The following is a 72089-nucleotide window of genomic DNA, read 5'->3' on the forward strand; positions in this document are numbered from 1 at the left end:
ATATCTGTCAAAGCGACAGGACTCTGGCACTGTGAGCTTCCTCCAGCAATCCCTGTCAGAAAGCAACAGGACTCTGGCACTGTGAGCTTCCTCCAGCAATCCCTGTCAATGCACCAGGACCCTGGCACTGTCAGATTCCTCCAGCAATCCCTGTCAAAGCAACAGGACTCTGGCACTGTGAGCTTCCCCCTGCAGTGCCAGTCAATGCCAAAGGACTCTGGTACTGTGAGCTTCGTCCAACAATCCCTGTCAAAGCAACAGGACTCTGGCACTGTGAGCTTCCTCCAGTAATCCCTGTCAAAGCAACAGGACTCTGGCACTGTGAGCTTCCCCCTGCAGTGCCAGTCAATGCCAAAGGATTCTGGCACTGTGAGCTTCGTCCAACAATCCCTGTCAATGCAACAGGATCCTGGCACTGTCAGCTTCCTCCAGCAATCCCTGTCAAAGCAACAGGACTCTGGCACTGTGTGCTTCCTCCAGCAATCTCTGTCAAAGCGACAGGACTCTGGCACTGTGAGCTTCCCCCTGCAGTGCCAGTCAATGCCAAAGGATTCTGGCACTGTGAGCTTCGTCCAACAATCCCTGTCAAAGCATCCGGACTCTGGCACTTTGAGCTTCCTCCAGCAATCTCTGTCAAAGCGACAGGACTCTGGCACTGTGAGCTTCCTCCAGCAATCCCTGTCAATGCACCAGGACCCTGGCACTGTCAGCTTCCTCCAGCAATCCCTGTCAAAGCAACAGGACTCTGGCACTGTGTGCTTCCTCCAGCAATCTCTGTCAAAGGGACAGGACTCTGGCACTGTGAGCTTCCCCTGCAGTGCCAGTCAATGCCAGAGGACTCTGGCACTGTGAGCTTCGTCCAACAATCCCTGTCAATGCAAGAGGATCCTGGCACTGTCAGCTTCCTCCAGCAATCCCTGTCAAAGCAACAGGACTCTGGCCCTGTGTGCTTCCTCCAGCAATCTCTGTCAAAGCGACAGGACTCTGGCACTGTGAGCTTCCCCCTGCAGTGCCAGTCAATGCCAAAGGATTCTGGCACTGTGAGCTTCGTCCAACAATCCCTGTCAAAGCATCCAGACTCTGGCACTGTGAGCTTCCTCCAGCAATCCCTGTCAAAGCAACAGGACTCTGGCACTGTGAGCTTCCTCCAGCAATCCCTGTCAAAACAACAGGACTCTGGCACTGTGAGCTTCCCCCTGCAGTGCCAGTCAATGCCAAAGGACTCTGGTACTGTGAGCTTCGTCCAACAATCCCTGTCAAAGCAACTGGACTCTGGCACTGTGAGCTTCCTCCAGCAATCCCTTTCAAAGCAACAGGACTCTGGCCCTGTGTGCTTCCTCCAGCAATCTCTGTCAAAGCGACAGGACTCTGGCACTGTGAGCTTCCTCCAGCAATCCCTGTCAAAGCAACAGGACTCTCCACTGTGAGCTTCCTCCAGCAATCCCTGTCACAGCAACAGGACTCTGGCACTGTGATCTTCCTCCAGCAATCCCTGTCAATGCATCAGGACTCTGACACTGTGAGCTTCGTCCAACAATCCCTGTCAATGCAACAGGACCCTGGCACTGTCAGCTTCCTCCAGCAATCCCTGTCAAAGCAACAGGACTCTGGCACTGTGTGCTTCCTCCAGCAATCTCTGTCAAAGCGACAGGACTCTGGCACTGTGAGCTTCCTCCAGCAATCATCTTTCAAAGCGACAGGACTCTGGCACTGTGAGCTTCCTCCAGCAATCCCTGTCAAAGCAACAGGACCCTGGAACTGTCAGCTTCCTCCACCAATCCCTGTCAAAGCAACAGGACTCTGGCACTGTGTGCTTCCTCCAGCAATCTCTGTCAAAGGGACAGGACTCTGGCACTGTGAGCTTCCCCCTGCAGTGCCAGTCAATGCCAAAGGATTCTGGCACTGTGAGCTTCCTCCAGCAATCCCTGTCAAAGCAACAGGACTCTGGTACTGTGAGCTTCCTCCAGCAATCCCTGTCAAAGCAACAGGACTCTGGCACTGTGAGCTTCCACCAGCAATCCCTGTCAATGCATCAGTACTCTGGCCCTGTGTGCTTCCTCCAGCAATCTCTGTCAAAGCGACAGGACTCTGGCACTGTGAGCTTCCTCCAGCATTCCCTGTCAAAGCAACAGGACTCTGGCACTGTGAGCTTCCTCCAGCAATCCCTGTCAATGCACCAGGACCCTTGCACTGTCAGCTTCCTCCAGCAATCCCTGTCAAAGCAACAGGACTCTGGCCCTGTGTGCTTCCTCCAGCAATCTCTGTCAAAGCGACAGGACTCTGGCACTGTGAGCTTCCCCCTGCAGTGCCAGTCAATGCCAAATGATTCTGGCACTGTGAGCTTCGTCCAACAATCCCTGTCAAAGCATCTGGACTCTGGCACTGTGAGCTTCCTCCAGCAATCCCTGTCAAAGCAACAGGACTCTGGCACTGTGAGCTTCCTCCAGCAATCCCTGTCAAAGCAACAGGACTCTGGCACTGTGAGCTTCCTCCAGCAATTCCGGTCAATGCATCAGGACTCTGACACTGTGAGCTTCGTCCAACAATCCCTGTCAATGCAACAGGACCCTGGCACTGTCAGCTTCCTCCAGCAATCCCTGTCAAAGCAACAGGGCTCTGGCACTGTGTGCTTCCTCCAGCAATCTCTGTCAAAGCGACAGGACTCTGGCACTGTGAGCTTCCTCCAGCAATCCCTGTCAAAGCAACAGGACTCTGGCACTGTGAGCTTCCTCCAGCAATCCCTGTCAATGCACCAGGACCCTGGCACTGTCAGCTTCCTCCAGCAATCCCTGTCAAAGCAACAGGACTCTGGCACTGTGTTCTTCCTCCAGCAATCTCTGTCAAAGGGACAGGACTCTTGCACTGTGAGCTTCCCCTAAAGTGCCAGTCAATGCCAGAGGACTCTGGCACTGTGAGCTTCGTCCAACAATCCCTGTCAATGCAACAGGATCCTGGCACTGTCAGCTTCCTCCAGCAATCCCTGTCAAAGCAACAGGACTCTGGCCGTGTGTGCTTCCTCCAGCAATCTCTGTCAAAGCGGCAGGACTCTGGCACTGTGAGCTTCCCCCTGCAGTGCCAGTCAATGCCAAAGGATTCTGGCACTGTGAGCTTTGTCCAACAATCCCTGTCAAAGAATCCGGACTCTGGCACTGTGAGCTTCCTCCAGCAATCCCTGTCAAAGCAACAGGACTCTGGCACTGTGAGCTTCCTCCAGCAATCCCTGTCAATGCATCAGGACTCTGACACTGTGAGCTTCGTCCAACATTCCCTGTCAATGCAACAGGATCCTGGCACTGTGAGCTTCCTCCAGCAATGCCTGTCAAAGCAACAGGACTCTGGCACTGTGAGGTTCCTCCAGCAATCCCTGTCAATGCACCAGGACCCTGGCACTGTCAGCTTCCTCAGTAGGGCCTATCAGTGCAATAGAAACCCGTAAGTGTGAGCTTCCTCTAGTAGCTGCCATCAACGCAACATGACTCCTGGCATTGCCAGCTTCCCTCAGCAATCCCTGTCAATGCATCAGGACTCTGACACTGTGAGCTTCGTCCAACAATCCCTGTCAAAGCAACAGGACTCTGGCACTGTGTGCTTCCTCCAGCAATATCTGTCAAAGCGACAGGACTCTGGCACTGTGAGCTTCCTCCAGCAATCCCTGTCAGAAAGCAACAGGACTCTGGCACTGTGAGCTTCCTCCAGCAATCCCTGTCAATGCACCAGGACCCTGGCACTGTCAGATTCCTCCAGCAATCCCTGTCAAAGCAACAGGACTCTGGCACTGTGAGCTTCCCCCTGCAGTGCCAGTCAATGCCAAAGGACTCTGGTACTGTGAGCTTCGTCCAACAATCCCTGTCAAACAACAGGACTCTGGCACTGTGAGCTTCCTCCAGCAATCCCTGTCAAAGCAACAGGACTCTGGCACTGTGAGCTTCCTCCAGCAATCCCTGTCAATGCACCAGGACCCTGGCACTGTCAGCTTCCTCAGTAGGGCCTATCAATGCAATAGAAACCCGTAAGTGTGAGCTTCCTCTAGTAGCTGCCATCAACGCAACATGACCCCTGGCATTGCCAGCTTCCCTCAGCAATCCCTGTCAATGCATCAGGACTCTGACACTGTGAGCTTCGTCCAACAATCCCTGTCAATGCAACAGGACCCTGGCACTGTCAGCTTCCTCCAGCAATCCCTGTCAAAGCAACAGGACTCTGGCACTGTGTGCTTCCTCCAGCAATCTCTGTCAAAGCGACAGGACTCTGGCACTGTGAGCTTCCTCCAGCAATCCCTGTCAAAGCAACAGGACTCTGGCACTGTGAGCTTCCTCCAACAATCCCTGTCAATGCACCAGGACCCTGGCACTGTCAGCTTCCTCCAGCAATCCCTGTCAAAGCAACAGGACTCTGGCACTGTGTGCTTCCTCCAGCAATCTCTGTCAAAGGGACAGGACTCTGGCACTGTGAGCTTCCCCTGCAGTGCCAGTCAATGCCAGAGGACTCTGGCACTGTGAGCTTCGTCCAACAATCCCTGTCAATGCAACAGGATCCTGGCACTGTCAGCTTCCTCCAGCAATCCCTGTCAAAGCAACAGGACTCTGGCCCTGTGTGCTTCCTCCAGCAATCTCTGTCAAAGCGACAGGACTCTGGCACTGTGAGCTTCCCCCTGCAGTGCCAGTCAATGCCAAAGGATTCTGGCACTGTGAGCTTTGTCCAACAATCCCTGTCAAAGCATCCAGACTCTGGCACTGTGAGCTTCCTCCAGCAATCCCTGTCAAAGCAACAGGACTCTGGCACTGTGAGCTTCCTCCAGCAATCCCTGTCAAAGCAACAGGACTCTGGCACTGTGAGCTTCCCCCTGCAGTGCCAGTCAATGCCAAAGGACTCTGGCACTGTGAGCTTCCTCCAGCAATCCCTGTCAAAGCAACAGGACTCTGGCACTGTTAGCTTTCTCCAGCAATCCCTGTCAAAGCAACAGGACTCTGGCACTGTGAGCTTCCTCCAGCAATCCCTGTCAAAGCAACAGGACTCTGGCACTGTGAGCTTCCTCCAGCAATCCCTGTCAATGCATCAGGACTCTGGCACTGTGAGCTTCCTCCAGCAATCCCTGTCAATGCAACAGGACTCTGGCACTGTGAGCTTCCTCCAGCAATCCCTGTCAATGCACCAGGACCCTGGCACTGTCAGCTTCCTCCAGCAATCCCTGTCAAAGCAACAGGACTCTGGCACTGTGTGCTTCCTCCAGCAATCTCTGTCAAAGGGACAGGACTCTGGCACTGTGAGCTTCCCCTGCAGTGCCAGTCAATGCCAGAGGACTCTGGCACTGTGACCTTCGTCCAACAATCCCTGTCAATGCAACAGAATCCTGGCACTGTCAGCTTCCTCCAGCAATCCCTGTCAAAGCAACAGGACTCTAGCCGTGTGTGCTTCCTCCAGCAATCTCTGTCAAAGCGACAGGACTCTGGCACTCTGAGCTTCCCCCTGCAGTGCCAGTCAATGCCAAAGGATTCTGGCACTGTGAGCTTCGTCCAACAATCCCTGTCAAAGCAGCCGGACTCTGGCACTGTGAGCTTCCTCCAGCAATCCCTGTCAAAGCAACAGGACTCTGGCACTGTGAGCTTCCTCCAGCAATCCCTGTCAAAGCAACAGGACTCTGGCACTGTTAGCTTCCTCCAGCAATCCCTGTCAATGCATCAGGACTCTGGCCCTGTGTGCTTCCTCCAGCAATCTCTGTCAAAGCGACAGGACTCTGGCACTGTGAGCTTCCTCCAGCATTCTCTGTCAAAGCAACAGGACTCTGGCACTGTTAGCTTCCTCCAGCAATCCCTGTCAATGCACCAGGACCCTTGCACTGTCAGCTTCCTCCAGCAATCCCTGCCAAAGCAACAGGACTCTGGCACTGTGTGCTTCCTCCAGCAATCTCTGTCAAAGGGACAGGACTCTGGCACTGTGAGCTTCCCCTGCAGTGCCAGTCAATGCCAGAGGACTCTGGCACTGTGAGCTTCGTCCAACAATCCCTGTCAATGCAACAGGATCCTGGCACTGTCAGCTTCCTCCAGCAATCCCTGTCAAAGCAACAGGACTCTGGCCCTGTGTGCTTCCTCCAGCAATCTCTGTCAAAGCGACAGGACTCTGGCACTGTGAGCTTCCCCCTGCAGTGCCAGTCAATGCCAAAGGATTCTGGCACTGTGAGCTTCGTCCAACAATCCCTTTCAAAGCATCCGGACTCTGGCACTGTGAGCTTCCTCCAGCAATCCCTGTCAAAGCAACAGTACTCTGGCACTGTGAGCTTCCTCCAGCAATCCCTGTCAAAGCAACAGGACTCTGGCACTGTGAGCTTCCTCCAGCAATCCCTGTCAATGCATCAGGACTCTGACACTGTGAGCTTCGTCCAACAATCCCTGTCAAAGCATCCGGACTCTGGCACTGTGTGCTTCCTCCAACAATACCTGTCAAAGCAACAGGACTCTGGCACTGTGAGCTTCCTCCAGCAATCCCTGTCAATGCACCAGGACCCTGGCACTGTCAGCTTCCTCCAGCAATCCCTGTCAAAGCAACAGGACTCTGGCACTGTGTGCTTCCTCCAGCAGTGCCAGTCAATGCCAAAGGATTCTGGCACTGTGAGCTTCGTCCAACAGTCCCTGTCATAGCATCCGGACTCTGGCACTGTGAGCTTCCTCCAGCAATCCCTTTCAAAGCAACAGGACTCTGGCACTGTGAGCTTCCTCCAACAATACCTGTCAAAGCAACAGGACTCTGGCACTGTGAGCTTCCTCCAGCAATCCCTGTCAAAGCAACAGGATTCTGGCACTGTCAGCTTCCTCCAGCAATCCCTGTCAAAGCAACAGGACTCTGGCACTGTGTGCTTCCTCCAGCAATCTCTGTCAAAGCGACAGGACTGTGGCACTGTGAGCTTCCCCCTGCAGTGCCAGTCAATGCCAAAGGACTCTGGTACTGTGAGCTTCATCCAACAATCCTTGTCAAAGCAACAGGACTCTGGCACTGTGAGCTTCCCCCTGCAGTGCCAGTCAATGCCAAAGGACTCTGGCACTGTGAGCTTCGTCCAACAATCCCTGTCAATGCAACAGCATCCTGGCACTGTCAGCTTCCTCCAGCAATCCCTGTCAAAGCAACAGGACTCTGGCACTGTGTGCTTCCTCCAGCAATCCCTGTCAAAGCAACAGGACTCTGGCACTGTGTGCTTCCTCCAGCAATCTCTGTCAAAGCGACAGGACTCTGGCACTGTGAGCTTCCCCCTGCAGTGCCAGTCAATGCCAAAGGACTCTGGCACTGTGAGCTTCGTCCAACAATCCCTGTCAAAGCATCCGGACTCTGGCACTGTGTGCTTCCTCCAACAATACCTGTCAAAGCAACAGGACTCTGGCACTGTGAGCTTCCTCCAGCAATCCCTGTCAATGCACCAGGACCCTGGCACTGTCAGCTTCCTCCAGCAATCCCTGTCAAAGCAACAGGACTCTGGCACTGTGTGCTTCCTCCAGCAATCTCTGTCAAAGGGACAGGACTCTGGCACTGTGAGCTTCCCCTGCAGTGCCAGTCAATGCCAGAGGACTCTGGCACTGTGAGCTTCGTCCAACAATCCCTGTCAATGCAACAGGATCCTGGCACTGTCAGCTTCCTCCAGCAATCCCTGTCAAAGCAACAGGACTCTGGCCCTGTGTGCTTCCTCCAGCAATCTCTGTCAAAGCGACAGGACTCTGGCACTGTGAGCTTCCCCCTGCAGTGCCAGTCAATGCCAAAGGATTCTGGCACTGTGAGCTTCGTCCAACAATCCCTGTCAAAGCATCCAGACTCTGGCACTGTGAGCTTCCTCCAGCAATCCCTGTCAAAGCAACAGGACTCTGGCACTGTGAGCTTCCTCCAGCAATCCCTGTCAAAACAACAGGACTCTGGCACTGTGAGCTTCCCCCTGCAGTGCCAGTCAATGCCAAAGGACTCTGGTACTGTGAGCTTCGTCCAACAATCCCTGTCAAAGCAACTGGACTCTGGCACTGTGAGCTTCCTCCAGCAATCCCTTTCAAAGCAACAGGACTCTGGCCCTGTGTGCTTCCTCCAGCAATCTCTGTCAAAGCGACAGGACTCTGGCACTGTGAGCTTCCTCCAGCAATCCCTGTCAAAGCAACAGGACTCTCCACTGTGAGCTTCCTCCAGCAATCCCTGTCACAGCAACAGGACTCTGGCACTGTGATCTTCCTCCAGCAATCCCTGTCAATGCATCAGGACTCTGACACTGTGAGCTTCGTCCAACAATCCCTGTCAATGCAACAGGACCCTGGCACTGTCAGCTTCCTCCAGCAATCCCTGTCAAAGCAACAGGACTCTGGCACTGTGTGCTTCCTCCAGCAATCTCTGTCAAAGCGACAGGACTCTGGCACTGTGAGCTTCCTCCAGCAATCATCTTTCAAAGCGACAGGACTCTGGCACTGTGAGCTTCCTCCAGCAATCCCTGTCAAAGCAACAGGACCCTGGCACTGTCAGCTTCCTCCACCAATCCCTGTCAAAGCAACAGGACTCTGGCACTGTGTGCTTCCTCCAGCAATCTCTGTCAAAGGGACAGGACTCTGGCACTGTGAGCTTCCCCTGCAGTGCCAGTCAATGCCAGAGGATTCTGGGACTGTGAGCTTCGTCCAACAATCCCTGTCAATGCAACAGAATCTTGGCACTGTCAGCTTCCTCCAGCAATCCCTGTCAAAGCAACAGGACTCTGGCCGTGTGTGCTTCCTCCAGCAATCTCTGTCAAAGCGACAGGACTCTGGCACTGTGAGCTTCCCCCTGCAGTGCCAGTCAATGCCAAAGGATTCTGGCACTGTGAGCTTCCTCCAGCAATCCCTGTCAAAGCAACAGGACTCTGGTACTGTGAGCTTCCTCCAGCAATCCCTGTCAAAGCAACAGGACTCTGGCACTGTGAGCTTCCACCAGCAATCCCTGTCAATGCATCAGTACTCTGGCCCTGTGTGCTTCCTCCAGCAATCTCTGTCAAAGTGACAGGACTCTGGCACTGTGAGCTTCCTCCAGCATTCCCTGTCAAAGCAACAGGACTCTGGCACTGTGAGCTTCCTCCAGCAATCCCTGTCAATGCACCAGGACCCTTGCACTGTCAGCTTCCTCCAGCAATCCCTGTCAAAGCAACAGGACTCTGGCCCTGTGTGCTTCCTCCAGCAATCTCTGTCAAAGCGACAGGACTCTGGCACTGTGAGCTTCCCCCTGCAGTGCCAGTCAATGCCAAAGGATTCTGGCACTGTGAGCTTCGTCCAACAATCCCTTTCAAAGCATCCGGACTCTGGCACTGTGAGCTTCCTCCAGCAATCCCTGTCAAAGCAACAGGACTCTGGCACTGTGAGCTTCCTCCAGCAATCCCTGTCAAAGCAACAGGACTCTGGCACTGTGAGCTTCCTCCAGCAATCCCTGTCAATGCATCAGGACTCTGACACTGTGAGCTTCGTCCAACAATCCCTGTCAATGCAACAGGACCCTGGCACTGTCAGCTTCCTCCAGCAATCCCTGTCAAAGCAACAGGACTCTGGCACTGTGTACTTCCTCCAGCAATCTCTGTCAAAGCGACAGGACTCTGGCACTGTGATCTTCCTCCAGCACTCCCTGTCAAAGCAACAGGTCTCTGGCACTGTGAGCTTCCTCCAGCAATCCCTGTCAATGCACCAGGACCCTGGCACTGTCAGCTTCCTCCAGCAATCCCTGTCAAAGCAACAGGACTCTGGCACTGTGTTCTTCCTCCAGCAATCTCTGTCAAAGGGACAGGACTCTGGCACTGTGAGCTTCCCCTAAAGTGCCAGTCAATGCCAGAGGACTCTGGCACTGTGAGCTTCGTCCAACAATCCCTGTCAATGCAACAGGATCCTGGCACTGTCAGCTTCCTCCAGCAATCCCTGTCAAAGTATCCAGACTCTGACACTGTGAGCTTCCTCCAGCAATCCCTGTCAAAGCAACAGGACTCTGGCACTGTGAGCTTCATCCAGCAATCCCTGTCAATGCACCAGGACTCTGACACTATGAGCTTCGTCCAACAATCCCTGTCAATGCAACAGGACCCTGGCACTGTGAGCTTCCTCCAGCAATCCCTGTCAAAGCAACAGGACTCTGGCACTGTGAGCTTCCTCCAGCAATCCCTGTCAATGCACCAGGACCCTGGCACTGTCAGCTTCCTCAGTAGGGCCTATCAGTGCAATAGAAACCCGTAAGTGTGAGCTTCCTCTAGTAGCTGCCATCAACGCAACATGACCCCTGGCATTGCCAGCTTCCCTCAGCAATCCCTGTCAATGCATCAGGACTCTGACATTGTGAGCTTCGTCCAACAATCCCTGTCAAAGCAACAGGACTCTGGCACTGTGTGCTTCCTCCAGCAATATCTGTCAAAGCGACAGGACTCTGGCACTGTGAGCTTCCTCCAGCAATCCCTGTCAGAAAGCAACAGGACTCTGGCACTGTGAGCTTCCTCCAGCAATCCCTGTCAATGCACCAGGACCCTGGCACTGTCAGATTCCTCCAGCAATCCCTGTCAAAGCAACAGGACTCTGGCACTGTGAGCTTCCCCCTGCAGTGCCAGTCAATGCCAAAGGACTCTGGTACTGTGAGCTTCGTCCAACAATCCCTGTCAAAGCAACAGGACTCTGGCACTGTGAGCTTCCTCCAGTAATCCCTGTCAAAGCAACAGGACTCTGGCACTGTGAGCTTCCCCCTGCAGTGCCAGTCAATGCCAAAGGACTCTGGTACTGTGAGCTTCGTCCAACAATCCCTGTCAAAGCAACAGGACTCTGGCACTGTGAGCTTCCTCCAGCAATCCCTGTCAATGCACCAGGACCCTGGCACTGTCAGCTTCCTCAGTAGGGCCTATTAATGCAATAGAAACCCGTAAGTGTGAGCTTCCTCTAGTAGCTGCCATCAACGCAACATGACCCCTGGCATTGCCAGCTTCCCTCAGCAATCCCTGTCAATGCATCAGGACTCTGACACTGTGAGCTTCGTCCAACAATCCCTGTCAATGCAACAGGACCCTGGCACTGTCAGCTTCCTCCAGCAATCCCTGTCAAAGCAACAGGACTCTGGCACTGTGTGCTTCCTCCAGCAATCTCTGTCAAAGCGACAGGACTCTGGCACTGTGAGCTTCCTCCAGCAATCCCTGTCAAAGCAACAGGACTCTGGCACTGTGAGCTTCCTCCAGCAATCCCTGTCAATGCACCAGGACCCTGGCACTGTCAGCTTCCTCCAGCAATCCCTGTTAAAGCAACAGGACTCTGGCACTGTGTGATTCCTCCAGCAATCTCTGTCAAAGGGACAGGACTCTGGCACTGTGAGCTTCTCCTGCAGTGCCAGTCAATGCCAAAGGACTCTGGCACTGTGAGCTTCGTCCAACAATCCCTGTCAATGCAACAGGATCCTGGCACTGTCAGCTTCCTCCAGCAATCCCTGTCAAAGCAACAGGACTCTGGCACTGTGTGCTTTCTCCAGCAATCTCTGTCAAAGCGACAGGACTCTGGCACTGTGAGCTTCCCCCTGCAGTGCCAGTCAATGCCAAAGGATTCTGGCACTGTGAGCTTCGTCCAACAGTCCCTGTCATAGCATCCGGACTCTGGCACTGTGAGCTTCCTCCAGCAATCCCTGTCAAAGCAACAGGACTCTGGCACTGTGAGCTTCCTCCAACAATACCTGTCAAAGCAACAGGACTCTGGCACTGTGAGCTTCCTCCAGCAATCCCTGTCAAAGCAACAGGATTCTGGCACTGTCAGCTTCCTCCAGCAATCCCTGTCAAAGCAACAGGACTCTGGCACTGTGTGCTTCCTCCAGCAATCTCTGTCAAAGCGACAGGACTGTGGCACTGTGAGCTTCCCCCTGCAGTGCCAGTCAATGCCAAAGGACTCTGGTACTGTGAGCTTCATCCAACAATCCTTGTCAAAGCAACAGGACTCTGGCACTGTGAGCTTCCCCCTGCAGTGCCAGTCAATGCCAAAGGACTCTGGCACTGTGAGCTTCGTCCAACAATCCCTGTCAATGCAACAGCATCCTGGCACTGTCAGCTTCCTCCAGCAATCCCTGTCAAAGCAACAGGACTCTGGCACTGTGTGCTTCCTCCAGCAATCCCTGTCAAAGCAACAGGACTCTGGCACTGTGTGCTTCCTCCAGCGATCTCTGTCAAAGCGACAGGACTCTGGCACTGTGAGCTTCCCCCTGCAGTGCCAGTCAATGCCAAAGGACTCTGGCACTGTGAGCTTCGTCCAACAATCCCTGTCAAAGCATCCGGACTCTGGCACTGTGTGCTTCCTCCAACAATACCTGTCAAAGCAACAGGACTCTGGCACTGTGAGCTTCCTCCAGCAATCCCTGTCAAAGCAACAGGACTCTGGCACTGTGAGCTTCCTCCAGCAATCCCTGTCAATGCACCAGGACCCTGGCACTGTCAGCTTCCTCAGTAGAGCGAATCAATGCCATAGAAACCCGCAAGTGTGAGCTTCCTCTAGTAGCTGCCATCAACGCAACATGACCCCTGGAATTGCCAGCTTCCCTCAGCAATCCCTGTCAATGCATCAGGACTCTGACACTGTGAGCTTCGTCCAACAATCCCTATCAATGCAACAGGACTCTGGCACTGTGAGCTTCCCCCTGCAGTGCCAGTCAATGCCAAAGGACTCTCGCACTGTGAGCTTCATCCAACAATCCCTGTCAAAGCATCCGGACTCTGGCACTGTGAGCTTCCTCCAACTATACCTGTCAAAGCAACAGGACTCTGGCACTGTCAGCTTCCTCAGTAGGGCCTATCAATGCAATAGAAACCCGTAAGTGTGAACTTCCTCTAGTAGCTGCCATCAACGCAACATTACCCCTGGCATTGCCAGCTTCCGTCAGCAATCCCTGTCAATGCATCAGGACTCTGGCACTGTGAGCTTCCTCCAGCAATCCCTGTCAATGCAACAGGACCCTGGCACTATCAGCTTCCTCCAGCAATCTCTGTCAAAGCGACAGGACTCTGGCATTGTGAGCTTCCCCCTGCAGTGCCAGTCAATGCCAAAGGACTCTGGCACTGTGAGCTTCATCCAACAATCCCTGTCAAAGCATCCGGACTCTGGCACTGTGAGCTTCCTCCAACAATCCCTGTCAATGAAACAGGACTCTGGTACTGTCTGCTTCCTCCAGCAATCCCTGTCAAAGCAACAGGACTCTGGCACTGTGACCTTCCTCAGTAAGGCTTATCAGTGCTATAGAAACCCGTAAGTGTGAGCTTCCTCTAGTAGCTGCCATCAACGCAACCGGGCCCTGGCACTGCGGCCTTCCCGCAGCAATCCCTGTCAAAGCATCAGGACTCTGGCACTGTGAGCTTCCCCCAGCATTGCCAGTAAATGCAACAGGACTCTGGCACTGTGAGCTTCCCCCAGCATTGCCAGTCAATGCAACAGGACTTTGGAACTGCGAGCTTCCCGCAGCAATCCCTGTCAAAGCATCAGGACTCTGGCACTGTGAGCTTCCTCAGTAGGGCCTACCAGTGCTATACTAACCCTTAAGTGTGAGCTTCCTCTAGTAGCTGCCATCAACGCAACATGACCCTTGCTCTGCGAGCTTCCCACAGGAATCCCTGTCAAAGTAACAGGACTCTGGCACTCAGGGTCGGACTGGCCATAGCGGGCACTGGGTGTTTCCCTGGTAGGCCGCTAGGGTGGGGCCGGTTTTGGGCCCCTGGGGGGCCGTTTTTGGTACCAGGGGTTGGCAATATCGCCCTCCTGTAACAAAATCGGCCAAAACCGGCCATCGCAAACTGCTCGGCTGCACTCCCCCCTCACCCCAGGGTGCCCGGCTGAGCAGTTTACCAGGGCCGGTTTCTTTTCCCAGTCTGGCCACGCTGGCACTGTGAGCTTACTCCAGCAATCCATGTCAAAGCAACAGGACTCTGGCAATGTGAGCTCCCTCCAACAATCCCTGTCAATGAAACAGGACTCTGGCACTGTGAGCTCCCTCCAACAATCCCTGTCAAAGCAACAGAACTCTGGCATTGTGAGCTTCCTCAGTAAGGCCTATCAGTGCTATAGAAACCCGTAAGTGTGAGCTTCCTCTAGTAGCTACCATCAACACAACAGGGCCCTGGCACTGCGAGCTTCCCCCAGCATTGCCAGTCAATGCCAAAGGACCCTGGCTCTGTGAGCCTCCTTCAACAATACCTGTCAAAGCATCAGGACTCTGGCACTGTGAGCTTCCTCCTGCTTTGTCAGTCAGTACAATAGGACTCTTGCTCTCACAGCTTTCTTCAGCAGCGCCTGTCAGGGCTATAGAACCCCATCAGAGTGAGCTTGCTCTGTAGCACCCATCAATGCAACAGGACTCTGGCACTGTGATCTTCCTCCAGGCAGTGTCTGTCAAAAGTACAGAAACCCACCAGTGTGAGCTCTCTGCAGCAGTGCTCCGTCAGTTCACTGGGATATCTGAGGTTTAAACCTCCTCCAGCAGTGACTGACTTTGCAGCACTATAAAATGCCTTCAGTGGTGCCCCTGAAATGCTGGAAGCTGCTTCCAGCAGTGTCCTGCCAGTACTAAAGGCTGCTGGCAGTGTGTACCTTCCTCTAGCAGTGCTGTAAGGCACCACCAGTCACCAATGTTGTTTCCACCAGCAGTGCCTACCTGGGATATAACACACCAACGGTGTGAGCGTCTTCCAGCAATCACCTCTAAGTACAACATATCAACAAAGTGTCCTGACAGTGCAAAGAGACACCCCCCCCAGTGTGCGCTTTTTCTTTCAGTGCTTTTTAGGCACTGCAGGACACCAGCAGAGCTACCAATGGTGCCATGTTAGTCATACACTCATATTTCTGTGAAAAATATTATTCATGTGTGGAATACCTTTTCTGAAGACCGCGTTCTCCTATTTGTTTTACTGCCGAAGCAAACCGCACTCTAGCCATTTTCACTCGTTTTTGGCCCCTACCTAGGATCTTCTCCTAAGGCGGCACCTATACACGTGCTTAACCGGATGCGATGCACCAATTTCAGATTTCTTTTCTCCCGGGGCAGTCTATTACCAAAGAACATTTTATTTTGAAGTCTTCTGCCACTTTAACGACCCTCGTTCCGCTCCTACTCATTCATCCCCCGCCTCCTGGCCGTACCGGCTCCTCCCGTGTTAAATTTCGTCAAAGGCCGCCATGTAAATCTGCCGGTTTCGCGCGCGCAGCAGCGCCTCGGCCTCCACGCGCTAAAGCGAAGCATATGGACAACATACGGTTCTTGTCATGTGCGTTGTCGAGTGGCACAGTCGTGACAGGAACATCATTCAGAGTTTTTGACAGTCTGATAACCGCCATATGCGCCTGCGGTTCTGACACCCGCTAATTACCGCTTTCGGGAGTGGACAGAGCGCAGATGAAGACGGCGATGGGGGCGAACGATAAAAGTAAACATACCCCCCCCCCCCCTCCCTGCGTGCCGAGGACTGATAAATGGAGTGGCCGTTTGTCATCTTTCAAACTGGCAGTCTCTGTCAGTCTTTATTGCTTTTTTATGATGATGGACGTCACGGGGTAATGTATAGGCAGTGTCATGTAGATCCGCTAAGACAGGTAGCGGCCATTTCCGTGACACCACAAGTCCCTCAATGAAAGCCTCCACGAGCCTTGCGCCGCTGCTAGATCTATGTCAATAAATAATAAATAAATAAATGCAGTACTATTAATGTGCCCGTATATGTATTAAGGCATTCAAATAAAATACACGAATCCAGCCTTGATGTACCATTTGTGTGCCACACACCATGATCTGCTCCACACAGTTTCAGCCTTCTTTTCCCCATTGAGGCGGCTCCTTTGTGGCCTGCTTTTTTATTGTTTTTTACATTCACATCTACAGCGCTTTACTGCCGTTTGTACGGTCTCAGAGCGCTTTCAAAAGCTAGGCGCCCATGTGGTTCAGGGGTACTCATTGGCCATGGTCTGTGGGCATTCTATTTGTTGTGTTTCGTATTTCTTTTAGAAGAGAATCGTATTTAAAAAAATAATTTCTCATTAATATGTATCTTGTTTTTTTGCACTCTGACTGACAGTGGGCAGGTGAAGCATGGAAAGTGTTGTTGCTGCTCTGGGCCTGCACAGTGATTTAGACAGGAGGGTGTAATTTTGCTTCAAGCCCTAAGAGTGCTATACAAAGCGTGGAGGTGTGAAGTAAATGGGAAGCAAAGCTTCAAAAGGGGGTGGGAGATTAGCCTGCACACCAATTTAACCATTTGGAGGAATTTCCTGAGTAATTTTACACCAATTACATCTTCTTGATGCTAATAATGGCAGCGAAGGTAGTGAAATGTAGCACATCTCAGCAGAGCTGTAAGAGGTTTATGGGGGAACTAGTTGCGCTTCGTATTTTATTTTGAAGAGCAAGGACGCTTCCTGGCATTACTGCTCTGCATTTCATGGTACAGTTGCTGCGCTTTAATAGCACATCACCACTAGTATACCTTCAGTAGGGCAATTTTGGTTAATCATAGCAGGAATATTGGGTTTAAGTGGGGCAGTTTCCGAACGTCTAAGCAGGACTGCTATGCTTTCAAAGGGGCATTACCAAGCTTCATGTCATGGCAGTGTCATGTGTAACAGGGATTTCAACTGTGCATGGTACATGCAAGACAGGTCGGATTGCTTGTAAACTTGGCCATATTTAATATTACAGACTGTGTATAGGCATAGGGACTAGAAAAGCAGACTGTTTGAATGGCAATGCAAACAATTGTGTGCTAAATAGCTATATATTCAGTTTAGAACATCAGTTTAGAAAGTCCATGTTTTTTTGACACTGTCAGACTAAGAAGACAGAGAAGGTAAAACTTTACACTTCTCTGGTTTCCGCTGCAAGGGAAGATGACGTTGCAGAAATCCGTCTTGCAAGGAAGAAGAAACAAGCATTGGCATAGCCAATAATTCTCGCTTTTGGGGCCTTATAAGTATTTAGATATGCAGCACAATATCCTTGGTGCAACAACATCAACCGTTGCATGGCTAAACGCTTATAAGGACCCAAAGGCGAGACGTATTGGCTATGCCAATGCTTGTTTTTCTGGCACACTCTACAGTACTCTGTTTAATTCTTCTTGCTGGCTTTTCTTTCATCCATCTTCACTACGTTTGCATTTTTTAATTGTTCCCCCGTTTTTATTTATGAATGTTGGCACAGGTTATTTTTAGGTCTCGACCTACAGACAGCTAATGTTGAAGACACCATTGTCTAACTTTATAAAAGGGTCATTCCCTTGCTCATAATAGGATGGGTTTCTTGTCTATCTCAGTTCTCTGATCCTTTACTGAGGCACAGCTTCTTTACCATAATTTTGATTGGCTAATTTGTATCCTTCTGCGCCTATTGTGAGGGAATGGCCATGGTAGCACACAGTTTTCTGCACTCTCTTCTTTTGACCCAGGTTTCTTTTTTCTTTTTGTGAGGGTCCAGAAGCTGCACACTGCTACTGGGCTTTTTAGCATTTGGTCCCGCCTCCTGCACTGTCAGCTCCCCTCCACCCCACTCCTCTATATATACTTCCCTCCTTACACCCCAACTTCAGCTTTTTAATTAAAATTATTATAAGAATTATAATTGTGAGGTTCCCTTCTTTCCTATTGCGTGTCATGCCACATATACTTAATTTCTAATAAATGTAAGGTTCCGACTTAGACGTCTGCCATCTTGGAACCATACATTAAAAATAAAGGTTAAAAATGGCCCCTGTGTACGCACTGGCACGATAATCATCTTCAAAGATTTTTCTTAAGGATAAAGTAGAATTAATCAAAGATGGTGGCCATGTATTCAAATAAAGCGATACCTAAGGGGATGATGGACGGAGCGTTTGAGTAAATCAAACACTCACCCAAAGTCAACTGATCTGGGTTTAATCCATCCTCATTCTTTAGCTCACTCCACTGCCCCAGTTCAGACATGGCCATATGCAAATCAGTCTGACCCTGTGCCTCATGGGAACAGTCCAGCCCGAACTGCCAAGCCATGTCTTCCCTGGATCTCTGTACTGGGGTAAATGTATGACATTGTTCTGCATTCTGTCCATCAATAGTTCTTTTTGCATTTGTCACCCCGAGTGGGACGGGTATGCTCAGACGTGAGTCCCGTGCTCTCCATGCCACTGGGATCAAGCTATCCTGGCTGAAGACGGGTGAGACCCCGAAACCGGTCCTAGGGTGCTTGTTTCCAGTCCATGGAGGACCTGGCTTGGCAGTTCGGGCTGGACTGTTCCCATTGGGCAGAGGTTCAATACTGATTTGCACATGGCTGAGTTTCAAACTGGAATGGAATGGTGAGCAAAAAAACAATGGATTTTGGCCCAGATCACTGTACTGGGGTGAATGTATGACATTGTTCTGCATTCTGTCCATCAATAGTTCTTTTTGCATGTATTCAAATAGACAGCTTCCATCTTTGAATAATTCATCTCTTTAAGAAAAATCATTACATGATAGTTGCTGTGCCTGTGTGCTCACACTCCGTGCCCATGTGACGAGGCTGGAAAAGCCAATGGGTATTCGTGGTGAGACATACTGGCTTGTTTGACTTACTTTCTACTTTGTTATGCACAGACAAGTTTTAATTAGATGCAGCGGCAATGTGACAGCAAAGCAGGCAATTTAAACAAGGTATCACCACTCGGACAGACACCAATCACTTTAACAACGGTGGGACTCCATCTGTAGTGGTAGCTCATCTGTACGCTAAACTATCCTATCCACTTGCAACATAGCATTGGCATTGGTTGGTCCAGCGTTCATCATCCTGTTTCAAACCGGCAAATGGTGTCATTAGGTCTCGTGAGCCAAAGGCTCGAAGAGACATTTTGTATGTGGGATTTTCAAAGTGCTACCCACAGTTTTTTGGCTGGCCTAAACCTTGAGTGCACGATCACATGCACGTGCACAGCTGCTCCCACTCCCCCCTCCCTTCTCTATAGCTTTCTTTCACTTTAGCCGCTTTGACCCTTGCATTCCCCCCTCCCTTCTCACCCAGCCCTTTGATGCTCTGCTCGATTACTTTCACTTTCCCAGATAAGAGCTATTGGCCGTCTCCCTTGAAGCGGCGCCATGGCCCCTCTCAGCTGCTCGACACCTCCGCCCAGGCTGCCTCGCCTCCGACTCCAAGACGAGCACAGCACCCGCTGCTTCCAGGAACTCATTCAACACCTCCGCGCACTTCTCGTTATCTCTAAGATTACATAATATATTTGAGTAATATTATACACCAGACTAACCTTCCCATGTGCATCGTAATAATACAAGACAGGTTTATGTACCTCACACTTCAGGCCCTATTGAGAAACCTGGTGAGGCCGTGCGATAAAAAGATTATGCCACGTTCTACTTGTGCTAAAAACAGCTTTAACCAAACATATATCTATTCACACGTCGGACACTGGTGTTTGTCACCCCACTTTGTGTGCTGCGGTTTGGTGGTTTTGTGATGTATGGCTTCACTGTAGCGTGAATAACCAGATTCTAACCCTGGGTATTCATTCACTGCTGTGACGCAGTCAAAGTAGAAAACCGGAGCTGTTTCCCCTGTCGCTATATCATCAAAGAATTCCGAGCAGCGCTGATGGGGCTCTCTCTCTCTGACAACCCGTCAGCACAGAGAGCACGGGTTCAGGTGGGGCGCGGGGAAGGCACAGAGGGTGACTGGCAAGGGGAGGAGACCAGGGTATTTTGTGTTTGGGACTCGAAGTCATTCCCCCCGTTATTCGCCGTTACACTTCTGTAACTGTATGTTGTGCATTCAACTCTAAAGGTTTCACCTACGGAAGAAAGTGCCGCTTACACTGTTGAAAGCGCCTGGAACCTCCACCCCCCCCACACACACACACATCTTATAGGAAGGAATGTGCTGCTATCCAACCTTTCACCTTCTTCTTGGAGATGTACGGGTTACCGGCCTCGTAAGAAACTGCCAGACAGAATGACTGGTTCAAGTACTGAAACAACACGCCCCAGACGTCACATAACATCGTGTTATCACATCGAACATCTAGTACAATGGGGGCTGGATCTAGCATCCACGTCTCTTTATTAAATTAGCTCAGATGGTGTAATTGCGAGACACCGTAAAAGAAATAGATTATGCAATTATATAAGAGTGTACCCGGTACCGTGTGTATCATCAACATCATCCCTCACGTGTCATGTGACCTGCTCTCCTCTTGCGCTTTTTAGGTCTCGTCCTTCGGTAGTATGTTTTGGCATGATGTAAAACGCGTTCTCATTCATACATTACAGCTCTTAATTATGTCATAAATACTTGCTTATTGCGTAATCGTATTTTGTAGCATTAACATAAGATGGAATACTTGATATTATTGTGCTATCCTTTTCCAGTCTACTTTTTATTCAAAACTTTAGCCGCTTTGACCCTTGCATTCCCCCCTCCCTTCTCACCCAGCCCTTTGATGCTCTGCTCGATTACTTTCACTTTCGCCGCTACAAACTTTTCAAGCCTTTTACCGCCGCCGGGCTTGTGCTTGTTTACCCAGTCAGAGACTTCCTTTTGTTAGTTTCAGTTTACAGTTAGCTCCTTTCCATCTCTTCTCTCCGCGCCTTCATCCTTCACTTTCTGTGCGCTGTCCTCCCCCTTACAGTCACTACCTCGCTGCTCCTTATTATTTATCTCTCCTTTCTCACTGCCTCTCCTAACTTTTCTTCCTCCTTCACTGTCTCGCTTTCTCTATCCTCTCTCCAACCCCTGTGCGGTCTCTTACTCTTGGGACCCCTGTTCAGCCTTCGGTAGATTCAGTGTGTGGTGTCCTGCCCCTGAGACCCCCCGTTCAGTCTCGGGTGGGTTCATTGTGCGCTCTTTTGCACCTGGGACCCCCATCGCCGGGTGCCCGGCCTCTTGTGAATGGGTAGCTATTAACACCACCACTTTGTGAGCGTAGGCAGAGGGTCTTACTCTACAAGCACACGTCACCAGGGTGCACTTAGACAACACATTGATGCACATTTACACCCTACTGTGCAAGGTGCATGCACTTTACAGGTGCTTCCGTAGAGGCTGTCACAATGGACTCATTTACATAATATGGAGCAAGATTCCCTTTTACACCCATGAAGACCAATGGAAGCAAAGTTGCATTTATTTTTTACTAATTTTAATAAAAACAGGTTATTTAGTTGTATTCATTTAGGCAGGCCCCGTGCTCCTAACTTTAAAGCTCCCTGATGACGTACTTACGGGTCAGGACTGGGAGCTTCACAGATCACGCGGGATGCTCCTAAGTGTCCCTCCTCCCCCTCTCCTCTCAGGCTGCTCGCGAGCTCGCCCCTTTGAGCGGATTATGAGCACGTTAAAGTGTGACAAGACCCCGGAGCTGTCCCCAGGTGGGCTGTTAGTCCCCACTGAAGATGCGAGCCTCCCCGCTTCTGCCACGCTGGTAATGCGTGCCCCAGCCGCGGGAAGAGATAAAAGCAGTTAAACTGAGAGCACAAAGTGCTTCGCGCTGCTCTTCTGAGCGCCTGGTTGGGCGCCGCAGCCCCGGCGCCTTTTAGCGCTTCAAAGCAGCAAGTCTGAGTCATTGGGAACTTAAGCTGCGTTTCAGCTGGGAGTCCAGAAGGCGGCCAGCTGAACCCAGATGTAAATAAATGCCATTGGCGAGGGGATGGCTGAGGAATCAGTCAGCCTGCAGCCCTCGAACCCATACATGTAAGAATCATTCTAAGGTGTATTGGGGTCACCAAGGTGCCGGGGTACATTTAAATCACAGCAGGAAGTCACTAGCAGTTCATCACAAGCCTTACAGTTTTTGGCTGCCCTAAGAGTACCGTGCTGTACTAAAAGTCTGCCTAATGAGTCACTGCAGGTTACCATGGCTTACGCACAAACTATAAACAGTTTTTGCACCGAAAGTTTTGGCAGGAAAACGTTTCTATCACAACTTTTTTTTGCTAGAATTGTTACCAGCGAGTAAAGTTTAACAAACGTTTCTAAGCTCTGCATTCGGTGCAAAATTACAGAACGTTTCAAACCTTTGCAAGTGAAAATCTACATTTTGCATATCCCTGGTGGTAACTTACAAAATAAACAGTTTTTTTTTTTAATGATCATAATTTTTATTTTCTTGGTTTTGCCGATGAGAAATGTTCATGAGATATTTTAAAACTAATGCTATTTTGTAATTAGCTCAGACATCGATCTTTTAGAAAGTAAGAATTAAAACATGAGGTTGTTAAACAGTTATTGAGGTCGAAAGTATCGACCTACAGTTTTATTGCATCCACTACATCGCCTACCACTATAACACCAATATATTTCCTATTCCTATTCCACATCTACTTATCGTGACAATATAGTGGAAGTAGATGTAGTAAATATGATATTACTGCCATGCAATATAATAAAAACAATATAGCTGGGGTATACTAAACATGGGAAAATAAATAATGCGAAATCAATTTTAGATGGCAGAAACTAAAATAGATATTGCAGGAAGGAACATCTCCGTGAAATTGAGCATTACAACGATTTCTTAATCGGAGTTCACCTGAGTGCAGTACAATGCTGTTAAATGAACCTCCCCGTAGGCTTCATCCTGTCACTCGCGCGCAGGTATGAAGCTGTGTGCAGGAAGCGCTTGGTTACTCTGGGATGGGATATGAAGGTGAGTGAGGAGGTCTTAGGGATGGAGGGCTAAGGGGCTGTATTGGAGATGCGTCTGTAGTAAACCACATACCACCTTTTTTGCTTCAAGCATTCATTCTACCTCTTCTGGCAATGGCATACATACAATGCAAGTAATACCACCTGGAATTATTAAGAACTAATAACATGCTTGAGAACAAGCATTTGCAATGCAATAGGTCTCGCATTAACGCGAGTTTGAGCTATTGACATTGCAAATAACAATGGCTTTTATTTTTGTTTTCTTTTTAAAAACATAAATAAAAGGCATTGTTATTTACAATGTCAATAGCTCAAACTCGCGTTAATGCGAGACCTATTGCATTGCAAATGCTTGTTTTTAGTGGCACAGAGGTCTCACTGAATCCAAGTAAAACCGATGCAGCGGCAAAGTGTTACTCCATTCTGCGCTTCACATACAATGAGGTACCAAACTACATAGATGGTAGGGATGACGCAGCCGTGGCGCCCTCGGTGCACCTTTTGGGATTCAGCGGCGGACTTAAAAATTATCTGCACCACAGCAAGTGCTGCAGGGGTGATGGATCATTGACTGACAGTTATCATTAGTGGCTGAGGGAGCCTGTCAGTACTGGTACTAGTCTGGAAGAACTGGAGATTGCTTAGTGATTTCTAGGTGACTGTCTGCCAAGCTGCTCACCTCCTTCTAGGAGAATCGGGAAGATCTCCTGGGTTATGCTGCTCTTAGGGGCATCTTGTGAACATTCACGTGCCATTACAACCCTTAAAAGAATATTTCCACAAAGGGCTTCATCTAACGAGACACATTATAGAGTGGAAGGAATTGTTACATAAAGGAACCATGTAGGATATGCTCTAAGTAGACGAACATGTGGCCCACACAGCGTGTATTGCTTGTGGTAGGGGCACTCCACTGTGAAGAGACCTAAAGGTTGTAAATATTCAACATGTTCAATTGCAAGTGGCATCATTCATGGGCCACGTGTAACAGCGCTCACAGACAAGGGAGTGTCAGTTGACGTCAAGTCCGCAGAAAAGTTAATACAAGTGAAACCAAAGCCACAGCCTCATCCCGGCACAAGAATCTATGCCCATGAAGCAGGCATTCCTGCCTCTTCGGAACACAGGTACCTCAGTGCAGTAACTATCAGTGGCACAGGCGCGGTTCTCTGCTACACCACAAATACATCACACACTATCTGTTCTACACAAAGTGCAAACCCGTCGGCGAAGACCTAAGAGAAAGGAAAAAAAAAGAAGAAAGGGAGCTTGGGGGGGTCTCCCCCCTCCCCCAAAAAAAGAAAAAAGCGGGGTAAAGTAAAAATCGAGGTAAAGGCAATGCGAAGAAAAAACATTCCGTTGTAAGCATGCGTGGTAAAGGCATGCGTTGCAACGCAATGCGTAGTAACGACATATATTCGTCTCTTACTCGCTCGCGCAAATAAAATATACTAATGCATTTTAATAGCATGCAGATTATTCAATTTTGGAATATGAAATTTTCAACCTGAAAATAACCACACGTTAACGTGCATACATGGAATGCATTAATGGAGAATAAGTTATGTTATAGACATGTGACAGGACACTGAGAAGCATACTAGATTTAATAGAATGATGTCGAAGGATGCCTTTGAGAGCTAGGGAACAGATATTGCTGAGATTGTTGGACTAACTTTGATGGGACCTAAGATTTAAAAAAAACATCTTGTTCTGTATAGCTGTGTGTGTGTAACAAGTAAAATGGACGTTTGATAATTTCGAGTAAATTACCGGTATTGCCCTATTCTATATACAATTTGCACCAACTGATAACCTATTATATTTAATATCAAAAAAGAAAATAACCACTCACAGGTTGTAAATATGTCAGTATGGTTTAAGTTTTACGACAGGAGATGCTACTTGGGTCAAATATTCTTCAGAAAAAGTACGCACATTCTGCTACATCACAAATCTAGCAGACGTGTACTTTTCTTTATCATGTGTAATCTAGTCTGTATTCTCTGCTGTAGTTAAAATGTCATTCGACTACACCCCAGGCGCACAACGCCCATAGGGCTGAAAGGGCTTCAGACAGGTTGAGTTGGACCAGCCGCACGGGAGGAGGCTGGGTCCTGAAGGGAGTGCGCATGCAAAACGCAGCAGCTGTGTTGGACAGGCCACATGAAGGGCTTGCTCCCTCCCCGCATGACAGGGCCCAAGCCCCGGCCCTCCAGGTGTTACCCACAAGAACAACCCGCACCCCGTCTCCCGACGGAACTCCTGCCCCCGGACATCCATGTATCATGGGGCCGAACCACTACCGGCTCCCCCGGCCGGACCAGCCGCCATCTTGGACACTGCACCACGAGGCCGCGTGGCCTCAGCCCGACCCTAACCCTGGGCCTGGCCAGGCCCCGACATCCCGGCACCACCATCCACCCAGGAGGTGAACGGACCACTTGGCAGGTCAATGGGAGAAAGAAGTGTCAATGGCTCTCCCCCGCCAGGTGCCGATCGCCCTCCAGCTCCCCCGGGCGCTGGCTCCACCCCCCTGCTGGGTGTCTGGACTCCCTCATCCCGGACCTTCCGACCTCCAAGTGCGAGGGTCCGGACATCAAAGGGCGCCAGACCTATAACTAGGGCAGCTCCAGAGCAGGGAGGCAGTTGTATCCTGGAGTCGAGAGACACCGAGAAGAACTCAGCCTTGACGGACTACCGGCGCTGCCGTAGCCCTGCCTTGTGAACTATCGTCCTGCCTGCTGGCGCTGCCGCGGCCTTCTGCATCCTCCATCCTCGTCAGGACCTGCTGGCGCTGCCGCGGACCGTTGTAACGACCACCTTCGTCGGGACCTGCTGGCGCTGCCGCGGACCGTGTAACGACCACCTTCATCAGGACCTGCTGGCGCTGCCGCGGACCGTGTAACGACCACCTTCATCGGGACCTGCTGGCGCTGCCGCGGACCGTGTAACGACCACCTTCACCGGGACCTGCTGGCGCTGCCGCGGCCCGTCCAAAGCTAGAACATCGAGCTCGAGGATTGTGAGCTATCCATCACACCATCTCAGCTACCAGATTGGTAACCAGACTGTCCCGCTACCCCCTTTCCCAAACCAAGAGACTGAAATCGAGGGGACCCCTGAGTCCAGACCTCCTTGTACCATTCCATCGTACCTTAAGAAATCGCTTATAAAGAACGTTAAATCCTACCCTTGTGTGGTGTATATCTGTGGGGGGGAAGTTACTCATCTGTACGATCGCTGGAGACGGCTCTCCCCGGAGACCTCTCCCCTTGTCCTCGGCCGACCCTCCCGGTCCGTCTAACATTGGTGGCCAGCGGCGCGATCCGAATCAACGCGTAATCGTACAGAGAGTAGCTCACCCCACGACAAAACCACAATGTCAACCAAAGAGAGCGGATCCACCGAGAAATTCCAGATGGATAAATTGGAAGAGTACAGCCATCGTGAATTGAAACAATTCTGCATGGAACTAGGCATTGCTACCACCGGCCTGAGTACCAAAGACGATTTTAAGCACGCCATTGAGTCGTGGGCAGAAACCGGGGTTGCCAGATCCCCAGACCGAAACGGTGCAGCATCAGAGAGGAACGCCACGGCTCCCGAGGAGCGAGGAACGGGCCTCTCGCAGGAAGAGATCCAAGAAAGAGAAAAAAACAGACTACATGAGTTAGAAATGGCGCGGCTCAAAATGGACGGTGAACTAAAATTAGCCGAGCAAAAACTGAACCTAGAACATCTGCGGCTCCGAGAAGAACGGGAAGAAAAACAGAGGCAGAGAGAGCTCGAAGAAAAAAGATTAGCATACGAACACGAGCGCAAACTGGCAGAAATAGAACTACGGAAGCAGAACAAAGAACCGGAGGTGCCCGAGCGACCGCGCACCCCGGGAGCGACAGACAAGAAAGTCCACATCCCCAAGGATGTCGTCCGAGAGTATGTCCGAGAGGACGACATACAACAGTGGTTCAAGGCCTACGAGATCGCCATGACCTCCCACCGGATCGATCGAAGTGACTGGGGAGCCGGCCTATGGGGGAGGTTCGTCAACGAAGGCCGCGATGCCCTGCTACAGCTCCCAGACCATCAGATGTCATCCTATGACCACATGAAGGCTGCCCTCCTCACCCGATATGGGCTCACACCCGAAATGTACCGCCAGAGGTTTCGGGACTGCACCCGGATCCCGGGTACAACTTGGGTGGAATATGTCAACTATTTCAGCCGAGCCTTCGAGGGTTGGATCAAGGGAAGCCACGTAACGACCTACGAGCAACTTTTTAATCTCATGGTGTGGGAGCACCTCTCTAACAACTGCTTCGTCGAGCTCAGACAGCACCTCCTCGACAGTAAATTGACTGACCCACGGCAACTCGCCGCCGAAGCTGACCGGTGGGAAAGCACCCGAGTGGGCCGGAGAGGGCCACACGAGCAGAACCGGAACAACCAAGGTCAGCACCGTTCCCGAGGAGGAGGCCAGGGGCGAGGGAGAGACACCGTCCCAGCCGCTCCCGCTGCCAGCACCCCGCCCCCGGCCAGCCGGGGGAACCCCCCGATGCGCCCGGGGTTCCGGGCCAACGTCACGTGTCACCGATGCCAGCGAGTCGGCCACTACGCCAATGACCCGAACTGTCCACAGACCCAAACTCCAAAACCCCGCCAGGTAGCTGCCGCCGCCCTGGGGGGAGAACAAATCTCCGAAGAACAAGAAGAATACGAGCAGGCACAACAAGAGTGGGAACCGGCCGCCATGGTTCTAGCGTGCCTAGGGGGAAAAGACATGGTCCCGCGGGCCCCCCTACCCGCCAACACCAGAAAATATAGCCAGTGGGTGAACATTAATGGGCGCCGGGCCGAAGCCCTACGTGACACAGGGGCCAGTGTGACGGCCGTCCGCTGTCACCTGGTAAAGCCAGAGCAGATCCTGCCGAACATTCTCTGCCCCGTCCGCTCAGCCGACAATTCGGAGAGTCTATGTCGGATGGCCTGCGTCGCCTTCGAATGGGGAGGGGTCTCCGGCATGTTGAAGGTGACGGTCCGGGATGATGCCCCCGTGGACTGTCTCCTGGGGAATGATCTTGAGAGTTCCCCGTGGGCCGCCGTCGAAAGAAGAGAGCACCTGGGGATGCTGGGCCTGCCGGACTGGGCGTGCGTAACCACCCGGTCCATGGCCGCCCGTGCCATCCCCCGACCAGAAGAACCAGAATGGCCTGCACCTCCTCCCCCGATCGCTCCAGTAGAGGACACCGACTATACCGACCCCCCAGAGCAAACCCCCGAAGGGAAATGTAGTAACCACAAAGGCAGTGGTTAGTAGTTTAAATCCTTTATTATCTTAAGATAAAAAGTATACATCCAAAAAGTAACCTCCAGCTTCTTCAACTGGCAACATCCACAGAGTCTTACAGTGATGTCATAGAATGACATCACCGAGTTCTACAACATTGAATAGAATCTCCACACATCTCCCTCCTTACAAAGAGTTTACAATAAAATAATCCAAGGACAGCAACTATACAGGTTAACATTCATAGTGATAACAAAATAATCACAAAAGATACAAAAATATAATCATTCAAAAGAATTTGGAACATCAATCTTGCACAAGTTTCCCATGCTCCATATTTTTCCATCAGCAAGAGTTACCACATAATTCATCACCTTTACCACTTTTTGAGGTTTGGAAAACTTACTCTCTCCTTTTTTAACCAAACCCATTCTTTTAGTGATTACCCAGTCACCCACTGCAATTTTTATATCCTTCACTCCCTTTCTCTTATTGTAATCATCTTTATTTCTTTCTTGAGACTCTCTAACTCTTTCTGCAATTCTTTCTCGATCTACCCACACCTGATCTTTCTTTTGTAACCATACAGGGGACTCTTTCGTTGCTGGTTCTCTCCCTTTTAAAGCCACAAAAGGGGATACACCTGTGACTGAGTGTGGAGTTACTCTATGTGCCCACACCATTTTATTTAACTCTTCTCTCCATCTCAATCCATTACTTAATGACAATTGAATATTGTCCATTATGATACGATTCACTCTCTCAACCAATCCGTTGGCTTGAGGCCTGAATACCGCCACCCTTTCATGCCTAATACCAAGATTAGAAAGAAACCTTGCCATCATCGTGGAAACAAGTTGCACTCCATTATCCGTAACTAAGCATTTAGGTATTCCCTCTTCCAAAAATGCATTCTTCAAAAAATCAATAACAACCTCAGATGTGATGTGCTCAACAGGCTTTATCATAAACCACTTGCTATGGTAATCAACTAGAACTATTAAAAATCTACTTCTCACACCTAGCCTGTTAATAGGACCCAAAAAATCCATTGCCACTTTCTCCCACGGCCTATTAGGAATTTCAAGAGATCCTAGAGGAGGTTGACGAATTACTCTGCTTTTATCGCTATTACAGCATGGCTGACATTCCTTTACAATTGCTTCCACTTCTCTGTCCATTTCAGGCCACCAAAAGCTCTGCCTTAACCTTCTCTTACACATACTTCTGCCTAAGTGTCCTTCGTGTACCAATTTAACTAACTTTCCTCTCAACATCTTAGGAGGAACCACTCGGTTGCATCTCAACACTCTGTCCTTTTGAATGCTTAACTGCTCCTTCACTTTTAAGTACTTTTTTAACTCTTCATCCAGATTAGCTTCACTATTCCAACCATCACGTATAACGTTTTTAAGCATCAAGTATTCCCCATCCTTATCTAAGGCTTCATTCCATTCTTCCTGTTTCAAAGCCAAAGTCAAATCATTAACGTCGTACATAGATTCTACTTCAGATACCCAGAAAGAATCTTCCTCCTGTCCCTCAACTGGCATACGCGACAAACAATCGGCAATAATATTTTTCTTACCTCTTACAAACTCAATCGAAAAATTGTAATCCAAAATTGATAAAAGCCAACGGGATATCCTTGGAGTCACACCACCTTCAAGCCCTTTTCCACCTTTAAAAATGTGTACCAATGGTTTGTGGTCCGTTTTAAGAACAAATGGCAAACCCCACAAATAAAATTTAAAATGGTTTATCCCCCAACAACAACCCAATGCTTCCTTCTCAATGGCAGAGTAAGATTTCTCTGCCCCCTGCAAACGTCTAGATGCAAACCCAATCACACTCTCACCCTCCATCGATTTTTGAGTTAATACAGCACCAAATCCTATATTGCTTGCATCAGTCGTCAAAATTGTTTTCTTAGACACATCAAAATGGGCTAAAGTAGGGGCGCTAACCAATGACGATTTAATCTTTTGGAATGCCGTTTCACATGAAACATCCCACTCAAACAATACTCCTTTTTTTAACAACATTCTCATAGGTTCGACAATCTCTGAGAACCCAGATATAAATTTTGAGCAATACTCAGCTAACCCAAGGAATGATTTCAATAAATCCTTATCGGTAGGTTGTGGAGCATCTACAATTGCCTTTATTATGCTTTTCTTAGGTTTAATTCCCTCAGCAGATATCTCAGGCCCCAAATAGTCCACTTTTTCTTTTCTTATCTGACATTTTTCTTTCTTGATGGTCAACCCATGACTAGCAATTTTTTTTACAACATCATTTAACAATTCATCATGGTCCTTAAAAGATCTCCCTACAACCATGATGTCATCCTGAAAGCACAAGACACCATCCATCCCCTTGAAGATATCTTGCATGATTCTTTGGAACACCGCAGAGGCTGAGGCTAAACCGAAAGGCATGCGTCGATATCGGTAAGCCCCCAGTGGTGTAACAAAAGAGGTTAAAGCTCGTGACTCAGGATGGAGATTTATCTGGTGGTAGGCAGCTGACATGTCTAAGACACTAAATACCTTTCCACCACCCATAACACTTAACATCTCCGTTATATTTGGCAATGGTTGTCGATCCACCCATATATTTTGATTTAAGTCTCTCAAATCAATACACAGACGAATTTTATTCCCATCCTTCGGTGCAACAACAATCGGAGAAAGCCACTCCGATGACTCAATAGGTTCAATAATTTTACATTCCAAGAGTTTGTCGAGTTCTTTTTGTAAGGGTTCCCTCATTAGTAAAGGTATGGACCTAACTTTATGCACCACAGGGCGAGCATTCTTCTTTAAAATAATCCGGTGACTAAAATTTTTGAGCATGCCCAATTCATCAGTAAAGACCTGTGGAAACGACAACATAAATTTCCTTCCCCAATCAGAATTATCATCTGCAGCAGGCAAACTACATTCATGAGCAGGTTCTACTATCATGACTGGTTCCTTGGCATTCGGATCAAGTATTATGTTCAGATCTTTCTGATGTCGCCATCCTAAAAGATTTGATCCCTCTTCAGTTATATATATTCTACCATGAACGCTATTACCTTTGAAAAAGATATTCATCCACAACATCCCTATGATGTTTATTCTCTTACCACCATATCCCACAGCACTTATATCTGAGTTTTGTAATTCAGCCAAACTTTTCTTCAAATCATTTAGATAAACTTCTCTTGAAATTAATGTAAACAAACTACCAGAGTCTGCTAATACTTTGACTTCCGTTTTTTCTAAGATAATGCCACAGTGAGGTTTCTCTAATTTGTCAGTACTTTCCATTTTTATGTTATTACAAGTAACTACACTAATAATTTCCTTACATTCGGATACATCACATTCATCAATGGAAAGCATTAATTCCTCTCTCACTTCCCCCAAATTTTCCACAATTTTTACACTGGAAGTCTGGCCTCTCGTTCTACACATTTTAGCCAGATGACCTTTTCTTCCACACGACCTACATGTTACGGTTCTAGCACCACATGCTAGACTAGTCGCAATGTGCCCAGGACACCCACACCTGAAACATATAATTCTTTTTCTAACAGTTCCGCTGAATGTATTAGAGGTATTAGGTACATTAGTAACTATTTCATTTTTAAAGTTAGATGAATGTGAAGCTTCTGGCTTAGTCGCTTTTTTCAGACCTACTTTTTCCACATCAAGATTAACTACTTCCTTTTCCGAAGATTTTATACTCAATTTCCCAATGTCAATCTCTTTCATCCACACGTCAGTGTGTTCTAAGCTTCTAGCAATCTGCACTGCTTCATCCAAGGTAGGATCTAGAGACAGAAGCCTTTCTTTTATTTTCCTATTGTTGGTACATCTCACTATCTGGTCACGAATTAAAGATTCTGTCAACATTTGAAATTCACATGTTACAGCTAGTCCGCGTAACGACGCCACATAAGTCATTATATCCTCATCATGTGCTTGTACGCGACAAAAAAATTTATGTCTCTCAAAGACTACACTAAGTTTTGGGGTAAAATGTTTCTCCAGCATCTGTATTGACTTCTCATAAACATTTACAGGTTGACCATTACCTGTACCTAAAGAAATTTCAGGAAGATCATCATATATTCTTCTTCCCTCTGTCCCTAAATGATGTAGAAGAATAGCTTGTCTTCTTAATGGTCCATATTTATCACCACCAATGGCTAAAATATATGTATAAAAAATATTTTTCCATCGTTTACATGGAATTGTCGGTTCACCAGGTATGGGTAAAAACGAAGGTGGAGCAGACATACCTTGATCAGACATTCCTGCAATTCAAAATACAAACAACAAGCTAACAAAACTAATTAAAAAAATAAACTATAAAAATAGACTAAAATAATTATCTAAAATAACAATCTAAAATAATTATATTCCCACATAGAAGTTGTAGATATAAGTCTTTCATTCCTTTCTACAACTCAATGAATCTTTGAGTGAGTCCTTTTTCTCTTTCACCTATTACAGGAAGCCACATTAAGTAACATGAATTATTTTTCAGAGCTTCCCAAATGAATAATTCCGGTAAGAATTTGATTAAATGTGTTGAATAGTTTATTGAAGAATCGGTTGTTGTGGAGATCAGCAGTATTCACTTCAAAAGTCCTTTGGCAATGTTTAATTTCTAGCGCGATGTTTTCTCACACACGGCTTCATTTGGTACTTATTTCCCATTGAATTGCTTTTAAACTTGGCTCCGCTTGTTAAGTGCCAATTATAATGGTTTTAAACTTGACTTCGTGTTCGTGCGCTAGACACGATGTTTACTTTCCATTAACAAGGAAGCTTCCCTTCCTTCGAACTCGCGCGCTAAACACGATGTTTGCATTCCATTAACCCAATTGCTTGGCTTCCTTCGAGCTCGCGCTCTACGATGTTTACTTTTAATTCACTTGGCAGCTCGCTTTCCTCTGCACTCACGCGCTAGATGCAATGTTTGTTTTTCAATTATCCAAATGGGTTTTTACACGCTTGGTTGCACGCGCAGCTTATCATTAGAGTTAAGTGCTTTTCATTAGACTTGGCTCGCGTTGTACATGTAATCTTATAAACATTTAGACTGAACAGTTCATTTAAAGATGAAAGGTTGAACGCTTACACTTTAGATCAATTAGGAACACGAGCTTTTGGATTAGATGTCCAATCGATTCTTTTTACGTTCAACTACATTTGAAAGCACACTAATTATCTTCACACTTGGCTGCAGATGAGAATATTGAAACTTCACCACTATTTATTCTTTAATTCAGTACGTTGAAGATTCCCATTGTCCAAAATATTGGTAAAAATCAATTAAATATGCAGCTTCTTTTTGCTTGTTGCTTCAAGTATAAACAAGCTTTGGTAAAGTCAAGGTGAAGATAAAAAAAAAAATATCCATATATCTTTTACTCACAGTTCAGTTCCTCAGCAGTATTTCTAATTTCAATCTGCTTTTCCAGGGGTGGAGGTCACTCAGTTATCCCATCCTCGTCGCCATGAAAATGTAGTAACCACAAAGGCAGTGGTTAGTAGTTTAAATCCTTTATTATCTTAAGATAAAAAGTACACATCCAAAAAGTAACCTCCAGCTTCTTCAACTGGCAACATCCACAGAGTCTTACAGTGATGTCATAGAATGACATCACCGAGTTCTACAACATTGAATAGAATCTCCACACAGTCGCCCAGCCCCAGGACCTTCCCGACCTGGCTCAGTGGCGTCAAGAAGGGGGGCCCACCCAGGAACAGTTCCGTCAAGAGCAGAAGACCTGTCCCTCCCTCGAAGGACTCCGCCAGCAAGCCATCGCCCAGAGCGCAGGGGACACCACCGGAGCCCATTGGGTCTATTGGGATAACGACCTGTTATACAGTGAGCAGAGAATCGCGGAGTTAGGGGCCAGTCGAGTGCTGGTGGTGCCCCTCCGTTTCAGAGACTTCCTGTTAAATTTGGCCCACGATGTCCCTCTGGCTGGACACCTGGGCCAGGACAAAACCTACAGTCGCCTGGTGACCCACTTTTTCTGGCCGAAGATGCGAAACGACGTCCTCAACCACTGCCGGTCCTGCCCCACGTGCCAGGCCAGCGGGAAGAGCGGCCGCAAACTCAAAGCACCTCTGCAACCCTTCCCAGTTGTCGCCACCCCGTTCGAGAGGGTGGGAATAGACATTGTGGGGCCCCTGGACCCCCGCACAGCACAAGGACATCGGTTCATCCTGGTACTGGTGGACCACGCCACCCGCTACCCCGAGGCTGTGCCCCTGCGAACTGTAACAGCTCCGGTGGTCGGCCGGGCCTTAATGGGGATCTTCTCCCGGGTGGGCTTCCCCCGAGAAGTCGTCAGCGACCGAGGCACAAACTTTATTTCGAAATATATGAAGTCCCTCTGGCAACAGTGCGGGGTCACCTACCGATTCACGACCCCCTATCATCCTCAAGGAAACGGACTAGTTGAGCGATTCAACCGCACGCTCAAGGGAATGATTGGGGGATTGGAAGAGCCCCTCCGTCGCCAGTGGGATGTACTACTTCCGTGCCTCCTCTTCGCCTATCGAGAAGTTCCCCAGAAGTCCCTCGGTTTTAGCCCTTTCGAACTCTTGTACGGGCACCCTGTGCGAGGGCCCCTCAGCCTAGTCAAAGAAGGTTGGGAGATGGCCCCCCTAAAGACCCCTCCAGACGTCTTCAAGTACCTCCTGACACTACGCAATCGGACCCGGCGATTCAGGGAAATGGCAAAAGCGAATCTTGAAGCCTGTCAGGAGGACATGAAAAAATGGTACGATCAAAATGCCTCCTCCGTCGAATTCGAACCTGGTCAACAAGTGTGGGTGATGTCCCCCACCGAACCATGTGCCTTGCAGGACAAGTGGACGGGGCCCTTCAAAGTGGTCGAACGCAAGAGCCCAGTCACCTATCTCATCGATATGGAGTCTCCCCGGAACCCCCTCCGGGTCCTCCACACCAACAGACTCAAACCCCACTTTGTGCGCTCGGAACTCAGCCTCCTGATGGCTACAGACAGTGGGGCGGAAGAAGACTCCGAGCCTCTCCCTGATCTCCTGAAGACTCAGGAGAAAGATGGTTCCGTGGACAGGGTCCGGCTCTCCGAGGCCCTCACCCCAGAGCAGCGCCAAGGCTGCCGGGACCTCCTGCTGCAGTTTGCTACTTTGTTTTCCCTCACCCCAGGGGTCACCCCCTGGTGCTTGCACGACGTAGACACTGGGGACAGTCCCCCTATCAGACACCGGGCCTTCCGCGTACCAGATCGGGTGCGGGCCTGCATCCAAGAGGAAGTATCCAAGATGCTCACGCTCGGGGTCATCGAGCCCTCGGACAGCCCCTGGGCCAGCCCGGTCGTGCTGGTCCCCAAAGCTGCTGCCCCCGGCACCACTCCTGAACTCCGATTCTGCGTCGACTATCGGGGCTTGAATGCTGTCACCAGGACCGACGCTCATCCCATCCCCCGAGCGGATGAATTGATCGACCGCATGGGGGCTGCCCGCTACCTCAGCATCTTCGATCTGACAGCGGGCTACTGGCAGATCGGTCTCACACCCCGGGCCCAAGAACGGTCCGCCTTTTCTACCCCCGATGGCCACTACCACTTCAAGGTCATGCCCTTCGGCATGAAGAATGCCCCAGCTACTTTTCAGCGACTAGTGAACCAGGTCTTGGCGGGGCTCGAGGAGTTCAGCGCCGCCTACCTGGACGATATCGCTGTGTACAGCCGCCACTGGTCCGACCACCTCCACCACCTCCGAGAGGTCCTGCAGGCCCTCCAGCGGGCCGGCCTCACAATCAAGGCCGGCAAGTGCCAAATTGGTCAGGGATCCGTGACCTACCTCGGACACCAGGTGGGAAGCGGTCTGGTGGCCCCTCTGCAACTCAAAATCGCTGCCATCCAGTCCTGGCAGCCCCAGTCACGCAGACCGAGGTCCGAGCCTTCTTGGGGCTCACCGGCTACTACCGGCGGTTCGTGAGGGACTATGGCAGCATTGTGGGGCCCCTCACGGGTCTCACGTCCAAAAACCACCCGAAGAAGATTAACTGGACCCCCGACTGTCAAGCGGCCTTCGAGAAGCTGAAAGCCGCCCTGTGCACTGCCCCTGTGCTCCAGGCCCCCGATTACAGTCGGGAATTCATTGTGCAAACGGACGCCTCCGACCACGGCATCGGGGCGGTTCTCTCCCAGCTGAACCCCGAGGGTCTTGACCAGCCGGTGGCCTTCATCAGCAGACGCCTCCTGGCCCGAGAACAGCGCTGGAGCACAATCGAGAGGGAGGCCTTCGCAGTGGTGTGGGCCCTCAAAAAGCTCCGGCCCTATCTCTTCGGTACCCACTTCCGGGTGCAAACAGATCATCGACCCCTGCAGTGGCTAATGCAGATGCGGGGGGAAAACCCCAAACTATTGCGCTGGTCCATCTCCCTGCAGGGGATGGACTTCACTGTGGAACATCGACCGGGCCAAGACCACGCCAACGCAGATGGCCTGTCACGCTTTTTCCGCCTCGACGAGGAGAGTCCCCAAGAGGATGGGTGACTCTCCCCGCCTTCAGCTGGGGGGGACGCATGTTGGACAGGCCACATGAAGGGCTTGCTCCCTCCCCGCATGACAGGGCCCAAGCCCCGGCCCTTCAGGTGTTACCCACAAGAACAACCCGCACCCCGTCTCCCGACGGAACTCCTGCCCCCGGACATCCATGTATCATGGGGCCGAACCACTACCGGCTCCCCCGGCCGGACCAGCCGCCATCTTGGACACTGCACCATGAGGCCGCGTGGCCTCAGCCCGACCCTAACCCTGGGCCTGGCCAGGCCCCGACATCCCGGCACCACCATCCACCCAGGAGGTGAACGGACCACTTGGCAGGTCAATGGGAGAAAGAAGTGTCGATGGCTCTCCCACGCCAGGTGCCGATCGCCCTCCAGCTCCCCCGGGCGCTGGCTCCACCCCCCTGCTGGGTGTCTGGACTCCCTCATCCCGGACCTTCCGACCTCCAAGTGCGAGGTTCCGGACATCAAAGGGCGCCAGACCTATAACTAGGGCAGCTCCAGAGCAGGGAGGCAGTTGTATCCTGGAGTCGAGAGACACCGAGAAGAACTCAGCCTTGACGGACTACCGGCGCTGCCGTAGCCCTGCCTTGTGAACTATCATCCTACCTGCTGGCGCTGCCGCGGCCTTCTGCATCCTCCATCCTCGTCGGGACCTGCTGGCGCTGCCGCGGACCGTTGTAACGACCACCTTCGTCGGGACCTGCTGGCGCTGCCGCGGACCGTGTAACGACCACCATCATCGGGACCTGCTGGCGCTGCCGCGGACCGTGTAACGACCACCTTCATCGGGACCTGCTGGCGCTGCCGCGGACCGTGTAATGACCACCTTCACCGGGACCTGCTGGCGCTGCCGCGGCCCGTCCAAAGCTAGAACATCGAGCTCGAGGATTGTGAGCTATCCATCACACCATCTCAGCTACCAGATTGGTAACCAGACTGTCCCGCTACCCCCTTTCCCAAACCAAGAAACTGAAATCGAGGGGACCCCTGAGTCCAGACCTCCTTGTACCATTCCATCGTACCTTAAGAAATCGCTTATAAAGAACGTTAAATCCTACCCTTGTGTGGTGTATATCTGTGGGGGGGAAGTTACTCATCTGTACGATCGCTGGAGACGGCTCTCCCCGGAGACCTCTTCCCTTGTCCTCGGCCGACCCTCCCGGTCTGTCTAACAAGCTGCTTTTGGTACAGGGGGCTGATATTGCAGCACTGCTGCAAAACCGGCCTCCTGTACCAAAAACGCCCTCTACTGGTCCAAAACCGGCCCTCACCCTTCTGGCCCTCGAAGAAAATGCCTGGTTCCCGCTACGGCCAGTCCGGCCCTGTCCCTGAATAATGTCATAATAGCAATAGTGTAACTTTTATATCTGAAACCCTATGCCAGCCCTCATTAACATGCTGAGTTACTTCAAGTGTCTGGGAATGCACCCTGCATTCAGACAACTCATTCCTCATTCTCGCCTCTCACTCACACTGCACTCACAGTGATCACCGTGTGCTCACACTGAACACCATGCACTCACAATGACCACACGGCACTTATGCCACTTGCCATGAACTCACAATGTTCTCTGTCCATTTATCCTGTGGTCACATGAGCACACCGCTCACATTGCACTCAAAGTGATCACTCTGCACTCACAATGCACTTGCACTGTTCATCCTGTACCTCACCCTGCAGTCACACGCGCGCACTAATCACCCTGCACTCATGGGACACTTCACTCACCTGTCCCCCTCACTGCTCACTCTGCAAGCTGACTCACACAAGCCCATCACTAACCAAGCATTCAATCATCCCACTGCTCTTACATCCACACACAAATTCATGTAGTCACCTCACTCACCCTGTAGTCAATCCTCTTACCCTACTCTAACACTGTTACATCTCTCACCGTGCACTCACATGGGCACTCCTGTCACCCACACCGCGCAGAGGGTTAATGTGCCTGCTACAAAGAACGTGTGCAATGCAGATCACATAACTGAGTGTGAGTACACTACAAGTAGCCCTAAAAAAAATGAAATGTTTGTCAGAAAGAGGTTATAGCGAGATGAGGTGCATTGTTGGCGAGTGGTAGTGAGGGAATTCATGAAGAAGGAGGAAATGGGGGAGGGGCGCCAAAAAAGACTTGCACCGTGCACGACCAGCCCTGACTGGGAGTCTTAGCCCACCCAGAAGTTCTGGTCTAGTTGCACCCCTGCTCCACCACATGCAAGCTTATGGGGCAATCACCCCGATTTTTATTTTAAAGGTACGTTTTCCCACATGTCCGTCTGTATGCAAACTAGTACTGCGTCTGATGAGCCAGAACTGGTGGTATACCCCAAACCTGTAAAAAGAAATCACACAATCCGGAACATTTGTTCATTCCCTTCATTTCCGATTCCTCCTCTCCCAAAACATTGCTTCTCTTCCTTTCACTCTTTTTCGGTTCCTCTTTGCCACTCTTTTTTCGCACTCTTTTCTCTATGCTGTCTCCAGTGGCCCCTATTCCGCCAGTTACCTCCCTTGTCCCAGCCAGGTGCTTGTTTTGGCCTTCCCGTCACACGTTGATTTTTAGACCCTCTTCCGTGATTTACAGCTATTTCCTCAGCTATCGACCCCAATAAAATCTTTTATTTATTCGCCGCCTCCAGGGCCAACTAAACATGCTACAAAAACTACTGGCTGCTTCCACCCAGCCATCGGCCCGGCAGGGTGGGGTCAGTTGCAATATGACCGTCCCCACTGCGCCCAGGCCAGTGATAAACTCTTTCGGGACTCCTTATTTTAATTTTAAAACATGGACGCACAAAGTTACGTGAAATTACAAGGGAAATTTCGATGTCATCCATGTTGGCACTTTAAGTTTCATGACGCAAAAGAGTGAATTATTTAACCTTAAGGTTCGAGCACCACAGTGCTGCGTTGTACTTCACGTCTGTGAGCTTGACTTCAATAGGGGCATCTCCGGTCTGACCCGGAAACGAACCGCAAAGTCTGTTAAGGTCATAGTACCAATATCGGCAACTGTTGTCACATAACACACAAGTACATAAATAAACCACATGACACCTTTTGTAAGTGGAGAAATATTGCTGCAGGTTTATTAGCATAACCAATATGCAAACATGGTGGGTTATCTTACGGGCGATCGCAGGGCAGGCCCACCCCTATGCCGCCTGCCCGTCTGATAAGCCTAAAGTACACCGTGGCAGTCGCCAATTGGTGTATACCAAATATTGGGAGGGGCCACCCCTCCCATCCGTGAACCACCAGTCCACTTGCTTACTCACGCCCCCCCCCCCCCCGTGAGAGGTGGGCGGAGCGTTCATGGCAGCCCCTGGTTGCTCAGACCCACAAACGCCCGTCGGCTAACGGGGCGCTGTAGTTCTTCCAGGGGACAACGCTAAGACATCCCTGGGTATCCTGGCTTAGCACCCCGCTGTGCTGCTGCATGAAGTACCCCTTGGCATGTGCAGACTCTGGATCGCCCTGTAACTCCTCCACAGCCTAGGGAGTGGCCACCGTCACTACCAGGGCCCCCCACCCAGACTACCCATTTTTACTTACAACCCGCAGCTGCCAAGGCTTCCCCGAGGTCCAGTAGAAATAAATCCATGCCTAGAGTTGAGAGGTGCACCCCATCTCCCTCCAGACACCCTGTTGACTTGGCGTGTAAAAGACCATGCCTGATGAAGCCAAAACCTCTTTGCTCCGTGAAGCTGTGCATGGCGCGATTAACTTTTCTCCTTGACACCTCGATGGCGTCCTCTGAGCGGGCTCCTCTTCAGGCCGCCCGTGGTGTAATTTCTGACCACCACAGTTCGCACGACCCCAGCATATTGCTCAACTGGCAGAAAGTGTCCCTCATGTTATGGAGCAAAGCTCTCCTCCCTAGTGTGGTCAAATCATTTCCACCCAGGTGTACCACCAATAGATTCGGCGGAGGCCACCCCCCTGAGTCTCTGCTTCAATTTCCTTGTCAATTCACTCCAGCGCAAGCCCGGGAATCCCAACCACGTGATGTCCGTGGCGAGGAAGTCATTCAGCCACTCTCTGACCTCCGCCCACTGCGCCAGTCTCGAGATGCTTGAATGGCCAATTACCCACACCTTGGTTCCTAATAAATAAAGAAATGATGGTTTGAACGTTTATTTATTGCAACCGTTACCACACAGCACAACACATCTAACATATATACATCTAAATAAAAAAAAAGTACCCGGCAAGTGGAGTGGCATACGCCTCTCTCCAAGTACCAACTCGTACAAGTCCAGAGAAGTGCCCCCCAGCCCTGAAGTCCACTCCTAGGGCCGCATGTATCATTTGAAGCAATGCGACTCCCAACGCCCTACCTTCTTGATACTCTCTGAAGACATGCTTGCTAGAAAAGCCGTGGTCGCCGCCCCTATTCTAAACGAGTGGCTGCTGAATCTTTTGGTCCCGTCTACCTGCCCTGACAGCCGTAGGCAAGCCTGCAAGATGTGGTCGACGTGAAACCTGGTGACCGGGAGACCATCCGGATGCACCAGTAGGTAGCTTGCCCCCAGCGGGCGACGTGCCAAGTAAGCTCTGACCCAGGCTATCGGACAATATCTTGCATCACCCAGGCTGCGTAACATGATCATCCTTCCCCGCCCGTGTTGGTCTGTTTTGGACTGCCTAATGACTATTTTGAGACAACCAGACTCCAGTTCTACGTCATTCACGTTCAGGGCCACCCCAGAGGTGTCTGTCTTAGATCGCGCCACCAGTTCCCCGATCCTGAAGGCCCCAAAGAAGGCCAGGGTGAAGCAGGCCGGGAACAGGGTAGCTTCGTACCCCGAGTGGGTGGCCCTGCCCATGCAATCGAGCATCCCTTGGAGGATAGGGTACCCAATAGGAGACCTGGAGTCAGGCGAGCGCGTGTTCGTCCTAGCCCACCCTTGCAATGCTGCTTTAATCACAAAGGCTTTGGTGGGGTCGAACTGTCCCCTTCGCTTGGCATGGTGGCTAATGGCAGACAGGTGACCCACGAACCAAGGATGCGATTTACCCCCATCCTTGGCCCACAGAAGGAATTGTTGAACTCTAAGTTCCATGACAGCCTGTTCCTCCTCCCATGCCCCGGTGATCTCACAGAATATCGCCACACAGCTCCTGTAGCGTTTCGCCGCCCTTGGGGCTAAGGACCGTTCCCCCAGTCCCCTCATCCGGAGTCCCACTTCAGCAGCAGCCACAAGTGTGGCGGGAAGGGGGTCCCCTCTTCTCTCGCGCTCGGCCAGGCCTCCCGGAAGCGGTGCCACTGAAATCGAGACAGAGAGTCAGCGGCTACATTCAAAACCCCTTGGATGTGCCTAGCCCTGCACTCCACATTGTTTTTTAGGCACGCCCTCACTAGCTCTCGCAGCAGGCACAAAACCAGGGGATAACTAGCTGACTGAGTGTTGATGGCCTGCACCACTGCAAAGTTATCTGACCAGAACAAGACTCGTTTAGCTGCCAGAGCCCTGGGCCATAAATGAAAGGCTACCACTATTGGGAAGAGTTCGAGGACAGTGATCTTGAACGTGATCTTCTTCCTGTGCCACGCATTCGGCCACTTCTCTGCACACCACTCCTTGTCCATAATCACGCCGAATCCTTCCCGGCCTGACGCGTCAGAGAAAAGTGCTAGTTCAGAGTTGCTGGCCCAGGGTTCGCGCCAGATGACTGACCCATTGAAGTTGTCTAGGAAGTCCGCCCACATCAGTAAGTCTTCCCGCATACCCCTGTTCAGCTTGACCATGTGGTGTTTCTTTTTGACAGGGGCAGTGGCTCTGGCTATCCTCCGCGCAAATGCCCTACCTGCAGGGATAACTCTGGCAGCAAAATTGAGTTTCCCCAGGAGGCTCTGGAGGGAACCCTGGGAGACCTTATCCTTCCCTACTGTTAGCCCAATCTGATGTCTCAGGTCCCGCACCTTGTCTACTGGCAGCCTGGCCTCACCTGCAACTGTGTCCAGCTCTATGCCTAGGAAGGAGAGGACCTGCGCTGGACCCTCTGTTTTCTTGGGGGCTAAGGGTACGCCAAGCTGCCGCATCAGCACCTGAAATTCCGTGAGGGCTGCCTTGCATTCCTGGGTGCCATCCTTCCCAATGAATAGAAAGTCGTCTAAATAATGCGAGACCCCAGTTACCCCAGAAGAATGCTGAAAGGCCCATTGCAGGAAGGAGCTAAAGGCTTCGAAGAAGGCACAGGAGACCGCGCACCCCATGGGCATGCACTTGTCAAAGAAGTACAGGCCGTCCAACTTGAAACTCAGTGTTACCCGTTCCGCTTCCTGCCTCCTGCCTCCTGACCCTCTACCCATGCAAGACACTACATGTCCCATAACGCCCTGAGGCTGGAGGGAGGGGTTGTGTGCCTTCCCATGCTGCTTAGCGCGCCAAGTTTAAAATCGAGCGTTTGTCGAACAATCAACGCTTGGCTTTCTAAGCTCCAGCGAACCACGCCGTGAATCCCAGTCCCGGAAAACATCTACGAGCCTTTTCACCCTGACACCGCCAATGATCCTTAAACGCCGCTCCTGTGAAGCGCCGTCAGCAGCCCGGCGTTGATTTCCTTCCTTTCTTGCCTTGGATTCTCCGTAGCCCTTTGTGCTCCAGCCGTGAGAAGCTGCCCGTCCTCCCTCTATTCCCTTCCTCCATCTAGCCTGCGGTGAAGAGACTGCTCCCGTCCCTTGCATCGCCCACCATTATTCTTTTCAGAGACTCGCCAGTGCGGAGAAAACATTGTTGCTCGGAGCATTTGGCGAAGGACCCGCCACTACATGCACCGTAAGAGAACTTCTTTGTTTATTATTCTGGTATAACCTGCACGCTTACCAAATTAGGTTCGGTCGCAGCAGAACCTATGAATCCTGTATTTTGAAGCCTGAACTATTATTTACGGACCAGCCCTTGTGGGTCTCAAACTCATTAATGGTGTGAAAGGGTTAGTCCTTGAGTGAAAGAGAAACTCGGGGGCAATGAAGTAACCCGTTTTGTTGGGAATTTTCTTGGCATCATTGTTAGTTTGTTCTTAAGGAGACGCTCAATGTGTTCTTAGAGTTACTGAGAACTCCGTGATACTCCGTGATTATTTGCAGACTCTCGTCCTAGCCTAAAGCACGGATTCTTCCTCTTATTTTTTGCTACAAACAAAGTACTGATCAAGAATAAGGTATTATTTGATACCACGTGCCTTATCTAGAAGACATCATTACTGGCTGGGCGCAATTATCCGCTATGTAAGTTTGAGAGAGCACACAACCAGTATTGTTATTATAAGTCAGTGTTCTTACACATGCTTTCTCCCCTCAGGTAAATTAATCTTGTCATTCTCTTTTTCTCTCCTGTTTAATATTTTTGTTCGCTACAGTCCCGCCTTCCTCTAATTACACCATCCCTGTTGATGTCATAAATAGCGTGGTCCTGCTGACGTCTCCTTTCTTCTTCTGGGTATCCCCTTTTAGGTCTATAACTTCAATAGTACAGATCTGAGGATATACCTTGTGGGGAGAAGTGAGACACTATCCTCGCTCCTGTGGACACTGGTTTTCCTGCGGTTCTGAGTTACCGGCCCGACACCCAGCAGGTGTTGGCTGCTCGGGTGCACTGGTAACAAATGAAAAGCTGACTCAATGTCGGCCTTCGCTAACCAGGCTCCTTTGCCAGCCCTCCTGACAAGGTCCAGAGCCGCGGCCAGCGTACAATATGACACAGAGCAAGCGCCCTCCTGAAGCCCATGGTTCACCGATTCCACCTCCGGGTAAGATAAGTGGTGGATCAGTCTGAAGGTCCCTAGCTCCTTTTTGGGTACCAACCCCAGTGGGGATACGACAAAGTTTTCTAGCGGAGGTTCCCTGAATGAACCCGCAACCTGCCCCATCCTTAATTCTTTCTGGACTTTCTCGAGCAAGACCTGGGGGAGGACTCTGGCGGATTTGAGGTTATCCGCTTCCCGGCCGTGCAGCGGGCCTACGAATGGGATGGTGAAGCCTTCGGAAAAACCCTCCAGCAAGAGTGCGCTATCAGTGGTGTTGGGATACTGCCTGAGGAGATGAAGCATGCAGTCAAGGTTGACTGGGGATGGCCCCTTGCAGGCGTGGGATGCGGACGCGCTGTGGAGTGCCGGCAGCGGGAGACCCATGGGGCCGGGGGGGAGTGGAGGCGAGCTGCTAGGCGACACGACCGGGCTGGAAATGGGGGGGGGGGGGCGCCGCTTGGGGTGGCAGAGCTGTCTCAGATGGCCTGTTTGAAGGTGTCAGCCGGCTTCTTATCCTGTTTGGACTGGCACGTGGTCGCAGCATGACGGCCCCCGCATTTGCTGCATGCATGTTGAAACCGGCACTTGCTCCCCCACGAGCATGCGCCTGCGTTGAATAGGTTGCATGTCCCTGGGGAGACTCTCTTGGCTCCACCCCTGCCACCTCCCCTGCACGCCCCCCGAAATGACTACCTAAAGGGTTTAGGGTTGGTCTGGCTGTTCCCTGGCTGAGCACCCCCTCCTCCCATGCCCTTAGACTGAGCGACTGTGCTCTGAGCTCCCCGTGAACCCATGTGACCCATCCACAGCTGGACTTCCTTCTGATCCCATTCCATTTCTGAGCATATAGCCATCTTTTTCCTGAATTCACGATCGTAGTTGAGCCACCCTTCTCCCCCCCACTTCTGTGCCTCAGTGTGGATTAACCGTTGGTACAAAACCAGCGCCTGCCCTTGCTCTGGAAATTTTTCCAGAATGACGGATTGTAGGATGGAGAAAGCGGACAGCCAGCTGTCTATGGATTTCTCTGGCCATTTCTGGAACCTGATCTTCTTATCATCCTCTTTCCCCCCAAGCCTGCGCGCGTCTTGGCCGTGCTGGCCCAACAGAAGTAATGAAAATATATCAAGGAATTCGCGCCTCCAGATGAATTCTTTCACTGCCATGGGCACTTCCCAAGACAACAAGCTGTGCCCCGACAGTAACGGGGCGTGGGTGACAGCCTTCTTAACTGCTGCCGGCTGGACTAACACTGGCGAAGCTGCGCTGCTGAGCTGCGTGGAGGAGGGAACACCCGTAGAGGGGGTAGTGACCGCCAGAGGGGTGGCGGCACAAAGTTGCCCAGCTGGCGGCTCACCCCCAGCAGTCTGCTGTCGCTCCCCCCTGACGGTATGTGGCCTGGCCCAATGGGCCCTACGGGTGCAACCTCCAACCTGTGAGCCACCCCTGATCCTGCTGCTGCCACCTCCGCACTCTTGCCAGTGATGCTGCATGAGGCACTTGCTACCATGGTCAACTCAGGGGCCTGCCGGCCTGTCCCCTGTGGCGCCCAAACGTTGGCTGCTGAGGACACATCCCCTCCCGCACAGTCTGCAGGTGGGAGTCCCCCGCCCTCGAGAAGCCAGCTCTGACCTCCTCCATGAAGCTCTTCAGAGTGTCATTGAGCTTACCCAAGTCTTCCGTGGTTGCAAAGTTAGCTTGAGATGGGCTGACGCTCGTGGGGGGGGCAGGCCCTACAGACGCAGGCTGTGGTGCGGGCACGATTGCACCTCTGGGGGTAAGCGCCGGACGATTCCTGGGTGGCGGCGCGTCCACGGGAAAGTCTTTTACAGTGGCCCTGCGAATCCGCTTGGACCGGGACGGCCCCGCCTCATCAATCGACTCCTGTCCCGTGCGAGGGCCTCCGGACACGACCCCAGAGTCGTCAGGGTTGCTGGCCTTCAAGAGGTCTGCAGCCCAAGCCAGGCCCTTGGTCTTGGCAAGATCGATGATAGCCGCTATCTGTGCGTACTGGGAGGTGCCCTGCTGCATTTCCTCTACCTGGGACGGCATCGAGAAGAGCGCCGGGGTACCATCGCTATGCATCCCTCGGGCTTGGGTCCTAGTCTGAAAGAGAAAACGATCGTGAGCTGCAGCCTGCAACAACGTGAACAGGCACACCGCACCCTCAGGTGTCCCTTCCGCGACGTCCAAACCAGATTTTACTTACTATCTAGATATAGCTAGCGCGACTGTCTGATCCGGACCTGAGAGATATCCAATATCTGAATTGAAATAAAGAGAAAAAGTTAGATCCCGCGCCCACAGGCGCTTACTCCTGTGCCAAAGGGCCGTTGGCTTGCTCTCCGTGTCCCCCACTGTTCCCACCGAGCCAACTTACTCTCCTGTTCACTAGCGAGAGGATCCCGCAACTCTGAGGGTCACCTGGCAGGATCTGTGTGAGAAATTAGAGAGGTTAGTTTTTTTTTTTTTTACTCCCTAGAATTCTCTAGCGTGCAACTGCCGCATTTCAAAGCATAATGGTGAACTTCAGGAGAACACCTTAGTTATAAGATGGACACGTGGCGATTGAGTAAATGGTCCAAAAACCTAAGGAGTACCGCGCCCCCAGCTGGAGCTCAACCGGTACCCCCTGCGCCGCTCGGTTGCATCCTCTCAGAGGGCTATCCCCCTCCCCAACCTGCTGCTCAACCGCCTCTGCCGATGGTTTCCTAGGGCCCCACAGACCCCCTACCGGTCACATCGGGGGGGGGGGGTTAACATTCTTTACCTTATCACACTACTGTGTAGCAAAAGGAAATTATTGCTACAGGTGGCAGTGTGTGGCAGCCAGATTATCCCCTACGTTGAGAACTGCAGCCCGCTGGGCCAGCCTGTCCAACAGCGTGTCTGACAATCACCGCATGTACGAGGGGGTATAGCCCGGAAATGCCGGGACGGGGGAGGCGGCCGTGCGGCTCGAACCAGACCGCAATCCCCGTTCCCGGCAATAGGTGGCGTTCTGGTGCCGCCGGTATACTCCGGAGCCTCGTTCTCGGGAGAGCAGGGTTCTCTTAATTGCATAAACGAGAGCGCTGGCACGACCCAAAGCTATTGGGGCGCTTTACATAGCCCGACGTTTCTTTACCCACTGAAACACGGGGGGAACACTGATTTGCCCAGGATCGCATCGTGTGACCACGACCTCGAGACTCGAACCCTGGTTTCTGGCCCAGCGGCCTCTCTAAGATGTAGCGCGAACACAGTCGGAAATTAAGTTCTTTGTATTATTGGTTTTGACCACGGACCGGCAAAGCCAGAGGTCTGAACTAGTCCTATAACACAATTTAAAAAAAAAAAAATTTAAAAAAATATTTAATAGCACAAACTCGACCGCAGGTATTGGACCTAGCGCCGTAATTACATTACACAGGCACGGGGATTTGCCCAGCCTCACCGGATGTGGGCGCGACCTCGAGGCTCGAACCTTCGTTTCCTGCACCAGTGGCGGCCGCGCAGCCGACGGACCTCATTCTCTCCCCGGTATTGGAGGCAGGCGGCACCAGATTAATAAAATGCAGGCGCGGAGGGGGGTGAGCGGATGTGCCCTGGATCCCAGGAAGTGGACGCGACCACGGAGCTCGAACCCAGGATCCTTGCCACTAAGGCTGCAGCGCAGTCGATGGACCACCGAAGCGCAGATCAAACGGTCCGAGCAACGCTGGAGATAACCCGAGGGCGCAGCGAGAGAAGCTAACTCACACGACAGCGCCACGCGGGAAGCAGGCACCCGCAATCGCGTGGGGCCTGCCGCTGACACGGCCTCTGTGCCGCACCTCCCCCTCAGCAGGGTCGCAATGCCGGAACCAGCGACCAGGTGCACGCAGGGAGAGCGCTGTCCAACCCCCCACCTGGTAGTATCACCAGCATCGCGGAGGTATGAAGTCGATGCTATTCCGCGGAGGCACCAGCTGCCGGGAACGGGGAGTGTGGGGGGGGGTAGCGGTCAGCATTCCCGGGACGCCAAGCAATCTAAAACAATGCCGACTCTCGCACCCTGGTCCCCCGCTCCGAGGTCGGCAGCACCGTGCACAAAGCGGAGATACCGGTGGAATCGAACCCCGGGGCCTCAGGCATGCACCGCATGCGCTCTGCCATAGAGCTACAGCCCCACAGCAAACAAAGCCGACTCTCGCACCCTAGTCCCCCGCTCCGAGGTCAGCAGCACTGTGCACGAAGAGGAGATACCGGCTAATCAAACCCGGGGCCTCGGCATGCACCGCATGCGCTCTCTCATTGAGCTACAGCCCCACAGCGGACTACCCATTCTTAAAACACTTGCGCCCCCACCACACACGCAATCGTATGGCCGACGCCTTGAGCCTAGCTCCGAGCACCGGCAAACTCACCGCACGAATGTTCCGAGGCAGCTGGGCGCACGACGATCAAGCTGTGACCAGCGGTCAAGGCGAGACGAGAGGGACAAGAGGGCGAGGAAGGGGCGGGGACAGCCTAAATACCCCTGCCCCTTCCGCCAGAAGTAGCCTTTTGCCGGACGTCTTCCCTGGCCGTGACCCAGGGACTAGACCGTCTACCCCCAGTGCCTTCCTGTGGCACTAAGGCGGCCGCCCTTTTAGGAGGGCTGCTGCGCAACCTCCCCGGGCAGCCTAGCAAACTTTGAAGTCTGAGACAATGAATTTCGTAGGCTGAGGAGTGTTTTTTAATCCGCCATCTATCTGAACTTGAAATCCTTTTTTGTATTTCAATTCTCTATTAAACTTTAGCAATAATAATCAAACCACGATCAGTAAACAAATATCTGCACAAAAACAGAAACTGTAAAAGATGCAATATGAAACTGACGGAGTGGCCTAGACTCAGGATGGCGACTAGGGCTACAACACGCACTACCAATTTAACAATATGTACATTCAACACAAATTTAATGAAAATTCTCTTCAATTCAGTTTAGCACGATATGAATTGAAATATCAAATCTTTAGTTATTTACATGAAAACAAACAATATCATAACAACATTGTGGTGTAGCAGAACTGTACAATAAATTGCAGAACCCAATGCATTTCAGGACGCTTGGTCCCTTCATCAGGGGTATTTATCTTCACACCAGTCAATACTACTGATCAGTTACTGACTCGGCTTCTGAAGATGACAGCTGGTTTAAAAATTGGCAGTGCATAGAACGCCTTAATCACAATTTTTTTGGAGCACACAATTGCATCTATAATTCAAATCACAAATCATATTTGTAATACTTCTCAGGCAGCGAGAGTACTTTGAAATTTAATTTTGTGTATGGTTATCACTCTGAGGATTCAAATAGCATTTACAAGCCATTTGGGGCATTGATCGAATGTTGTTTAAAGTTGTATTGATATAACAGACTTAGCGTTAAACTTTAGAACATATTCAGAGTGGCATGATAGACTGAATAAGTATACTTTTCGTGACGCTTGGTTGTGGTGCACTAGACGGAGTGTAACATGACGTCATTTTTTGATTTAGACTTGGAGTTTATTAATACCGCGACACCCATAAGAACTATAAGGAAGGAAGATATAGTTACAATACGGAGAGCTGTCTGCAATAAGGTATGGTTCTTTAATGGAAACTAATAATATTGTTACTAATGATCAAATGATTGGAACAAATGAACCTTTTGCCTCACAAAATCTAGTATAATAAGAGACTTTATGTTTTATTTAATTTGATAGGAACACATTTTGAGGAGCTTTGAGGTACTCGCGTCGGAAGACGTGGTTTGATACTTCTCACACGGGTTTTAGAGATATAAATACACTTTGGTTGCAGTGAAGGGAACTAATAGTTTGGTCACAATTCACTAGAGAACTGGATGTATAGGAAATAGAAGATTAATATTAGCTAATGCTTTGCGCTTAATATGATCTTCACAAGATATGTATTAAAATAAATACGAACTTATATTTGTAGTTGCATATGCAGTAACATGTTGCACATGATGAATGGCTTGAATAATCCATTTGCACAAGGCTGTCACAAGTGTGGGCTCTATGGTATAAATGTAATACACCATAGATTATTATTACAAATGCGTACTCTGTATTACTTCCAGCCCTGATGAAGCCGTAGGTTAATCCTACCACGGCGAAACGCGTTGGCATATGGGATTGGAGGAATTGAGGAACAATAAAAGAAGAACAAGAGCCCAACTGATTATTAGTGATTGCGTGTTTTATGATTTGTGATTTGAATTATAGATGCATTTGTGTGCTCCAAAAAAATTGTGATTAAGTTGTTCCATCTCTTGATTGAGTTTAGGGAAGTAGGGTGTTCTCTTCCCCTATCTTTTGGATGCACCTTAGATCTTGTGCTTTGAAGCTAATTCACTGTGATTACTATATGAGCGCCAGCATATCTCTTTACACCCAACAGTAACAGTGTATAGAATGCCTCTTCACGTAAATAGGTGCGCATGAACAGATCACACAACCGTGGGAACCTCTCAGTAAGACTGTAATGTCAAGGCCATAGTGTCAATTTCTTAGTTGTTGGCGCATACATAAAGCCTCTGGACTCCCTGTGTCCCGCTTCAACCGTTCAAAACTCTCTACTACTGCCGAGAACATAAACGTAGTGTATTCCTCATCTGAAACATAAGCAGAGGAAATTACAAAGAAGAAAAAGAAAACAGCATAAGTAAAAATGTCACATGTACCACAGTAAACTACAAAGATAAGCTGAAACATCCAAATTTAAACGTATTACAAAAACAAAAAAGTAATATGTAAATGATACATAACAGATTTATGCAAAAGATTGTTCACACGCGCTTAAGACCAATGTAATTTTTCGTAACTGTTATTCACAATACTGAAAAAAAGTAATGTGTGTGAATAACTAACCTTTGAGATAACCAAAGTCGCATGCGGCTATGGCTACTTAGGGGTCCATTAGGATGTCGGGCGGTGGCACCACCACGGTACTGGCGGTGTGGAAAAATGTGTTTTTCCGCCCGCGAGCAGTGGTCCTCACGTCCGCCATATTAGTATGGCCAAACATAGCCCATTTCCCGACCGCCATCAAAGTGCGCCCGCCACCGCAGCGGTGGGAGCCAATGGAGATTCTCCACCGTGCGGAATGACGTCCGCCCCGCTCAACAAATTAGGATGACCCAAACAAGCAGACGCACCGCAGCGAAGATACCACCCAACCAGAGACGGCGGAAGCTCGGCAGCAGAGCGCGAAACCAGAGTCCCGGTCCACACCACCCGGTCAGGACTGCCATGGATCCAGCTCTACACGTCTTTCCTGTGCTGTACCTGCTACATCACCAGGGACTAATGGACTGCCGCGGACGCCGCCGCAGGTACGAAATAGCACAAACACAACACACAACACATGGGCAGACACAGGGTCCAAATCCACATCAGACACCCTGGTAGGGACAGGGACACATCCACAAGGGCACCCACACATCACCCACCTGCCACCAAGTTACCCCTCTGCATCCTGGACACACAGCTACCGCCACCATGCAGCAATGTCCCGGTCACGTCACCGCAGTGGTGAACACAAGGGAATACATGCGCACAATGCAGAAGGCAGGGCCAGTGCCAGGCTTGGGCAGGGCACAAAGACCACAGGGCCACACCCCCTCCCACCACACACTAGCACACCCCATGAAGGCACATGCCATGTGACCCTCCTGTGCACCCCATGCACAACAACAAGCCAGGTCAAAACACACCCTGCACCACACAACAAGCAATCAGGGAGACAGACACTGCAAGAGTGGCTGATCAGGAACACACAACACACAGCACAGGGCCAGGGAAACACACACAACACCACAACACCACACTCAGGGAAACAAAAATGAGGACAAGCACCAAATGAACACATACAAGGAATTAACATCCAAATGGACACGCAGCCTGCATAGTCACACATACATACCACAGACTGACACACAGACACATACACACCCCACATGCCAACAGCAAAGGAGCACAACAAACAGGGAAACCAAAGTGGGCTGCACACAAATGGAAGGCCATGGAGACACACAACAAGCATGTGTATATCCCATGCAAGACAAGGAACAGAGAACAACACCCTCAGACCATCAAAGCACACATGGCTGGTACAGTCAGTGAGGTCAAACCACAGACATCACAGTGCAACAACACAGGGAGACAGCAAGGCAAACCATATATAGGCACAAGGATGAAAGGAAGGTCCTGAAGTCAAACTATGAACAGCCACACATGTATACAACTACTTCACAGGAGTACACCAGCAGCACCACACACAGGGCCCATTGACACACTCCATGACTGACAAACACCAGTAGGAATCTACACACATACCCCCCTCACACCAGTAGCACACAACACCAGTGCCAAACACACTGAAGGCTGGCAAAACTTGACAGTCAATACACACACAATCACACACCCTGGGGGTAGCCACAAACATCACCCACACACAGGGACGCCAGAACAAATGACTGCACAAAAGCAACAGACAAACACATAACCCGCGGGGAAGCCAAACACGGCGGGGCAGTGTCCCAGGAGCAGTTGCAATTATAGGCACCCCTCCCACCCGTTACAGGCTCATGGGGCATTTTTCCTCTTGAATACAAATGAATTGATTCAAGATACCTAATAAGGTATCGGATGAGTGCATTGGGAATCGACATACACTATATTACTCTTGACTATTAGTGTAAATTTGCACATCACATAAATTTCGTGAGTGTAGATAGGGATCTCGCTAGTCCTGAAGAAGAAGCCTGAGGAGCATCTAAACATGTTGACTGACCTAGGGGGCACAGCTCATTAAGGCATATTTACCTCCGTCCCCTCTTTTTCATAATACCAGCTCACAGGTGTATTAAAAATTATCTTCTAAACCGATGAGCCAGGTATTTTTTAACCTCACTCACCCATCCACTCCTGACCCTCGCACTCACTCCCCTACAAAACACATAGTCGTTTTCACAACAAAAAGGTGCTCCCGCGTATTCGCATGTTGTAGCACGCCCCGTCCCGTAGAGGGGCGGGAAGACCCCCATGATGAAGCATGACACCAAGGGTCCTTTTGGTGTGTGAGGGGTATTTAAAAACACTGTGTTTTTCCCACCATTGTAGGAAACGTACATTACCCGGGAGGACATGAGAAAAAATTTCTTGAAACTGTTCTGAGGGTGGATCTTTTTGGTTTGTAGACAAAAATCACATAGCAAACACAGCTGGACATCAGGGGATGCACACCAGGCAATGACAAGGCAACATACACGCACTGCATGCACAACAAGCAGTGTGTGCACACCAAGCATACCAGCCAAACACAGACATGAGTGACGGAACAGCAAACCCACACAACACCATACAGCACAGCACAAAGACAACAGCACACCCAGGAAGTGAAGCAATAACACAGCCAACACACATACATCCAACACAACAAAAACAGATGCACAAGTCTGGGACACAAAGGTGGAAACAACTTGACCAGAGGACTGGGCAGCACACACAGTTGAACTGCATAGGAGCAACCACGACTGACAAACAGCACCAGAACATCACATACCACCCATTGGTGAAATGCCCTGAGTGACACATTGACCCTGGCCAAATAACTGCACCACAAAGCACAGTGTCACAAATGAAGTGATGGGGATGCACACACACATGTAAACCAAGGTGACAGCTGACACCAAAGTGAAGTGTATTGCATGTCAGTAGGGGACATGGCAGGAGTGTACCATACACAAAGAGAGGGAGTGCAGACCCACAATGGGTAGGCATCTGAAGCACAGATAGGGGATGGTATGACAACACACACAACATGCCACACTGGAGGCAAGAAGGCACCATGTGACAGCAATTCATGAGAAAACACAACCACAATGGCAGTGTGGAACAGCAGGTCTGCATAGTCTCCACAAACAGCAACAAGACACATGGATGTGCAACAAAACACAACACTGACTTGCCAGTCACACACACTGCATACTCACAAGTGACAAAAACAACAAGTAGGAGTCAGCCAGAACTGCAAGGACACACCAACACACTGCACAGTGCACAAGATACAACTCACACATGTGCATACAACCACAGGCATACAACTCCTGAGTGACACGGGTGTGGTTGACAATGCAGGGTGCAGGGACATGCACGCATCAACACTCCTGACAAACTCACCCCCTTTACACTGCACACTACCTGACCATCCAAGAGCACACATGGAAAGTAAGCCATGGGACTAGGATGACTGGCAATCACAAGATGACCACACACATACACCACTGGGCACACACAAAGGAAGAACACACATACATGATGACCCTGGCCAGCCTGCCTGCAATACTGTGTGCAGAAACCCACTCTGTGCTGGCAGTGCCCCCTAACCTGACGTGTACAATATAGCCAACATGAACAAATCAAGTAAATGACAACTGCTATCCATTGTAAATTGACACTATTGCCCCACAAGTATCTGGGTCAGGAAGAACTGAAGACCCTGTCACCCATGAAAAAAAGAGTAAGTGAGCCCAAACATTGACTATGTTGAAGTGCCACACAGACCATGTGGCACAGTAAACCATATACACCATATAAACCATATACACACAGCAAAATAACTTTATTCAGTAAGGACACTGACAAAATGGACAACTGGAGCAACTGTCTTTATTCATATATTGCACAGATAGGTACCATGAGAAGAGAAGAGTAAGGCACAAAATGCAGGGCATGTCCATGAGAAGCTGCACAGGCAAGGGCAAAACAGCAAGGCCAGTGGCCAGGGCAGAGTGCAGAGTATGTCCATGAGAAGCTGCACAGGCAAGGGCAAAACAGCAAGGCCAGTGGCCAGGGCAGAGTGCAGAGTATGTCCATGAGAAGCTGCACAGGCAAGGGCAGCACAGCAGTGAACAACAAGGTCAGTGGCCAGGGCAGAGTGCAGAGTATGTCCATGAGAAGCTGCACAGGCAAGGTCAAAAAAGCAAGGCCAGTGGCCATGGCAGAGTGCAGAGTATGTCCATGAGAAGCTGCACAGGCAAGGGCAAAACAGCAAAGCCAGTGGCCAGGGCAGAGTGCAGAGTATGTCCATGAGAAGCTGCACAGGCAAGGGCAAAACACCAAGGCCAGTGGCCAGGGCAGAGTGCAGAGTAGGTCCATGAGAAGCTGCACAGGCAAGGGCAGAACAGCAAGGCCAGTGGCCAGGGCAAAGTGCAGAGTAGGTCTATGAGAAGCTGCACAGGTAATGTGTGCAACTGTACCTTTCCATCGTCAGCAACACAGTCAGTGGGTAACAATGTGCAGTACAGGCCTATATGTGTGAGAGACGGGTGTGTGAGGGTGACCAACACTCAGACTTGGCTGTCAGGCGGACTGGGAGCTGGCTGTGTCTCGGGGACTGTCGGGGCACTTGACCGGGGAGAGAGCGGACCAGCTGAGGTAGAGCTAACAGTGGCTTGGCAAGCCAGAGGGCTCCTTGGACCAGGTGGTGTAGTGGCACGTGGAGGTGGAGTCATGCAGACGGGAGACACAGTGTGGCTGGGAGGTGGAGGAGGGGTGCCTTTCCACTTCTTGGGGATCCTAAATGGCTTGACTGATCAATGGGAAGTGGTGTGGACACAACAAGAACACTCACCACCAAAGCTGCATCAGGTGCAGACGCTGGCACCCCCTCTGGTGATGTGCTGGACCCAGCGGAACGCTTTGTCTGGCTTCACCTCTGTTCCCCTTCCCCTGCTTACTAGGTGTCACCCCGACAGTGCCCTCCTTCCCCTGCTTCACTGGGCTTGGAATGGGAGTCGAGGTGGTGGGTGAATCTGCCTTGGAGCCCTTCCTAGGTGTACCCTTGGCATGCACCACGTCCTTGGTGGGCACAGACACTTCTCTTTGCGAGATGCTTTAGGGGCAGGAGAGTCCTTGGATGGGAATGCCTCTGAGGCATGTGTGCCTGAGGTCTGCTGCTTTGCTTTTTGGCCCCTGGTGTCGCCAGACGGGCTTTTCTCTCTGCGCTCTGAGGTGGCTTTGGTCTTCTGTGGCGATGGTGTCTGCACCCGGGACCGCTTGGGTTGCTGCTGCTGTGTGCTTCATGTGCCGTATCGTGATTTTATTGTATGTGGACCATGGTCACTATCGTGATGTGGCCACTGCCAGGGGGGTGGCCAAAGGGACCGGAGCTGGACTGTGAGTATGTGCCTGTTGAAGGGCAGACGTCACTGTTGAGGACAAAGCCTGGACAGTCCGGTGCAGCCCACCCACGTCTGAATGTATGCCCTCCATAAAAGCAACCACCTGGGCCAATTCTTTGTCGTGGTCCATGAAGGTATTGAGGAGAGCTGTTTGGCCTACACACAGCTGGTGCAAAAGGTCCACAGACTCAGCACTGATGGCAGCAGGGGGGATAGGGGCAGGAGCAGCAGTGCCAGGAGTGAAGGACACTCTTCCCCTCTTACTGAGGCGGACAGGCAGCACCAGAGGAAGTGGCTGGAAGGGTGGGCACTGGCCGCTGTGTGGTGGAAGACGATGCAGAGTCCCCGTTCCCTGTGCCCGCCAACATGGATGCATCCCCACTGGCATCAGATGATGTGGTGCTTTGCGTATCAGGCTGGGACTCCTCCAGCAAACTCCTGTCCCCCTCTGATGCGCTGGTGACATCTGTGTCACTGGACTCCTGTGCAGCTGTTGTGTTGGTTTCACCCCCACTGGTGTCCGTCTCCTGTCCCTCCGTGACCACAGGAGATGCTGCATGAGAGAGAGAGATGTAGGGTCAGGTCAGTGGCAGCAACAGAACAAACATGCAAGCAATGCATAACAAAAGATGACCACATCTACATGTTGCACACCACCCTGTGCAATCACATCGTGCCAACTCACTATATAGACTCAATCAGTGCGTGGAAACTCAGGCATGAGTGAGTCATGTGATGACCACACAGCACAACACCCTGCTTGTGACTCTGTTCAACCAGGCACACAACTAGTTCTGAGCACACCTAGGGACATGATGGGGGCACACTACTTGTTGCCAATGACCGATCTGGATGGAACAGGAGGGGACAACACAGACACCGACTACAACATGACAGTCCACAATGCCCATTAGCCCATGCCACCCACCATGTTGTATTTTGGGGACAAAAGACTGGTGCACATTGTTGTCAGATGTCTGGGCCTCCCTAATCTGGGTGCATGCAATGGACGCATTGATAAAGGCACAGTCAGATCGGGCACACTGCTGTTCCCTCCCATGGGATTCCCAAGACTACACCAATGCAGAAGAAACCTGAAGAGCACAACTCAGAATGTAATGTGAAGGCACAGCTTCCAAATCAACTTTGTAAGTACAGGTAGGGTAAATGCATGCCACAGGCAAACAGGCCAGCAGCCACTTACATGTCACAGCATCACACTACCAACATCACAGAGGCCAGCGCTGGGACAGGCTCTGTACACATGCAGCCACTCCCTTCCAAAGTCAGACTCCCCAAATGCTCACCCCTGACTTGCTGCTGATGCTCCTTCAAACGTGCATCCAGCTCAGGCTGTGTCACCGCCAAGATGCGCCCCATTAGTGGTGTCATGCTGCGCTGTGCCAAATGCCCAGTGCGAGGAAGCAGCCCCAAGGTCATGTCCGCCACATTCTTTGCCAGCCGGCTGATGTCGTCCCATCTCTTGTGGCAGTGGGTGGGCCGTCGGTTTGAGACCCCCAGAGTTCGCACCTTCGCTGCAATGGCCCTCCACACAGCCTTACGCTGGTGTACCTTGAGCTGCAGGCATGGGAGACAAGAGGGGGAAATGATCAGTGACACAGTGTCATGTACCGACATCTATCAGTAGAGCAGCAAGATACAAACTCATCACATATCCAACAATATGTCTATCAGAGACTAGAATACATCTCACATGGTACATCTGCATGGGAAAAGCTGATGTAAAAGCATGCAGGTGTGAGGGGGAACACAGTACCTGCACATCTCACACACATGCAGGATGCCAGCACTGAAATACCTATGTAGCCTGCCCACATCTCCAGTCCATTGTTGGCTTGAGCAACATCACATGTCAACCTGTGTTTGAGGGTAGACTCACTGTGTCCAAGACTGTGCAGCCCTCAATGTCCCTGCCCTGTGAATAGATGACTGTGTCATGAATGTCACATTGAGGGACATGATCTCACAAATCAAAAATCCTCTTCACAGGGCCGGTCGTGTGCAGTCTACAGTGCTGAGATGGCCCATAGCTGGAGTGCAATGTGAAAAGACTGATGTAATACTCTGTAAGTGAAGTGATGTGTCCTTGTCTTTGTGGGCGGGGACTGTGCAGGCCAGCTGGGCTCACACAGAGATGGACAACAGGGGCGCACACAGCCATTCAGCCAAGCAATCACTGTCCTGACTCCTGCATGAACAACCTTCTGCATCACTGTATGGCTGACAACACAACACAGGTCACTCATACATACATGTGCAGGCAGGCAATCCTGTGGCATTGGGTGCACACACCTACCCCCTGGAGACAGCATGTCAGGCAGTACATGACACAACCCCACACTCCCAGGCACATACTGCATCAGTCCAACTACATGTGTGCCCCCCCTGCCCTACCCCCCCACTGTTGAGGACTTACCATTACATTTGGGGCACCATATAGCCTTGGCTACTGTGTGAGAACCTCGTCCACCAGGACCTCCAGCTCCTCGCTCGTGAAGGGACTGGCACGAATCTTCTCTGTCCTTGCCATCACTGTGGACATGAGACAACAGCAGCGGAATTGGGTGGTGAGGGGTCTCAGGCAGCAGTCCCTGGAGGCAGGAGCAGGTGAGGGGTCTCTGGCAGCAGTCCCTGGAGGCAGCAGCAGGTGAGGGGTCTCTGGCAGTAGTCCCTGGAGGCAGCAGCAGGTGAGGGGTCTAAGGCAGCAGTCCCTGGAGTCAGCAGCAGGTGAGGGGTCTCAGGCAGCGGTCCCTGGAGGCAGCAGCAGGCAGCAGGTGAGGGGTCTCTGGCAGCAGTCCCTGGAGGCAGCAGCAGGTGAGGGGTCTCGGGCAGCAGTCCCTGGAGGCAGAAGCAGGTGAGGGATCTCTGGCTTCAGGCTCTAGGAGCAGTGGAAATGTGAGGCTCACTCCCACACATATATAGCCCTCTGGGGTTGTTTCAAAGGTACCCTTAGTAGCACGCAGAAACGGAACAATTCAGCAAACCTAGTGATTACAAAGGAGTGCAAGTATTCATCACCATTTTAGTTGTTTCAAAGGTGCCAAGCTGCAGCAATTGGTGGTCCAGGTCTGCCTCTTTCAAATGCATCCAATGACCGCTTCCGCGGTGGTGGAGCACACCTATCGTCATCTTCAAAATTGCATCATGCCACCGCTATCAAGGTTCCCATTGGCTCTAGGGCAAGCTCCATGGCGGTGATGCACCGCAGGGGCCCGGTGTGCGCCAGCACGATGGTGCATCTTTCAAATGCATCCAATGAGCGCCTCCGCGGTGGCGGAGCACGCCTATCGTCATCTTCAAAATTGCATCATGCCACCGCTATCAAGGTTCCCATTGGCTCTAGGGCAAGCTCCATGGCGGTGATGCACCGCAGGGGCCCGGTGTGCGCCAGCACGATGGTGCATCTTTCAAATGCATCCAATGAGCGCCTCCGCGGTGGCGGAGCACGCCTATCGTCATCTTCAAAATTGCATCATGCCACCGCTATCAAGGTTCCCATTGGCCCTAGGGCAAGCTCCATGGCGGTGACGCACCGCAGGGGCCCGGTGTGCGCCAGCACGATGGTGCATCTTTCAAATGCATCCAATGAGCGCCTCCGCGGTGGCAGGGCACGCCTACCACGATTTTCAAAAATTCATCATGCCGCCACTATCAAGGTTTCCATTGGCTGTAAGGGCATGCTCCATGGCGGTGACACACCGCTTGGGCCTGGTGTGCGCTAACGCGATCGTGCATCTTTCAAATTAATCCATTGACTGCCTCCGCAGTGGCGGAGCACGCCTACCAAGATCTTCAAAATTGCATCATGCCACCGCTATCCAGGTTCCCATTGGCTCTAGGGCAAGCTCCATGGCCGTGATACACCGCAGGGGCCTGGTGTGCGCTACTGCAATTTTGAAGGCGGAGCATGCCAACCGCCATTTCCCCATATCTCCATGCCTATCACTACCGCACTTGTGTGAATGGGGGTGCTGGTGACACACCACTGGGGCCAGGCGGTAGCTGCCACGATATGGGTGCCATACAATGGCAATGGCCATCTGGCAAACATCAACAGTGCACAGTACCCACATGGGCAATGGCACATCATTGTGCACACTATGCCAATGTTCCATTTACTCCACTGGTGACTACACATGCCATGTTTGTGTGTGTGATTTTGAAGATTGGCCTGTACTCACTCACATGTCACTTATGAAATTGATGGTCGTGTAGGCAGGACAGTGTTGTTCTGGACTCTACAATGTGTACACATGTCAATGTGTTGAGGTGCAGTGACAATCGCAGCAATGCTCGTCTCAATGAATGATGATCTATTTTGCATGGCCTCTCATGTCTGCTCATGCACACATTCGTCATTCCTGCGCCGACTGTGGTCATTGTGTGGTGGATGTGTGCCGGGTTGAAATGACGCATGAAGGTGTGATGGGTACAGCAGCTAGGTAGGACACAGTGGGGTTGATTTGTTACACATATGCTGGATGCTATACTCTCAGGTGTGTCCATGTGAAATGTGGCCATATCCCTAAGTGCATTCATATTGACCAAGGTAGTGTTTGAGGTACTTGTTTTGTGTAAGTTTACAGGTGTGCCCTTTGTGTAGCTGAAGGTGTCCCTACATGTAAGCTGGTCTGTTACTCAATATTGATTGCAGTCATTGTTGTCGTTGTGTCATCCAGAACGTGAGATGCTGTGCTCATCTCATGATGTATTGCATTGACATGTGTCCACTTTCATCTCAAATAGGAGGAGGCCAAATTTGATTCGTCACTTGACGGTGCTGGAGGACATGGAGGATGTGGCGATCATCCAGAAATGCCGTCTGGATAGAGCCACCCTAAAAACCCTTTGTGATCTGTTGGAGCCACACCTGCAGCCTAGCCGGACATATCCAACAGCTTTCACCCCTACTTATAAGGTGATGGCGGCCCTGCATTTTTTTGCCACTGGTTCGTTCCAAGAGACAGTGGCCAGCGCTGATGGGATGTCACAACCGATGTTCAGCATGGTGCTCCGTGATGTTGATGTACTGTCCGCCATGATGATATACAAGGACAGATGCATCCATTTCCCCAGGGGTGCTGAATTGCCAGCTGTGAAGGGAGACTTCTATCCCCTTGGACACATCCCCAATGTTGTTGGTGCCTGTGAGGGCACCCATGTCGGGCTTGTGCCACCACAGGCAAGTAAGCACATTTACAGGAATCGCAAACATTACCACTCCATAAAGGTGCAAGTGGTGTGCCTGGCAGACATGAACATATCCCACGTGTGTGCCAAATTCCCAGGCTCTGCCCATAACTCCTACATTCTGCGGAACAGCATTGTGCCCCAGCTGATGGCTAATCTGCTTCCCAAGCGTGCATGGATTGTGGGTGAGTATGCCCAGTATGACGTGCTGGGTGTGTGATCTGCTGCCCTCTGCGTCAGCGACATTGCAATGCATGTTTGTGTTTGTCATACCTAGGTGACTGCATATCCCAACCGTCCCTGGTTGCTGATCCCACTGGAATCCCAGGACCCCCGCTGAATTCTGCTACAATGAGGCACATGGGAGGACACGTGGTGTGGTGGAGCGTACTTTTGGTCTGCTCAAGTCACGTTTCTGCTGCCTGGACAAGACCGGAGGTGCACTGGCATACTCGCCCAGGAAGGTGTGTCAGATTGTAGTGGCATGCTGCATGCTCCACAACCTAGCCATTCGCAAGGAGATTCCCCTGCTCCTGGATGATGGTGAGGACCCAAGGCCCCAGCCTGCAAACCAACCCATGTCCAGTGATGAGGACAGTGGAGAGGAGGAAGGTGTTGACCTGTGTGAACAGCTCATCACCCGCTACTTCACTTGAAGGTGGGTGACAATGTACAACATACGGAACAGCATTGTGCCCCAGCTGATGGCTAATCTGCTTCCCAAGCGTGCATGGATTGTGGGTGAGTATGCCCAGTATGACGTGCTGGGTGTGTGATCTGCTGCCCTCTGCCTCAGCGACATTGTAATGTATATTTGTGTTTGTCATACCTAGGTGACTGCATATCCCAACCGTCCCTGGTTGCTGATCCCACTGGAATCCCAGGACCCCCGCTGAATTCCGCTACAATGAGGCACATGGGAGAACACGTCGTGTGGTGGAACGTACTTTTGGTCTGCTCAAGTCACGTTTCTGCTGCCTGGACAAGACCGGAGGTGCACTGGCATACTCGCCCAGGAAGGTGTGTCAGATTGTAGTGGCATGCTGCATGCTCCACAACCTAGCCATTCGCAAGGAGATTCCCCTGCTCCTGGATGATGGTGAGGACCCAAGGCCCCCGCCTGCAAACCAACCCATGTCCAGTGATGAGGACAGTGGAGAGGAGGAAGGAGTTGACCTGTGTGAACAGCTCATCACCCGCTACTTCACTTGAAGGTGGGTGACAATGTACAACATACCCATTGTCTGCTGATATTGCTGTTGTCGTGAAGGGGTATGTGAGAATTGTAACAGCAGCCAGTTGTAGACTGAGCAGTGGTTGGCAATGTTTCTGGGACAGGTCATTTGGGAACATCTACAGGACGTGTATGTTGACGCTTGTTGCCCATTGTGACGTCTGCATGTTGGGTTATCCTGATGGTAGGTGTTGTGTGTTGTCTGTGATGCCACACCCAGACCAGTGAATGTTGTTCTGTTGTGTTTCCCTAGGTGCCTTCAACTTCTCCTTGCCTACATACAGCCCATACTCCTGGTAAATTGTGATCTTGTTGAAGACTGTACATCCTGCAATAAAGACAGAGCAGACACGACAACATGTGTGTAAGGCTATATTATTTGCAATGGTGACATGTGACAGGGTGTACATTTCCATTGAGGTGGTGGTGGAGCACTGAGTTGACAGTTATGGTAAATGAAATAATTGAGTAGTCACCTCATTGATGTGGTGACCCAGTCCAACAGACAGATGCCATTCACAAGGCAGTGTGGGGGAAGGACAGTCCAAAAAGTCAATGCAGTGGTGAAGAGGGTTGCCATCAAGGCTGGCTCCAATACTGGCGTCTGGCAGGTGCTTAGCCTCCAGATATCCCAGGGTCTTCTTAGGACGGCCCCTTGGTCACTTGGCAGGGAGTGCCCTGCTGCCGGGCCAGTGGGGTCTGAGGACTCACCCCTCTCAGTGGGCGCAGGGGAGGATGGTGAACTGTCATCCTGCAGCCCACCAAAGGGAGGTGGAGGTGTTGGTTGTGGCGCAGGCCTGTCCCTCACTACCGCCACTTGCTGGCCCAAGAGGTCCACAATTTGTCCCATGCGGGTGTCGATGGACCTCATCAGCAGGATGAGCTCGTGCAACAGTTCGTCCAACCATCCCGTTCGTCTCTGAGCCTGTTCGTATGCGCCAAGGACTCTGGTGATTTGTTCCAGGGATTGGGTCCCAGCCTCCTGATGTCTGTGGGTGACCCTGCCCCTCCCACCTGCCCTGCTGCCATGGACCTGTTGCCTCACCACTGTGGGCACCCACATCCTCTCCCTGCCCTCCTCCGTCGGTGGTGTGGGGTGGTCATCCTCTGAGACAGGGAGGGTGTTGCAGGCAGCACTGGTGGTGGTTGTGGTGGTGGCCACACAGGCCGTAACAGCAGGGGTCTGCAGTGAAGTTGTTATTGCCGCAGATGTGGTGGGGGGGACGATGGGGTCCTAAGACCTGTTGCTCTCTGGCACACCAGATGGGCCGGCTTCAAGCTCATCGTCCAGGGAATCCTGGGAGTCAACATCCGAGAGTCCATGTACCGGGGGGGAGATTGGCTCTGCAGGTTGCTGGTGTTGTCCTCTGCAGTGAGTTCTTGGTCACCTGTGGATCAGATGGGAAAATGGTCATCGCAGTGCACCCTGCAAGCTTTGTTTTAGCTGTTTGTCATTCACTTTTTGTACACTGCACAATTGACTGATCATCACATTGTTTACTATGTGCACTACTGTGCTTCCTGACATGATGCAGTGGTACATTCATTACTTGTCCATGGTGTGAGATGGAAAGGCATACCATGCGACACATGCATAATTCATGATTACAGGGACCTGTTGCCATCTAGGGACTGGCACAACATGTTTTTCATTGAGGACTCTTTGTTGATTTGTCTGACCTGGCAGGCGTCACATCTGGCCATGGACTGGCCATTGTCATCTCCTGCATACCTTTGTCCTGTCTTGATTTGTACCACCACACATGCTTTCGTATTTTTCAAATGGTCCTTGTTGCACTTGCCCCATGGCGATGCAAATGTCAATAGGTGCTCTGCATGATTGTGCCCAGACTTTCTTCTACATGTGCATTGGTGTGTCACACTTTGGTAGCTGTGACCGTTTCCTTAGCTTACCTGTGTGCACACTGTGCGTGGAAATGGGGTAGGTGTGCATATTTGTGCAATGAGAGGGCTGGTGTTGTCTTATGGCACCATTTCTTTTGTGACGAATGTGTGGGTGCACGTACTGGCTACTTACCTGTAATGTGCTCACATTTGGCTTTATGTGACACATCTGTGTGTGCGTGGTGGAGGCTTACATCCTGCTCAGTGGGGTCACAAGACAGAATAACATGTCTACCTACCTGTAAGTTTGTTGGGTATACTGCAATGGCTTCCAACTGCTTCTGGGTGGGGGAGTGCTCCATCCTGCTGAGGTGTGGGACAGGGGGCATGGTGGGAGTAGTGGTACAGGCCTCCCACCCCCAGACACCCTCCCAGCCAAGATGGCTACCTACCTGTAAGTTTGGTGTACTGCAATGGCTTCAAACAGCTCTGGGTGGGGGAGTGCTCCATCCTGCTCAGGTTTGGGACAGGGGGCATGGTGGGAGTAGTGCTACAGACCTCCCACCCACAAGCACCCTCCCAGGCAAGATGGCTACCTACCTGTAAGTTTGTTTGGTGTACTGCAATAGCTTCCAACTGCATCTGGGTGGGGGGAGTGCTCCATCCTGCTCAGGTGTGGGACAGGGGGCATGGTGGGAGTAGTGGTACAGGCCTCTCACCCACTAACACCCTCCCAGGCAAGATTGCTATCTACCTGTAAGTTTGTTTGGTGTACTGCAATGGTGTCCAACTGCTTCTGGGTGGGGGAGTGCTCCATCCTGCTCAGGTGTGGGACAGGGGGCATTGTGGGAGTAGTGGTACAGGCCTCCCACCCACAAACACACTCCCAGGGAAGATGGCTACCTACCTGTAAGTTTGATGAGGGTAATGTAATGGCTGGCACTTGCTTCTGGGTGGGGTGGGGGGAGGGCTCCATCCTGCTGAGGTGTGGGACAGGGGGCATGGTGGGAGTAGTGGTACAGGCATCCCACCCCCAGACACCCTCTTAGGCAAGATGGCTACCTACCTGTAAGTTTGTTTGATGTACTGCAATGGCTTCCAACTGCTTCTGGGTGGGGGAGTGCTTCATCCTGCTCAGGTGTGGGACAGGGGGCATGGTGGGAGTAGTGGTACAGGCCTCCCACCCCAAACACCCTCCCAGGCAAGATGGCTACCTACCTGTAAGTTTGATGAGGGTAATGTAATGGCTGACACATGCTTCTGGGTGGGGGTAGGGCTCCATCCTGCTGAGGTGTGGGCCAGGGGGCATGGTGGGAGTTGTAGTGCTGTCTACCTGTACACATGCCCCCATGGTAATGTTGGTAGCTACGTTTGGGGTGAATGTGAGTGGGTGAATGTTGGATCTGTGAGACATGTTTTTGTGAGTGTGTGGTGCAGATGGATGAGATTTGTCCTAGGTGGTGTAGCTTTGTAGTTGTACAAGGCAGTACATATCAGTGTGGTGGTAGTCATTTGTTGGTACTTACCAGCCTCCACTCCCCCGGCTACTCCTGTGAGACTCTCTGGATGCAGTATGGCAAGCACCTTCTCCTCCCATGGTGTGAATGGTTTTGGTGGAATGGGAGGGCCACCGCCAGTCCTCTGAGCCAGCTCACGGTTCTTGCTTCTTTTCTCTTTGACAACCCTCTTCAGATCATGCCACCGCTTCATGATCTCCTTTTTGGATCTTGGGGTGGTCCCTACTGCATTGACCCTTTGGACTATTCTTGCCCACATTTGTGTCCTTGTGGCAAATGGTGTCTGTTGGACCAGGCTACCAAACAGTTGTGGTTCCACTCTGACTATCTCATTTACCATGACTGTCAACTCACTCTCAGTGAATTTGGGCATTTTCTGTGTTGCCATGTTGTGTGGTGTGCAAAGTGGTTGTGGGTGCAGGGGTGTGAGTGGTGGTGGTGCTGTATGTGGTGTGGCTAGTGATGTTGTGTTTTTTGCCTCTCCTTTAAGCTGGGGTGTGTGTCCCTTCTTTCCTTGAGTATTTCAAAGAATTGTGATCAGGGAAGGGGCTGGTTTTATACTCCGCTATGTGGGTGTGTCCAAATGGTGTATTGCTGTCAGGTGTGGTGTGTGTTCTCCTGGGGAATGTTTTTTTCTTTTTGCCATGTGGTTGTGTCATTGGGGTGTGTTTTGTGTATTTGGGGGGCATGGCTAGTTTGCGGTGTGCACTTTTTAGCCTTATTGTGGGTTTTTTGCATCATCCGCCATATTTCTCACAGATCGTCCGCAGCGATGGCTGTGCTGCAGCTCTTCCGCTGGCTCTCCCATTCATCCCAGTGTGCGACCGTGGCAGTCGGAAACATCGGTACGTACCGCTGGACCATCGGGGATATCCTAATTTCCCGTGCGGTGTTTTTCTGCCGTGTATCCGACCGCCGCGGACGGATTTTGGCAATCACCGCCGGCTACGGGCGTTTTTCTTTGCCCCGTTCCGCCACAGTCTGTGTTTTTTGGCGGATGGTCCTAATTTGGCCGCTGGTTTTTCCATGGTGCCGGCGGGCGGTTGTTTTCCGCTTCCATAGCGGTCGGGGTGGTTTTCCGACCGCCATCCTAATAGGCCCCTTAGTGTTTAACAGGACTTCAATGTATTTCTCTTACCTAATGATTAAATGCCATATAATCCACCATAGTTTTTTTATTAGTACTTCTTAACGGTTGTTTCCAGGGTTGTCACTTCACTCTATTTTTATCGGCCTGACCTGTATGTGTAAGTCCAGCAAAATAGCAATATTTGTAAAAACAGTGAAATCTGGCATTTTTTGTCTTTGGGAGCTTAAGCCCTAAAACAGCAAACACATGAATTAAATAAAAAATACTTGAGGGCTGTCTAAATCGTTTCAGAAGGATTAACAAAACAGAGGGATAATTGTGATAGTGCTTTTTTTAGGCCGAAGCCTATCTTACAGTGCAGCTCTCTGGTCGCTGAAGACTTCTTGGTAACATTTTGAAAGCTGACATAAGAAAGCATTCCACCTATTGCTTACCATTAGCTTTGTGGTTTGTAGCTCACTTTTGCTTTCTTTCTAATTGCTGGCTTTTTTTGTTTGAGTTTGTCCAGCATGTCTTTGTCCAACCAGTGGAGCATAGGTTGTTTACTGTATTCTTCCACGAGTACTCACTTTCTGTCCCGGACTTTACCATTTTGTTGTTATTTTGTCACGTTTTCTGCACAATTCAAAGACAGAGGTCAAACATCAGGCTCTTTCTTCTGAGGAAGCATGGTGTTTACTTTTATTTCTATGACTTCAGAGTTAGAGGACTTATCTGACAGTCTGGGGGTGTGAAGGCAAAGGAGTTTTTCTAGCATACAACAACATTTCAATTTCTGTAATTGAACTGTGCAAAAAGTTCAGAATATATCAGACTTGGGAAAGCACAAATTAAGCCGATTTTTTTTGTATTATTAAAGTGTGCAGGAAACAAACATTTTAATCCAATCAAAACAAATCAATATACTAGGTGATTCCATTTCCACGCATTATGATTTGTGCGCTGTGTAGTTTTATCAGCAAAACGGTATGTCTGTGCAAATGTAATGGTCATTTCAATTGAAAATGTGTTGTCTGGAATGACAGTGCACTACCACACCATGCATTTTCCACTCCACTATACTCTGCACGACTCCACCCCATTGCACTCTACTGTGCACTACTACACTCTACGTCTCTCAACTCTACACCACTCTACTTTATGCCAATGCAGTCTATACTACTTTGCACCACTGCACCCTTCGCCACTGCACTCTACATCACTCCAGTCTAGACCACTCCACTCTACTCTACACCACTCTACGCCGGTGCACTCAAAGCCACTGTACTCTACGCCACTCTGCTCTACACCACACTACTCTACTCCATTGCACTCTATACCACTCTACACCATTGCATCAGTAGCGGCCCGTGGAGGGAGTTCCGTGAGGCGGGGCGGTGGAGGGGAAGGGTGGGGGTTAGTAAACACCGGAATATGGATGAGGGAGGTAATCAAACAATTAAATAAATAAAATGAATTTCGTTGCTTGCGCTGCATCGCATTGTGCGATGCAGCGCGCACAACAGAATTTGTTTTATTAATTTAATTGTTTACTCACCTCTGTTCGTCCATATTCCAGTGTTTACTACCCCCCACCCTGCCCCTGCACCTCCCCCGCCCGCCTCACGGAACTCCCTCCACAGGCCGCTGCTGCATTGCACTCTACGTCACTACACTCTACTCTAGTCTTCTGTGCACCACTGTACTCTACGCCACTGCTCTCTACGTTACTCTACTATACACCACTCTACTCTCTTCCAGTGCACTCTACACCACTGCACTTTGATACTCTACTCTGCAATGCTGCACTCTCCACCACGGAACTATATGCCACTCTATTTTGCACAACTGCACTCTGCTCTAAGCTACTGTACTTTATGCCACTCCACTGCACTCTGTGGCAATGCATTCTATGCCATTACACTCTACGCCACCCTACTCTGCATCACTCCACTCTACGCCACTCTAATCTACTCTGCACCAATGCATTAGATTACACTGCACTCTGTCCCTCTTCGCCAATCTACTCTACACCACTGCACTTTACCCTACACTACTACACTCTACTCCACTTCACTCTACTCTAAAACAATCTACTCTGCGTGACTGCACTCTATTCTGCTCCAGTCCATGCCACTGCAATCTACTCTGCACCACTGTATGTCATTGCACTCTACGCCAGTCTACTCTGCACCCCTGTACACTATGCCACTATACTCTACTCTGCAATACTCTACTCTATGGCACTGCACTGTATGCCACTGTACTGTATGCAACTCTATTCTACACCATTACACTTTATGCCACTCTCTTCAACTCTGCACCACTGTGCTCTACGCTACTGCTCTCTACACCACTTTACTGTGTGCCACTCATCGCCACTACACTCTAAGCTAATGCACTTTGTGGCACTCTACTCTACATCACTAGACTCTACGACACTCTACTCTGCAACACTGCACTCTCTGCCACTGAACGCTACACTGCTTTACTCTGTACCACTCTAATCTACACTGCACTCTGTGCCATTGCACTCTGCGACACTAAACTACACGCCACTCTACACTACTCCACTCTACGCCACTTTACTCTGCTCTGAAACAATCTACTCTCCGCCACTTTACTCTATGAAATCTACAGTGCACCACTCCACTATACACCACTCTACTCTAACCACTGCACTCTGCGCCACTCTGCAATGCTGCACGCTCCGCCACCGAATTCTATGCCACTCTATTTTGCAACACTGCACTCTACTCTAAGCTACTCTATTCTACTATAAACCACTCTACTGCACTCTACGCCAATGCATTCTACGCATTACAATCTACACCACTCTACTCTGCACCACTCCACTCTACACCACTGCTCTCTATACCATTGCAGTCTATTCCACTCTATTCTACACTGCACTAATGCGCTACTCTACTCTACCCCACTGCGCTGTACCCTGCATCCCTCCACACTACTCTGCACCACTCCACTCTACGCCTCTACGGTCTACTCTGAAACAATCTACTCTAAGTGACTGCACTCTATGATACTCCACTGCAATCTACGCTACACCATTCCGCGTAACTCTACTGAGCACCACTGCACACCACTGCACTCTACGTACGTCTACTCTGCACCATTGTACACTATGACACTATAATCCACTCTGCAATACTCTATTCTATGCCACTCTACACCATTGCACTTTAGTCACTGCACTCTACGTCACTCTGTTCAACTCTGTGCCACTGTACTCTACACCACTGCTCTCTGCACCACTCTATTCAATGCCACTACAATCTACACTAAAGCACTCTACTCAACACCGCTCCATTCTACAACACTCTACTCTACAACACTGCATTCTCCTCCCTGAACTTTACACCACTACACTCTATGCCACTGCACTCTAGGCCAATCTACTCTAAACCACTGTAATCTACTCTGAACCACGGCATCTTATGCCCCTGCACTCTACTTTACACCACTGCACTCTACAGTGTATCATTCGGCTCTATGCCACTTCACTCTACTCTGAAACAATCTACTCTATGCCATTACACTCTGACACTGCACTATATGCCGTCCTACTCTACTTTGTGCCACTGCACTCTACTCCAGTGCAATCTACGCTGTGCCATTCTACTGTGCACCATTCTACTCTAGGCCACTGCAATCTACACCACTCAACTCTAAACTACTGCACTCTACTTCACTGTACTCTATGCCAATGCATTCTACACCACTTTACTCAAAACCGATGCACTGTGTGTTAAACCACTGTGCTCTGCACCACTGCCCTCTACTCTGAAAGATGTTGAGAAAGAATATTGAGTTGAAAATATCGACTTATACCAACATCGAGTTGTAAATATCGTGATTCAGAAATATCGTGGTCAAGAATTTCGAATTTAAGGTAAGAAATATTGTTTTTAAAAATATGGAAGTCATTAATATTGTTTGCAAAAATATAGTTATTTAAAATATCGATTTTTTTAAAATTAGTGTTATATATTTTAGTTTATATTTTAAATGTACGTGATGTATGATTTTTGTAAAAGTATTGTTTATGTTTTTTAATATATGTGTTACATTTTTAGTAGTTATCAATCTTATTTTAACAAAATTTTGCGTTTTTTTGTTCTGTAGCGGGTTGTGGGTTTACGGGGAATAGGGTAGGAAGTAATTTAATTATAATAAATTAATGATTTGTTTTATTTATTTAATTTCGATTTTATAGTGTTAATTGGGGTAGTAATGTATTTGCAATTAATTATTAATTGGTTGTTAATTAAAATTAATTAATTGATAATTATAGTAATTGTGTATTTTTTTAGATACAGGTTGTAGGGTTTATGGGGTAAAGGGTGGGAAGTAATTTACTTTTGATTAATTAATAATTAGTTGAGTTATAGTTAGTTGCTTGAAAATGAATTATGGAAATTGTGTAATTAATTTTAAGTGCGGGTGGTGGAGTTTATAGGGGTAAAGGGTGGGAAGTAATGTATGTTTAATTAATTAATTAGTTGTTAATTTATATTAACTAATTGATTAATTATGGTAATTGTGAGATTTCTTTTAGGTGTGGGTTGTGGGGTTTATAGGGTGAAGGATGGGAATATTTTTTTTTTAAATTAATTAATAATTAGTTCTTAATTAATTGAAAATCAATTATGGAAATGTCTAATTAATTTTATGTGCGGGTTGTGGGGTTTATAGGGGTAAAGGGTGGGAAGTAATTTATGTGTTTTGTTTTTTTAAATTCTTTTTATTA

This window comes from Triturus cristatus, chromosome 1_1 (assembly GCF_964204655.1).
Source record: "Triturus cristatus chromosome 1_1, aTriCri1.1, whole genome shotgun sequence".
Classification (NCBI taxonomy): domain Eukaryota; kingdom Metazoa; phylum Chordata; class Amphibia; order Caudata; family Salamandridae; genus Triturus; species Triturus cristatus.